The sequence below is a fragment of the Engystomops pustulosus genome, chromosome 6 (assembly GCF_040894005.1).
Source record: "Engystomops pustulosus chromosome 6, aEngPut4.maternal, whole genome shotgun sequence".
Classification (NCBI taxonomy): domain Eukaryota; kingdom Metazoa; phylum Chordata; class Amphibia; order Anura; family Leptodactylidae; genus Engystomops; species Engystomops pustulosus.
In genome coordinates, this window is record NC_092416.1 from 141,432,670 (window position 1) to 141,503,391 (window position 70,722).

At 42.8% G+C, this 70,722-nt stretch overlaps 2 protein-coding genes across 2 annotated transcripts in view; one reads left to right on the forward strand and one right to left on the reverse strand.

Annotated features, from left to right (window-relative positions):
- Positions 1–881, forward strand: part of TNS4 (tensin 4) — a 16,574-nt gene extending 15,693 nt beyond the window's left edge. The window contains exon 13 of the mRNA XM_072111423.1: positions 1–881. This exon is cut by the window's left edge and continues 849 nt beyond it. The gene's annotated coding sequence lies outside the window, so the exon portion shown is untranslated.
- A 23,095-nt stretch (positions 882–23,976) lies between these two features.
- IGFBP4 (insulin like growth factor binding protein 4) lies at positions 23,977–60,371 on the reverse strand. The gene is made up of 4 exons (XM_072111424.1): positions 59,867–60,371; positions 27,062–27,219; positions 26,762–26,890; positions 23,977–25,678 (listed from the first exon to the last, which is right to left on the reverse strand). Exons 1-4 carry the CDS (start codon positions 60,210–60,212, stop codon positions 25,544–25,546), a joined length of 768 nt encoding a protein of 255 aa, XP_071967525.1. The 5' UTR covers positions 60,213–60,371; the 3' UTR covers positions 23,977–25,543.
- Positions 60,372–70,722: the final 10,351 nt, after the last annotated feature.

A 70,722-nucleotide genomic window follows, 5' to 3' on the forward strand; every position in this document is an offset into this window, starting at 1 on the left:
ACCAGGGTGTAATGAGCAGCCAACACTTGTAAGATAGTAGGTCTGACCACCGCCACAGCACCCCGACGCGCGTTTCGCTGTCGCTTCCTCTAGGGGGTGTGACTGTACCATTGACTGAACCTAAACACTGCCTTGCAATATGATATTTTCAGAGGTAAATATCATTTGGTGCTATTGTGAATAATACATAACACCTAATATAAGTGAAGGGATGTAACGTCTCTCAGTAGCCTTCCCTTCTTTCCTTTTCTTTAGCTAACTATATAGATCTATATCAATATATATGTTTCTTAGACTGGTAACCATAGGAGCATAGTGATCTGGTCTGCAGGATCATGGAAGTACTGCCGAGTACAGGCTTCTCCTAGAAAGTCTTATTTAAAGGGCTACTGACAGTATTTAATGGGTATTTCCTTCTAGGGTAAAGCTACAATGTAAGGAGTAAAGGGGTTGCCTCCATTTACACTGCCTTGCACATTGCCACAGTTCAGTTTTGTGCTGTATTATCTTATTTGGATATTCATAGAAATCAATATGAATAATAAAGGTCAGAAATAGGATTATATGGGATTGTTGTGATGAAGAGAGTTGTATATCATTAATATTTGCCTCAATGCACTTTGTCCATGTTGGACCGTATTTACTGGATTTATATTATTTATATTTTTGTATTTTGTGAAATATTTTTTAAAGGGTTCATTGCAGAATAATTGTGTCTCTTTGAAGAAATAATTTTACATATTGTAGGATCAATACACTGATACATAGAAAGCTTGGGGAGTTAAGGTACCTGCCGTTATGGGAGATCTCTTTTCCTCTCTATGGCTGATGCATAGACCTGTACTGACTAATCTCCGGTTATTAAACAACTATTGCCATTGCCTTGTTGCTTGTGATATTTTTTAATTGGACTTATATCTGTTTAGGCTTTGATTTTACAACATTAATATTCTTCCATAAAGCTTGTCACAAGGACAATCCAGATGAAAAGGCGCATCTAATACAGCTTGATTTGATGCAGATTCCATGGTTTTAATGTAAAAAAACACATGCAAAAATCTGCAAGGATTCACAGGAAAAGTGAGATGATCATTATTTTATTTTCTGCACAGAGAAATCATGCACAGGCTACATGACTATTTCCAAATCACCTTCACTTTAATGCTTCCGTATTACACTATGGAATTTCCGCACCAAAATCCGCACATACAATCCACACGGAATCCGTAAAGTGTGCAGAAAGCCTTAAAGTCCTTTAATGTGAATAAAGCATAGAGCACAAATAAATATACACTACTCACAAAAAGTTGGAAAAAATTCTAAAATATTCACACTACAGTGATATTATATCATGAAAGTAGTGCAGTTAAGAGGAAGCATCCAGTTGAAACAAATGCCAACAACAGTGGTGGGTATTCCCACACAGAAATGTCAATGTCTCAATAACCTTTCATGTGGCCTTGTTCAGGGCCGAGACAATGGTAGGGTAGGCCTCTCACCCTGTGGGCGGCATTCCAGCACTCTCTAGCAATCAGCAGTATGTGTGTCTTTAAGTCACAATACTGCTGATTACTGGACACAGGCAGTGCTGTGCAATATACACTCACCGGCCACTTTATTAGGTACACCATGCTAGTAACGGGTTGGACCCCCTTTTGCCTTCAGAACTGCCTCAATTCTTCATGGCATAGATTCAACAAGGTGCTGGAAGCATTCCTCAGAGATTTTGGTCCATATTGACATGATGGCATCACACAGTTGCCGCAGATTTGTCGGCTGCACATCCATGATGCGAATCTCCCGTTCCACCACATCCCAAAGATGCTCTATTGGATTGAGATCTGGTGACTGTGGAGGCCATTTGAGTACAGTGAACTCATTGTCATGTTCAAGAAACCAGTCTGAGATAATTCCAGCTTTATGACATGGTGCATTAACCTGCTGAAAGTAGCCATCAGATGTTGGGTACATTGTGGTCATAAAGGGATGGACATGGTCAGCAACAATATTTAGGTAGGCTGTGGCGTTGCAACGATGCTCAATTGGTACCAAGGGGCCCCAAAGAGTGCCAAGAAAATATTCCCCACACCATGACACCACCACCACCAGCCTGAACTGTTGATACAAGGCAGGATGGATCCATGCTTTCATGTTGTTGACGCCAAATTCTGACCCTACCATCCGAATGTCGCAGCAGAAATCGAGACTCATCAGACCAGGCAACATTTTTCCAATCTTCTACTGTCCAATTTCGATGAGCTTGTGCAAATTGTAGCTTCAGTTTCCTGTTCTTAGCTGAAAGGAGTGGCACCCGGTGTGGTCTTCTGCTGCTGTAGCCCATCTGCCTCAAAGTTCGACGTACTGTGCGTTCAGAGATGCTCTTCTGCCTACCTTGGTTGTAACGGGTGGCGATTTGAGTCACTGTTGCCTTTCTATCAGCTCGAACCAGTCTGCCCATTCTCCTCTGACCTCTGGCATCAACAAGGCATTTCCGCCCACAGAACTGCCGCTCACTGGATGTTTTTTCTTTTTCGGACCATTCTCTGTAAACCCTAGAGATGGTTGTGCGTGAAAATCCCAGTAGATCAGCAGTTTCTGAAATACTCAGACCAGCCCTTCTGGCACCAACAACCATGCCATGTTCAAAGGCACTCAAATCCCCTTTCTTCCCCATACTGATGCTCGGTTTGAACTGCAGGAGATTGTCTTGACCATGTCTACATGCCTAAATGCACTGAGTTGCCACCATGTGATTGGCTGATTAGAAATTAAGTGTTAACGAGCAGTTGGACAGGTGTACCTAATAAAGTGGCCGGTGAGTGTATATTGCAGTGTGTATATATATACATATACACTCACCGGCCACTTTATTAGGTACACCATGCTAGTAACGGGTTGGACCCCCTTTTGCCTTCAGAACTGCCTGAATTCTTCGTGGCATAGATTCAACAAGGTGCTGGAAGCATTCCTCAGAGATTTTGGTCCATATTGACATGATGGCATCACACAGTTGACGCAGATTTGTCAGCTGCACATCCATGATGCGAATCTCCCGTTCCACCACATCCCAAAGATGCTCTATTGGATTGAGATCTGGTGACTGTGGAGGCCATTTGAGTACAGTGAACTCATTGTCATGTTCGAGAAACCAGTCTGAGATGATTCCAGCTTTATGACATGGCACATTATCCTGCTGAAAGTAGCCATCAGATGTTGGGTACATTGTGGTCATAAAGGGATGGACATGGTTAGCAACAATACTCAGGTAGGCGGTGGCGTTGCAACGATGCTCAATTGGTACCAAGGGGCCCAAAGAGTGCCAAGAAAATATTCCCCACACCATGACACCACCACCACCAGCCTGAACCGTTGATACAAGGCAGGATGGATCCATGCTTTCATGTTGTTGACGCCAAATTCTGACCCTACCATCCGAATGTTGCAGCAGAAATCGAGACTCATCAGACCAGGCAACGTTTTTCCAATCTTCTACTGTCCAATTTTGATGAGCTTGTGCAAATTGTAGCCTCAGTTTCCTGTTCTTAGCTGAAAGGAGTGGCACCCGGTGTGGTCTTCTGCTGCTGTAGCCCATCTGCCTCAAAGTTCGACGTACTGTGCGTTCAGAGATGCTCTTCTGCCTACCTTGGTTGTAACGGGTGGCGATTTGAGTCACTGTTGCCTTTCTATCAGCTCGGACCAGTCTGCCCATTCTCCTCTGACCTCTGGCATCAACAAGGCATTTCCGCCCACAGAACTGCCGCTCACTGGATGTTTTTTCTTTTTCGGACCATTCTCTGTAAACCCTAGAGATGGTTATGCGTGAAAATCCCAGTAGATCAGCAGTTTCTGAAATACTCAGACCAGCCCTTCTGGCACCAACAACCATGCCACGTTCAAAGGCACTCAAATCACCTTTCTTCCCCATACTGATGCTCGGTTTGAACTGCAGGAGATTGTCTTGAACATGTCTACATGCCTAAATGCACTGAGTTGCCGCCATGTGATTGGCTGATTAGAAATTTAGTGTTAACGAGCAGTCGGACAGGTGTACCTAATAAAGTGGCCGGTGAGTGTATATATATATACACTGAAGGCATGTGCTGTGCTCCTTATATTATAGAGGAAAGTACTGGGATACATATATACTGGGAACATGTACTGGGCTACATTTATACTGTGGGCATGTTCTAGGCTACCTATCTACCTTGGCGAAGCGCTAGTCTGAAGGCATGTGCTTGGTTACATAAATACTGGAGGCATGTGCTGGGCTACCTATATACCAGAGGCATGTGCTGAGCTACTTATATACTGGGGACATGTGCTGGGCTACTTATATACTGAGGGCATGTGCTATCTAAATTAATGAGGAGGTTTTGCAGTTAAGTATGAATAAATGAGGGGTAAACTATATGGTAGTATACATTATAATATATTGAGGTGTCACAGTATATTTTAAATTTCAAGAGAGAAAGCAGATGTAATTTCAAAATTACAGATAAATTTTATTAGAGTTCAACAATACATAAATAAAAACATTTAAAAACCCACAAAACGGGTCAAAACTCAGGTCCCCCAGTATTCAAGTATTCATAATTTTATAATAAATATTTAGTCATGCTATGGCGTATTTAGAACAAATAAAGTGCATTAAGTCATAAAGGGTACCACATAATAATTAAAGTGCAAAGTAGAATGGTTTAAAGCAGTTTAAGTGCAGAAGATACAAAGGTACTAAAGTGCAATAGCAAAAACAAGTATTACAAAGAGGTATTACCAATCATCTAGATCCTGGGGGAGGAGGTAGGAATGCCCAAATAGGAATGTCACAGTATATGATATGTACATTCAGGGGGCACATTATGTTGATAAGATTATTTTTAGGGACAGAATGTGGAAATGTCATCACCGATAAGTCATTATCAGGAGAAGTTGCCATGACGTTATCTACCTGATGGATGGGTTATGGTATCCCAGGAGAGTCATACAGCAAGAGTCACTGCTACATGACTTGGCGGTGAATTGGCTTTGCTACTTTGAAGGCGGGTGAAGTGGAGGGCTCTGCACTTCCAACTGTGGATGAGGCACTGTCTGCCATTGACCAGTGCCTCAACTTAAAGGACACCTGTCATCAGGTCTGTGTCACTTGTCCGGTCACCTCTACCTTTTGGAGCAGCTCACAAGGATCCCATTACAGCCTTTATCTAGTCAATTCATACATTAATCATTGCAAAATCATCTTTTCTTTATTATGTAAATGAGGCTGGTCACATGGTCAGAGACAGTGATGTCACTACTGTTACCCCTCCCCTCTCCTCCCCCTGCTCATTTCTGTGTGTAATGTATAGTAAAGCATTGCTGGTGTATCTGCTGACATGCTGCATCTGCTGACATGCTGCATCCTCCTAATACACAGAGACACAGACATCAGCTACACAAGTACCTGACATGTTCTGCTATAAAATGGCTGCTTGGAACTGTTGTATCTCTCATATACACACACAGGCTGCAGGGGGCGTGGCCACCAACAAGCACATGGAGCAGCCATCACAGCATTATACAGGCTGTCAGTTAAGCACTGGGGGTGCGGCTGTGCCTCCCACTCATGAATAAGCTGGACAGCTTGAATATGCTAATGACTCATTGGACATCTCACAGGTCATTTGCATACAACTTTAGGACCTCATTGCTTAAGTTTACAGGCATGTAGAGGGACAATGAAGGGATATAGGGAATGCTCTCTAATGGCAATTTATGAAAATATATTTAGTTTAGGGGATTATTTTGCCTGACGGGTTCTCTTTAATTCAGCTTATAGGGGCCTACCAGTACACTACGCCTACTTGCACCAGAAAACTTGGAGTAGGCAGAGACGGAAAACGTCTTCTCCCTGCAGCACCAGCTTCATCACCACCACCAGCAGCCATGGCAATGCCCCGTCCCTTAATTCCTGCTTTCCTCATTTTAAAAGACCTGCAGTACCAATCTGTATAGTGACAATGCCTTTATGATCTAGGTATTACTGCACAATATTCACTGACAACAGCACCTAGTGCACAATATTCGCTGACAGGAGCACCTTTACAATCTAGGTATAAGTGGGCACTATTCACTGCAGAAGCACCTTTATGACCAAGGTATTAGTGCACACTATTCACTGACAGGAGCCCCTTTATGACCAAGGTATTAGTGCAGAGTATTCACTGACAGGAGCAGCATTACAATCCTGGTAGTTCCGCACAGTTCGGGTCCACTCATCAATACTCAGAAGCAATTATTATTAAGAGTGCTCTGAACTATATATATTGTCTAAAGTGGTCTCATACCTATCCATTGCTTAATATATATTGACTTATTTGGCCTCATATCGATCCATTGCACCTGATCAATTTTCATATCTTCAACAACGACAACTATTGTATAGCATCCAACAATAACAAAATACAAGCTATATATGAGCACTGAGATTTTAAATAGGACAGACTCTTTCATTGCTGCTTGATGTCACTGTCCTCGGATCACTTGGTCCATTTATAGTTGCTACCTCCAAAATTGCTGAATCCTTCAGACATGGGGGAATGTGGCATCATTTGAACCCAAACCATGTCTGACATGGACCATTCATCTTCTCTGCTAAACAAGAAAATGTCTAGTTACACATGACTGCTGGTGCAGACCTTTAGGTTTTATATTAATTAACAGGCAAAGCCAAGGTCAGCTGTTTTGTGGATCAACGTGCCAGGATCAGCATTTCACAAATATTGTTCATGACTCTGACTCTGCAAGAGACTAATGAGAAACTTGACTAAAAGCAAAATAAGGATCAAATTATCATTTAGGATCTTCAAACCAGATATCAAATTTTAATGAATGCAAAATACAACTCCACATATTGTTGTCCATAATGGGGTCACTGCATTCAGAACCCACTAACTGGATATTGAAGAAACTAGCAATATCTCATCTCTGTTTACAAGTGTGCACCTAAAAGATCATGGACCTTAGGGTAAGAATACAACTTGGGGTTTCACTACCCCTTATCACATTACTAGATCATCTCTAAATTAAAGATTACCAAAATTTTTCAAAAAGTTAACCCAACCCCATCAAAAATTGTTGAAAACCTCTCATAATAACTGATAACCACATCCATGCACTCACCCACTTTGGAAGGCAGACGTGGCTCACTGACAAACTAAGTGACACTACATATGCCAATAGTTGACTCAAAAAGTATAAGGTTATTCAGGTAGAACAAATAGGAGTGGTACCTAGCAATTAGCAGGTGACTTTTCATCTCCATCGGGCACAGAATTTTATGCCAACTACTCCTGGCTGTGAATTATACCTGCAGAATTTGCCACCCAGTTGTGTCTCTTTGATTTTACTGCACATCTCCACACTATGACCCTGGAAATACCAGTATAGTGTTCCTGAATAAAAAATATATGTCCTAACTACGCTCCTAAATAATATAAACCCCTCTGTTTCGGTACGGCTTAAGGATAGCACCCTTTTTCTTAGTTTTTTTATTGTGCTGCTGTTGTTCTACCCCTCATATTAGCCATTTTTTATTTGTTGCTCTAAATGTTGTCTCAGGGTATGGCAGTGAATAATTGTTTGAGCTAATTTTTTAGGAGGACTTTTGTATCATTTTGTATAATATAAATCATTTTTTTTGCTTTTTGTTTGAATTCTTCTTGCGCCATTCCTCTCTAGGGCATCAGACCCCTTGCTGGCGACTTATAAGAACCTAGCTGTCATTTGTAATTGTTACTGATTGTTAGGCTTACGCTATATATTAAAAACGCAGACATTAGAACACATTTGCTGAGTCCTAGTTACCTGTTTTACTATATATTAGTTAACGAGCAACTAAAATGTGTTGTAGTTACTGGATAACATATTCTTTACAAAAAAGACAGAACAGTCCTTTCTCATATGTAGTCTATTGCTTCCTTACATTGTCTAGTTGGCCTTCATTTGAGCAGGGCCTGGATCTAATATTCCATCACCCCTATTATTAATCTGGCTTTGTCTACATCCAGAAACTACAAGTGGCCTGGTTTGCTTTGACTTCTAGCACATAAGGTATACTGTTCTGGGGTTTTCATCAGACTCTCAGTCAGCCAGGGGAACAACTGAAACAGAGCAGCTGTGGGGCAAGCGTCCAAAAACAGCAAAAGTGCTTCTCAAACAAGCCTCAAAATGCACAGATCGAATGTGTGATATATCTTGTACAGAAAAGCCATGTGATATACATTACCCTTGCTTCAGGATCATCTCCATGGAGAGCTCCTGTCGCTTGTACTTCCATTAGTTCCATTGTAAATTAATGAGACAGGTTGGACAGAGCTGTAACTAAGCTTTACTTAACCCTGGGACAAGCTTCATTTCATTGCGCTAGCTCTGTATTTAAATACCCAGTCCAAGGTGAAGTTGCTTCTTCAAGTTGCCCCCATCACTTGAGGCCTAGTTGTCCTCCTGACTACAACCCATAGCATCAGTTTCACAGTTTTACCATTCATTTCCTTTGGTGCACTCTCTTTTCAGATGATTAGACACTTCAAATTGTCCAATCCTTTAACACATCCATCAAAAGCATCCAAAGGGCCGAATTTCCAAACATAACAATTTAAATAAAATGTGATCAAAAGGTCATACTGTCCCCAAAATTATATTAATTACAACATCAGCTTGTCCCACAAAATGTGACACCTTAGACAGCAATGTACAGCAAAATATGAAAAAGTTATTGACTTCAGAATATGACGGAATGGTAACATTTTTTGTCTTGAAAGTTTTTAAAGGGATTGTCCACTTTCAACAAATAATTTATATATTTTGTGTAATGAAAAAGTTTCTGTATCAATTCCTCTATGTTTTCTAGATCTCTGCTCTCTGTCAATCAACAAGAAGATTCATTGACCGCTCCCTAGTCATGTGATGTCACACAGGTGCACGGCTTGTTGTATCATAAAGCTCTAATTACTCTCTATGATATAACCAGACTTGCACCTGTGTGACATCAAATGACCATGGACCGGTTTTTGTCCATAGGAAGTAAACAATGAAGCTTCCTGTTGAATGGAAGTAAGCAGAGATCTATAAGACAGTGACTGATACAGAAAATATATTGGAAAATTGTAGAACTTTTCATTACACAAACAATATCACTTATTTGCTGAATAAGTGATATTATATATTATATATATCTTGGTATCTAGATAATAATAATTATCCAATGAATAAATAGTAGGTGTCATTTGGACCAAAATTGAAGCTGTAAATACAAAGCCAATTAGAAAATTGCGCAAACTGCAGTTTTTTTGTCAGTTGTACTGCATTTAATACATAGCATGGAATATTAATTACTGAAACTAGGAAGTGTGTTTTTACCAACAAATAATAAGCCTTCATACAGATCTGTAAACTAAAAGTAAGAAAAGTTATAGCTTTTGGAATGTAGGGAGTGAAAAACTGTTGCAAAAACATAAAAGTTCCTGTCAGGATCGGTGATAGTGGATCCTCTCTACCACCGTGAACAATGACGTAAACCGACACCTAGGACCAGAGTCTAAGTGGTACCCGGTTTTCACCAGAGCAAAGCAGGTTGGACTTGTCGTGGCGTGGTACCACCGGGTCGTTCCACAGGCACGACTTTGTCTGCAGTGGTGGCCAAGGTGTAGTACAAAATTGTCAGGCAAACTCGTGGTTCGGGACAGGCAGGAGGTTGAGACAAGCAGCACAGGATCAGAGTCAGGGACGTAGCAATAGGTCAAGGCAGGCAGTGGAGAAACATAGTCAGGAAAGGAACTAGGGTCACAACGGGAAATCACAGCACAGAGCATGGAACATAGCTTTCCCTAGGATACATGGCACAAAGATCCGTCAGGGAAAATAAAAAGGAATAAAATGGAATTTAACAGGACAGGCAGCTTACCCACGGCAATTGTCGGCACGCTGGACCTTTAAATTTGACAGAGCCAACGCGTGCGTGCCCTAGGAGACGGGTACGTCAGCGCTGAAGCACGGGCATCACAGAGACCGCCGCTGCAGCCGGGAAAGGTGAGTTTCCTGCTGGGGCACACGGAGGTACAAGGGTGCGACTGCGACCCGTGATGTGGGTTACAGGGGCACCCGTTACAGTCCCAATGGATAAACTTACTGTTCACTTATAATTATATGAAAAATTGATGCTAGGATCTAAAGCACATAACATTTCAATTTTGTAAATGAAATGAAATCTAATTATGTGGCTGTTTTGTTAGCAGGAGGAGTGTGATTGGAGAGGTGCTACCACCTGACCAGGGGGAGTATAAAACCCCTGTGCAGTGAGAGCACAAGGTCTGTCAGTGCAGGCTGGTGCACCCTTCCTGCAGACCACTCTCCATGACCACTCCTACTGCTACCCATTCTGGCCGTTTGCTTGTTGTTCAATAAGGAACTTTAAGTTGATTTGTACATTGTTGCCTCTGTCTGATCCCTGGATATGGCTGCTTACCACCACAGGCTCCCCAATACATTACCCAGGGACTTATCTTACAGACACTTGGGGGTTGCAACCATTACATCAGCCTCTCTCTCCTTATTTCTTGCACACACCACCTGCTGGAGACCTGCCAAGCACCAATCCCCATACCAAGCACCGTGACATCAGCGTGTGCTAGGCCGCACTAGCCAGCCACTTCGGTATTCTGGGCCCCGGCTGCCTCCAAGCCCCAAGAAAAGGCTATGCCCCCGTGGGGGATGTTGCATTAATAACATACCCTTGGTAGTTATTTATAAAGGTAGGTAAGCTTTATATTACTACTATTTGTTTCACAACACATGTAAAAAAAACTTTTATATCATTATTAGAATAGATTTTAGGTTGCCTCTGGTTTATCTCAATACTACAACTGTTACTGTTGTATCACATGAGATACAGAATTCTATTGGCTAACACTTGCAGTATGTGTCAATATTAGTTATATTTCACCTTTTTAAGAAAACACAGTAAGTGGACTTGGATACCAGTTGTTCTAATATTTATATATCTGTCTAGGTGCCCTGTCTGTGATGATTCCAGAGAACAACAATTCCAGGCCCTGCTGAGGTCACATATTTGGCACTTACATCTTGGAACAAAATGGCGCCCTAGCTATGTCTTAGTCTTAGTTGACCAGAATTAAATGCATTTACTTTAGAAAACATTTTAATGATGTATGTGTTACTGTGATATGTAATAGGGATGACATTCTCATTTACTATTACTAGATCTCTCCTGACCTGTGATTGAGCCGCCAATCATCCTGATCCATTTATAGTAGTAGGTGGCATCATGTAGCTCTCTATGTGCAGCTTCCCTTCTTAAAGGACACCTGTCACCACAAATTAGTGCCCCCATCCAAATATATCTATTAAATCTACTCCTCAGCCCCTTTCTAAAGCAGTCAATTTTATAACCTTGGCTTTAACCAATGGCTTCAAATGGTGCTAATCATCCCTTAAGCATATGACCCATAATTTACTTATAGGTCCGATCGATGGACCAGAGGTCTGGTTTATTCATTAGGGGGCTGTCCAGACACTCCTCTTTCTTCACTTCCCCAGTTTCCAATTCTTGTACTTGCACAATGCTGCCGGCTTCAATAACAAGAGACCTCAGTGGGGCAGCGCAAGCGCATTAAATGCCTGTGAGCAGGAAGCCAGCAGCACTTGCAGACTGGATGCCATTGGGTGCTGGATGTGGATGTTTGGATTCAGGGGCGTAACGAGAGTCCTCTGGGCCCCCCAGTAGCCATAATTAATGTCCTCCCATCCACCAGTAGCCATAATTAATGTCCCCCCTCACCAGTAGCCATAATTAATGTCCCCCCTCACCAGTAGCCATATATAATGTCCCCCATCCACCATTAGCCATAATTAATGTTCCCCCTCACCAGTAGCCATAATTAATGTCCCCTCTCACCAGTAGCCATAATTAATGTCCTCCCATCCACCAGTAGCCATAATTAATGTCCCCCCATCCACCAGTAGCCATAATTAATGTCCCCCCTCACCAGTAGCCATAATTAATGTCCCCCCTCACCAGTAGCCATATACAATGTCCCCCATCCACCATTAGCCATAATTAATGTCCCCCATCAGCAGTAGCCATATATAATGTCCCCCATCCACCATTAGCCATAATTAATGTCCCCCCTCACCAGTAGCCATAATTAATGTCCGCCCTCACCAGTAGCCATATACAATGTTCCCATCCACCATTAGCCATAATTAATGTCCCCCATCAGCAGTAGCCATATATAATGTCCCCCATCCACCATTAGCCATAATTAATGTCCCCCCATCCACCAGTAGCCATAATTAATGTCCCCCCTCACCAGTAGCCATAATTAATGTCCCCCCTCACCAGTAGCCATATACAATGTCCCCCATCCACCATTAGCCATAATTAATGTCCCCCATCAGCAGTAGCCATATATAATGTCCCCCATCCACCATTAGCCATAATTAATGTCCCCCATCAGCAGTAGCCATATAAAATGTCCCCCATCCACCATTAGCCATAATTAATGTCCCCCCTCACCAGTAGCCATAATTAATGTCCGCCCTCACCAGTAGCCATATACAATGTTCCCATCCACCATTAGCCATAATTAATGTCCCCCATCAGCAGTAGCCATATATAATGTCCCCCATCCACCATTAGCCATAATTAATGTTCCCCCTCACCAGTAGCCATAATTAATGTCCCCCTCACCAGTAGCCATAATTAATGTCCCCCATCCACCAGTAGCTATAATTAATGCCCCCCCTCACCAGTATCCATAATTAATGTCCCCCCTCACCAGTAGCCATATATAATGTCCCCCCTCACCAGTAGCCATATACAATGTTCCCATCCACCATTAGCCATAATTAATGTCCCCCATCACCAGTAGCCATATATAATGTCCCCCATCCACCATTAGCCATAATTAATGTTCCCCCTCACCAGTAGCCATAATTAATGTCCCCCTCACCAGTAGCCATAATTAATGTCCCCCATCCACCAGTAGCCATAATTAATGTCCCCCCTCACCAGTAGCCATAATTAATGTCCCCCCTCACCAGTAGCCATATACAATGTCCCCCATCCACCATTAGCCATAATTAATGTTCCCCCTCACCAGTAGCCATAAATAATGTCCCCCTCACCAGTAGCCATAATTAATGTCCCCCATCCACCAGTAGCCATAATTAATGTCCCCCCTCACCAGTAGCCATAATTAATGTCCCCCCTCACCAGTAGCCATATATAATGTCCCCCATCCACCATTAGCCATAATTAATGTCCCCCCTCACCAGTAGCCATAATTAATGTCCCCCCATCCACCAGTAGCCAACATCAATGCCCCCCCCCAACAGGGCCCCCATATATTTAAGCTAAATAAAAAATAAAATGTTTACCTTATTCTTCTCCCGTTGCGCTTTCTCTCATCCTGAGAACCGGGGCAGGCGACGGCTGATGACGCATCTGCCAGGTGAAGTGCCCGGTCATAGACCTCAGCAGACCCGGCGCAGGCAGACGCGTCATTAAGCCTGTGTCGGCCTAAGTGATGGATGCAGTGCGTGGGGACGGCGGCGGGTGGTGCGTGGGGACAGATTTTGTAATAGCAGTAAAAGGTATTGCTCAATGATAAAAATGTATATATGTATTTATAGACTCGGTCACATCTAAACATAATTTAGGGGTTCACGGCAATTTACATTACATGAATCAACCCCACTATCATCTTGTGCCTTGTTTTTGTTCCAACTTTTCTGTCAATGGAGCGGTGTGATAGCTTTTTAGTGTTTATGTAGTGCCAAATAGATAGACATAAGGCATAATCAGGAAGACAAGCCAAGGGGTCTGAACATAACAGATGTAAGCAGATAGAATGCACTCAAGCTTGGTCAAGTGTGAACTATAAATGAATTAAGGATTGATTCCCAGGACCTTTTATGTGATGTCAGAATTCCGGTTCAAAAGCTGATAGGTTAAAGATTCTGTCCATCATAGCAGGATAACTGTTAACCTTAACCTGCTGGTCTAGGTGCATAATTAATCAAAGCTGCTAGGAAGAAACAGACCAGTGTTCACACTAGTAAAGACAAAACAATGTTTATCAGCATATTCTTGTGTCACAAGATAATTCACTTACAGTCACCAGGAAGAAGAAGGTGAACTTCGGCAGACCTGAGCGGGGAATCGACACATGCACGATATCGGGCGAAGTTCTTATCGTTGGACAATGCACTTTCGCAGAACTTCATTGGACAGGTAAGTAAGTGTGCCCCACCATGTCATACTTAGCTCTCGCTTTCCAGCCTACTACCTACTATACACCATACACGACTCGTGTTTGACAAAGGCCCCTGTGGGGACGAAACGTCACCTTTGATTGAGTAGGATGGATATCAATAAAATTTTCATTTGGCATTAAAACAAAGGAGTGCTTGGATTACATATTACTTGGTATATTTTGGGGTGGGAATTCTAGTTCAGCACCCACTAATTGTCGAGTTGGGACCACACAACTGTTAAAGAATAGAACAACTTTATTTGTTTTGAGTTAACGACCCTTTTTGTGTATAATCTTTGTGTAGTCTGGTCCTGCAGTTGTATTTTCTGCAACTCATTTGGGCATCCAACACATATACAGTATTGGGCCCCACGGGGGTATGGAATCTAAACAAAATGACCTGATGTTCATCTCTTTTGGAGCAATTATTGAAGCAGACATTAAATAAGACTCAATGTATATATAGTCCAGGCGCCACTCTCTGCCTGTGTTTGTTATGTGTTTGGAGATTATTGCAGATCCTTAAAATGTTTGATATTTGACCCGGTCTTTCTAGTTGTGTCCCTGGTGAGATTCTTAGAGCATGATGGAGCCTTTTGTGATTCCATCAGTCTGTGCAAATGATTTTACTTTAGGCCAGCATGGCCGGTGTCCTAGTCCCACTCCTTCCTTATATCTATCTATGGTTGGCGGCTGACTTCATGTTAGTACACGAGGTCTCATAATCCAGCCAGAAGTCTGAGAGATGAAATTATAACACTATATCTTTTCTGGGATCTCAGTGTATATACTTGCCTAAAAAGACAACAATGTTCCATTTTAATCCTGTATTCTTTGGCTGCTGGTGGAAATGTTGGCCGGAATTAAAGTATATGAATTCCTAAACAAACCTCCTTAATGTATATTCATTTTCTGCTATATTTTGTTTAGGAAAAACATTTCCTCTGGGTTTGTCTGTTAGGAATTGTTTATGTTCTCATTATTCTCAAAGCTCAGCTGCTCATTGACTGGTCAATGTATTTGTTCCATACAGAGAAGCAGCTGAATACAATCTCCTGCTGTTTTATATTGCTAATGTGAGGTCCCATAGAAACTTTACAAAGATTACTGTCCTATTACAAATTACATTTTTGGATGTTTTTATAAATTAGGAACCTACAGGGTAAATTTGTAGACGGTCTTCAATGTTCAAAGGTTCTGTTAAAAATAAGCTGATCACAAAGTACCTGGTTTCTTAATGTCCACTTAAAATCTTTTGACCTTCATTCAGAAGTAGGTCAATATTCTTGCATTGTGGTGCATATCGTGGGCACTGTAAACTAAGTACTTTGGATACTAGATACTAGTAGCCTACTTTAGACCCATACCTTGAAGTATACCTACCACTCTTTAGTGAACAGCTTAAAAATGACAGAATTATTACAATACAAGATTCTAATATTTTGCAAAATTCTGCATGTTTTGGTAATCTCAAGAAGACCCATAATCAGTTGTAGGCCGATTGCCGTTTAGCAAGTTGTTCGGTCCAAGAAAATGCTCCGGGCACTTGGATTTCCGGACCTAACCTCCTATTACTGAGATGAGATGCTGAATTTAGTCCAGTGATACAAGGTTCGGTCTAGGAATTCCTGCCGGCGCTCAGAGCTTTTTTCTTAGACTGTACTTGCTCACAAGTATCTGGCCATAATCTGTAATCTGTTATCAAGTATTCATATCGCCATAGAAGAACAGTGGCTTAGACAGTTTGAAGTCATACAAAAGTCGCAAATTCGGCGCAACTCGCTCCTACGTTTTTGCTATGCAAGGAGGAAACTTGCAGCGTTCGGGCCGGGAGATCCGTGCAGCATGCGTTGCGAGTGTGATGCGAGTTCATCGCATCACACTCGCAAGTGTAGAACGGGCCTAATATGTTTTGTTTTGTGTAAGGCTACCTGCACACAACCATTTTCAAAATCTGCCATGGAGAACAAGGGTTAATGTCACGGCCACTGTGCATCAGTCTAGTTTCCATTTATCACAGATCCTCTTGATGTAAAAAAAAACAGTTCTACCTAGGACTTGATCTACTTTTTAATGGAACAAGTGAATGGTCTGTTAACTTGACAGACTTTTTTTTAATTTTCCCTCTTTATTAGCCATTCCTGATTTTGGATTCAGAAGCTAACTTAAAAATCTGAATGTGTGTCCTTAACCGCATAAGGTTCACCAGAGCAACCAATCTGAATAATGGCCAAGAAATAAGGTTCGTGGACAGAGGAGCCCACTTTATTCAACTGGATATATCATATTGAAGCTATAGTACAAAATTCCAAAATAATCGGCACTCTTTTGAGAAAATTGTAATTTCAGACGTTTTATTAATAGTAGTAAAGCAATCCAACAAAATTATGTGTGACGGGCCCCAACGGGACCTTCGTCTAAACACAGCTATAAGCCATTCTCCTCCTCTGCCTCCCTGCATAGCGGCTTGGCCACTGTCTTATCTCTGCCTCACAATCAGTGGTCCAAGGAAGGACCACTTGGGGCCTGAAATGTCACAAATTATTTTCATTTTGGATTGCCTTACTACTGTCAATAAAATGTCTGAAATTACAATATTCTGGAAAGAGTGCTGATTTTCTTGGAATGTATGTGTATGGGACAGTACCCTAGTGCACCTAAGACCATATGATGAATAAGGAGTGACATGCATGAATATATTACCAAGTACTGACCTTACCTCCTTCTAAGCTTTCTCTTGTGCTAGAGATCTCTTGGGGATTTCTAACTAAAGATCACTTGTTAGTTCTGATATCCTTCAACTTTCCTGGGTCCCATCATGTAGATTGCATAATAAGACATCATCATGTAGATAACATCACAGTATTGCAGTGAATTAGCACATAGACTTAGCCAATATACTGTGGTTGTCATTGATGGCTGAGATTTACAGGTTGTAAATATTGCAGTTGGATAACAAATTGTGAGACCCCCCTTTCCCCATCACAGCAATGTGCGACTCTTCATACTGTGTCTTAAGGCACAGAAAAAGGTTCCTGGTCAAATGTTTCAAGTCAAACTTCCTTACGCTGGAGAAGACATTGTTTCCACTACAGCATACAACTTCAGGTCAAGGGAACTAATATGTCAATGTTTATTTCTTAAAATATTTTAGATGCCAACAGGATCGGCTTGCAACTACATTAGCATGTAAGACATCATACGGACATGGAAAAGAAATAGTCTGACTGGACTCTAACAGTACCCCTCATCCTACACATGCAGAAAAGGGAAGTGGATAGAAATCCAAGGCGGCTGTGACATAATACCTAGACGGTAAAAATGGGGGCAATACTGTTAATCCTCACTGGTAATGGAAACTGGCAATAGACTCTCAAAATATTTGTACCAATGAATCAATGAATGAATCATGTCATCTGTGTCTTATGGATGTCCTGTCACTTCTCCTGGTTGGTAAATATTTGTATACCCCATAAAATTTGATTCTCTTGTATCTCTGTGTAATGCCATTCTTCTACTATACCTCACATATTAGGTTCCTCTGGATCCTCTGCAATTCTCTGGATTTGCACAAAATATATGAGGTTGTGAAGTAATGTCATTCTTCTGTTACCTCACATATTGGAGACTGTAAAGATACATCTCACCTTCATATACTTTGAAGAAAAGAAAAACTGATACAGTTTACCCTTGCACCTTCTCGTTCATGTTCACCATGGTAGGCTGTGACACCACTATGCAATGGAAGAGATCCGCTTGATGGCACAAAGGAATTATCCATAATAATTATAGAGAGTTACATTAATACAATAATTATCTATTAGTAATAAAGCTATTGTATGTAAATCACTGCATTGCAGTACTTTTGAATGCATGGGTTTTAGAAACACCCATTATGAGGGAAACATACCTTTAGACAGGTGTTGTTATGCAGATGCAGATCTTGTATTGGCCAGGAATGGAGGGGGAGGTTTTGGCAGAAAAAACGTTTTTTAAATTATGCTAATGAGCTAGTCTTGTTTTTAAAATGCTTGATAAATGTGACACATGGCATGTTCGACCCTTTTTTTCTCAGAACAAATTGTGCCAGATTTCAGGTGCATTGTTAGATCCATGACTAGTGTCCACCAACACTTCGCTCTTGCCGTCGCCTCCTGTGAATGCTCCTCATTGTTTCAGTCTGCTACAGCACAAATTTTCGGTGCACCCATAATAACAGTGCTCCCAGTCTATCACACCCCTGGAGTTAGAAGGCACCCTCTCTCATTTAGTGTAAAAGAGCATAAAGGTTCTTCTGATCTGCTTTCCTGTAATGCTGACCTTACGTGAGGATCTTGGTTTGACCTAACCCAAAATCTATGCTACCAGTCCTGGCATTTGTCCTGTTCCTTGACACTGTGCCTTGATTGCTATACCTATGCCTCCTCAGACATTTGTTTGTCCCTGACCATTTACGGCCTGACCCCACCAGTGTCTGCTCCGGGAATACACAACCCTGCGACCCTGTCCTGGTGAAGTCTAGTTCCCTGTACAGTAGTTAAACATGAAGACCAACAGGGACAACGACTTCGGAATAGCCCAAAGTCACCTGGTTTAGGTACCACAGTGGATCCACAACCTGCTGCATGTTATGTGCATTTTGTTTAATAAATTCCTCAACTAAGCTGTCACCATACCAGTGCAGGCGTACAGAGCCTCAACAATCAAACTTGTGCCAACCCTTTTAATTAAGGCAACTTCCAATCTGTCTATGGCCTCTCACCTGGCCAAACCAGTTCCCTGCACTGAAATGTCTCTGACTACAGATGGGAAGAGACTAACTGCTTTGGCTCTTACCCCAAGTCATGTCACAAGGCTTAAAGTCGACATTGATATGTTGGGAGCTGCATTATTTAAAGTAGTTTTACTTTTTCCCACCTTGGGAATTGTATGTGTATATTAATTTCCCAAATCGTTATGTAATTGAGAAACTTTATCTTATATGTGCTGTGCAGCCAGCCAAAAACATTGGCTTAAATACAGATAAGGCAACATCTGAAAGCATGTTCTTCACAAATTGACTAGGATTACTTCTTCCTCCAATAACATGTACATGAGTAAGACAATAGATACGAAGCACCAACAGGGACCAATGTCAGTAAACCCACATAGTACACCTAGTTCCACTGAAATTGCAAGGAATGATTCCCATTTGCCCTGGTTTCCTCTAATGTTGCCAGCTGCTTTCCTGCCAGTATTTTCCTTTGACTGTTTATTTTCCTAGAATTCAGATTCCTGATGAATTTCGATTAACCAAATAAGTAGAAACAGGCTACCTAAACTATCCACGTCTGGGCATGGGACTTAAATTAAAGCTGCTCTCTAGCTTTTTATAGAAACCAGATTTTAGGAACTAACCATTGGATTATCTCCATTGTGAAGATAGACAGTGAGCTGGGGCTGATGGCGTTTAAAATTTAACTCCACTTTTATACATCCCATTTGCTAATAATTTTTACCAACCCCAAAGCTATTGTCTTGATTCAAATACTTTTTGACAAGGCCTAGAGTTATAATTTACTAAACACAAAAAGGTGTCTGTAGGAAAGATACAAGTCTTGTACTTAAAGGGCATCTACCACCAGGATGAAGGATTGTATGCAAATCATCCTGAGGGGCTCCAGGCTCCATAGGTGTTAATGGAGCCTGGAGCCCCTCAGGCTCATTTGCATGCAGTCCTTCATCCTGGTGGTAGATGCCTTTAATATCTACCACCAAAATCAAGCACGATAAACCGGGGACACTTACTCATAGATCCAGTCACTGTGAGTGTGGTCATTTTCTTATATTCGTAAACCATTGCCTCCTTCCTTCTAAAATCAACTTCTATAATTGTGCTAAGAAACCAGAAGAGTTCTGTGTGTGGTTGGTTGTGACCAGAACCCCTCCAAGGACTTGTGATCAGATGACCAATAAATATGGCCTGCGTTATGATCATCTGCCAGCAGCATATCTCTCCATATGAATAATTTAACTAATGGACAATAAGTTGTGCTTCTGTTCATCCCTTGATTAGGGTGAGGGTATGTTCACACATGGCAGTAACGCATGCGTTTTCAACCGCATCAGAACAGCTGAGAAGAGGAGATTAGTCTCATTGTTAACACTGTGTTAACATTGTGTTTTGTAAATGCAATGTTAACAGCTATGCAATCAGGCAAATCTCCTCTTCTCAGCTGTTCTGATGCGTTTGAAAACACATGTGTTATTGCCACATGTGAATGCACCCTAAAAATGTTATTTAATGAGTTCCGATCAGCTTGTTATATCATTGATGTTTCTTCCATGGAAAAACACGTTGGTTAAAAACAGTAAATTTCTCATGAGTCTTATTAGTGTGTGTTGTTTAATAGGTTTTCTGAATGACTTTGTATGTTCTTTTATGTGAAAACTGCTTGCACGTGTATTTAAAGGGAACCTGTCACCAGGGACCTAATTTTCACTAAACACAGGTTGCAGAAGCCCAGTACAGCTGCATTGCACATATGCCTTTCTGCTTTCTCTAAGCATTTGCATTACAATATAATTGTGTGTTATAAATTACCTTGGACCCTGACAGAATCCTCTGTGTAGTCCCAGGGGTTGGGCTTTGGTTTGGATGCATTGCAAAAAAACAACATGTGACTTGTCTGTGCTGCAGGCTGCTCAGCTCTTGGCCCCCACCTTTGTGCTCTTGTACAGCTCCTCCCTCCTGCTCCTTCACGGAGCTCAGAGCCTGGTGAGCTGACATCAGTGGGAGCAGGTAATCTGAGGAGGGGAGAGTCTAACTTAAATGCTAAACTCTCCATTTCTGTGACTTTACACAACCAATTTACAATTGAATTTCAATCAGAACCATGATCTGGAAGATGTTAAGATACTTAACAACATAATGGTAGCGGTTTATTTGGTTAGTTTGTGCAGACAGGTTCCCTTTAAGCTTTGGAGGTGAACACCTTTCTAGAAAGAAAGACATGATGGCTTCAACCGTGATACCCTCTCACCCAACACTCCTACAACAAGAAATATCTTGAATGTGCCTCCTATTCACTTAAATGGAATGTATCGCTCATTTTGACTTCGTGCCAGCATTTATTTTATTGGGAATTGAATTTTTAAATAATATGCAAAAATTCCTAAATAAACTATTTTTGACAACCTTATCCAGCAAGGTATTTATAACCAGGAATACTATAGTATATTTGGAAATTAACTACACAATTATGAGTCAATGATGGAAACATCAGTGATTTTATTGTTTTCACATTGAATTTAGCACAAAATAGATATGTAAAAAATGCTACATTGTTTTAAAGGCCAACATTAAGCCTTGTCATGACGTTTACCCTCTTCCTGCAAATGTCTCCAACATTGATTGGTTGAGGAGACAGTTTTGTTATAAGAGAATCAAGCCTTATTCTGTATACAATGAAGATTTTACCCTTGATAATTCATGAGAAGGGTTTTTTTTAGAGAAAGCCCAAAAAATTCTTAATATGCCAAAATCCACTATGACATAGAAATAAAAAGAAAATACCCAAAGTTGATTCCATAATTCCACTGCATACTGTTTAACCATAGAGTTCAGTGTGGTATAGAGGAAACTCTTAACTCCCTCTAGTGGTGACTTCAGGTGGCCAGAAGTCTTTCCATAAAGGGGATCAGAATAAATTAAGCTACAAAGATATTTAAGGAATTAATCGACACAAGACATTTTGAAGCTAAACAAATTACATTTAAAAAAAGGATTTGCTTTAAAGGATTATTTCCACGAGTAAAGATTCTTAAATATACTCAGGATAACAAAATATCACATTCTCTAATTCACTGTTATTAACAAGATACAGCAATTCCCAGATATTCCAACATGTCTCTATGGGGCACATGTATCATAGTTTGGTCTCTCCGAGGTGCATTTTAGAAACTTTTGGTGGCTAGTTTTTGCACCTTATGTATGATCCTGTCTTTTTACTTGTGATACATGTTCAGTTTTTCCTATCCTGGCAGGTGCAAATTTTGGCTTCTTTTTGAGACTTTTTGTTGCAAATGTCTCAAATCCACATGGACAAAAGCCACGTGAGGGGGTTATATACAGGAGTGGACACAAGCCACATGAGGGGGTTATATACAGGAGAGGACACAAGCCGTGTGAGGGAATTATATACAGAAGTCGACACTACTGTTAATTTGGGATTTAACATGTTGCATTTTTAATGCATTTTGAAATCTATTACAACAGCTGAGGAGAGTGGATTTTCCTAATTACATTACTATTAATATTTGAATGTAAAAAATGCATAGTAAACGCAATGTTAACACATGCGTTAACGTGGTGTTTATATTGCGTTTCATAAACGCAAATGATAACAGCGGCATACATCAAGAGGCTTCCACCCCACCCGCGCTGGCCCAATCCCGGACGGTAGCGCCCTCCGCTCGGCTGGCCGCCCCCTCCGCTCGGCCGGCCTCCCCCCCCCCCCCCCCCTTCACACCCCTTCACGCCCCACCAGCGCGTGAAGGTGGCGGGTCGGGGCAAATAATCACAAGTGCTAGCAATAAGCTAGCATTTGCAATTATTTCAGGTGCTGATAAATGTGCCCCAAGATCTTTGTAGCAGGGACCTGTGTGTTTTATAGCTCAGATGTAGCAGAGATGTAGCAGACTCATTGTGTGTTATGTGCATCTCATGGATCTTATTATCTCTCATCTCTGATCTGTCTCATCTCTCTTTTTCCCTGTGTCAGATGCTAGTAGACTGTCAGAAGGTAAATGAAAGTCTATATAAACCTTGTACCCTGATAATCTAACCACATTGTCAGCACATAGCATCTCATAGCACAAAGGAATCATGAAGTGTCTGCTTAGAGAGTTCTTAACTAGTAAAATTGTAAAGTAAGAGGGGTTAAAATGATCTTTACTGTGTAAACATCACTAGGGGATTAAAATTTGAGAACTTTCTTTCATGGAAAACCCCTTCAAGTAAGCTTCAAAGAACATCTACCATAAGAATTTCTTACTTGGCTGATCCATTTTATATTATCACAAACAGGTTTTTGTAACTTCAGTAACCACAGTTGAGGAGGCTCAACTTTAGAGTGGGGCGTACATATTAAATTAGTCTTCAGAGCCAAGAGGCGCTGCAATGAAGTAGGCCACAGTGCCTCCAGCTCATTAGGAAATTTTTGTAACTTCTTCATGGGCGCATCGTGCGGTTACCGAAGTTACCAAAACCTGTTCCTGATAATATAAAATGCATCGGCCAAGTAAGTTTGGACAGTCTACCATGAGAAATACGTTTCTTATCTAAGCAATAGAGAAAAGAATTATTGGACTGCATTTTGTTAAGTCAACCAAAATCAGAAACTTTTAGAGTCAATTCACCCACTGGATGAAATCATTCTGGAATAAAAAATTGATCACAACAGAGCAACTCTTCTTTAGTAAGCACCATTAAATTACTGCTGGCTACTGTCCTGATCTATACATCAAGTTAAAAAATAAAAAATTGTGATAAGAGCTTATTATCTTATTATTGCACTAGGTACTAGTTTAATAGCCCTTTCTATTTGTTGCATTTAAGAACATCTCCTCACTCCCTAATAAGGTTAAAATGTGTTTTATATAATATCTCAGGAAAGTGGATGAGCGCATCCATAATAAAAGGGATACAACTTCCAAATTGTATGTAAACATAAAGAACAGTGAGCAGAGGTGTTGTAATGGTGTGGTTCTATAACCAATGGCCATCTTGGAATTGCAATTAATGTATTTAATGCTAAGAAATTCTGTGCAGTTTTAGAACATATGTCTGTTGTTATCAAAAGACATAATGGGGGTCATTTACTAAGGGCCCGATTCGCGGTTTCCCGACGTGTTACCTGAATATTTCCGATCTGCGCCGATTTCCCCTGAATTGCCCCGGGATTTTGGCGCACGCGATCAGATTGTGCCGCATCAGCGCTGGCATGCACGCGACGGAAATCAGGGGGCGTGGACGAACGAAAACCCGACGGATTCTGAAAAACCAACGCATTTTTTTTAAAAAATGTGTTGCGGAGCTTGCACTTACCTTCACTCAGCCCGGCTCGGTGTATTCCAGTGCTTTCCGGGGAACTTCAGCGCAGCAGCGCCACCTGGTGGACATCGTAGGAACTGCCTTAATAAATCCCGGCCAGACCCGAATCCAGCGCAGAGAACGCGCCGCTGGATCGCGCATCGACCGGGTAAGTAAATCTGCCCCATTCTGTCAGGCTGTGGTAACCACTAGAGGGAGCTACAGTAGGAAAAAGGTAGCAATGGTCTCCTACTGCAATGTTATGTGTTTTACCTTAGATTTGTAAATCAGTAAAAACAGAACTCCAACCCCATAAAGATAAAGAAAGATTTTGGGCCCAAAAACTAATAAAAACATTTGTGAATATTTTAACAACTGACCATGTTTAATCATACTGAGATAGGATCTGGAATGGATCTCTGCATACAAAAAGCAGAGTTGTGAATCCCAGTAAATTAGAGCCTTTTGGGTCATCATTTATTAAGGTAATAATATAGACATTGTTACCGCTGATTGCTCATCCTCCGCAGCTCTGCAAATTTTGCTACAGTTAAATCTGATCCCTATTACGGTGGCACTCTTCATGAAGCTGAATTTAAGTCAAGTATGACATATGCAGATTTGAGTAAAGAAGTGTTCTTAGTCTGTTTTGGGACATCTTTAGGCATTAGGCGTGTCTTACAATTTCTCATAATTTGGGTTTCAAACTACCGGATCAAATACATAACACAATTCATCATACTACACATTCTGTATTTCCACAAGTCTTCTATACAACTGCAAAATTGCTCATTGTAAGCCCCTAAATAAAAGTAATCTATGTTGCTTGAGCTAAATTGTTTAAATGCTATAAACTCTATTTCTCCTACTTGACTCCAAAGGTTCCTCCGTAACTATGATTATTAAATAGAAGAGCCCATAAAATGTCTTTTCCTTACACGCCCAAACCACCTAAAAATGTAACCCTTATAGCATGTTAACTTCAACTCTTCTGGATTGTTTCCTTAAAAAGTTGTATGTTCCTCAGGCATAGAATGTAGTGATGTAGTCTCTTTAGATTCAACGTGAAGAAGATTCCATGTGCTGCCACATATTACCAGATCTTTTTATCAGAATAATGTGAGAGAGGTGGATTTCAAGTAGGAAACTTCCATGGGCCCTATTTTCTAATGTGCTCCAAGGTCAATTGACAGTCCGGGTCATGATTAGGGTCATAGGGCGCAGGCAGCGCGACTCCAGTTCTCCGATCAACACACCAACATTTACCACGTTGTCCATCAAGCGCTGGATGACACTATGAGACAAGCGAGATTCAGGTCAGTTCATGAGTAAAATGTGTATGGTTACCTATGAATTCTGCTTTGGTTCTAGATATAGCTATATTTTTATCATCTTCTGAACAATATGACTTCTAAAATGGTTCTAAAAGATCAAAAAATGTCATAAAATGTGGATTTTCCTCTGTTTATGGGTATTAATGAAAGTTAAGCACTAACTAATTAAAAACTATTAATAAAGATTTTAAAGGAAATCTACCACCAAGATGAACAATTGCAAACCAAGCACACTTACATGCTGGTACGTGCCCTCTCTGAAATGATCCACTGTTTTTTTTAGGATCCACTCTTTTTTAACCTTTTTATGCATAACAAGGGCTTAAAAAAGCCCTTTCTTTCTATTAGTTGCAAATAAAGGTTAAAAAGCATGCAAATGAGCCTGAGGGGCTCTCGGTTCAATTAACGGTTATGGAGCCCTGCAGCCCCTTGGGCTTTTTAGCCTAATTTTTTGTAAAAACAAGGACATAAGTAGAAGAAATAAGCATATTCTACACATACCAGCATGAAAGTGCGCTTAGTTTACAATCCTTCATGCCTTTAATGATCAATTTAGATTGATTTAAATGGAATCTTTACCCATTGTTGGACATCTAGAAAATTATTTCAGTAAGAACACCCTCAGCCAACAACTGCCATGCGTAAGCAATGTATTGGCACTGTGTCTCCTCCATGGTCTCTGGACAGTAGTGCTCTTAGCTATTGGCTAATGGCTATAATTGTATAGTTGTTGAGTTGAAAAACTCTGAAAGAGACAAATTGCTAAACTACAGTTGTGGCCCTTTTATTTTCTGGATCAGTAGGGTTTTAACATGATATTTATTCTCTATGATTATTTCTTTACTTGTCTGATTTGTACAAATCACCATCGATCATCAGGTCAAGGGAGGACTCAAGTTGCCATTGCCTCTACTAAGACTCACAATTTACTGCTTTTTGTTGGTCTGCACCAGGACTTTGCCTTAATTGGTTTTAAGTGACATGTCCAAAAGGTAGTTAATCACAAACTATCATTATCATTGCATGATGCATGAGCAATATACCTGCTTAGGGTTGAAGTTTCCATCCCGGTCACAATTTGGAATTGGATAATTTAGAAAATCCTCCTGAGTCTTGATCCTTAGAGATGCCAGTCTGTCTAATGCTATGGTCAACTCCAGGTGGCATGATCCCTAGGAAGAACAACAATTTAGTTTGAACACCACCAGCATAACAAGGGGACATTAACTCAATGAACAGGCTTTCATTACCACATCACATACAACTGGTGAAAAGGTGTAAAGCGCTTTTTACAAAAGTCAAGTCCAGTTAGCCGCATTGGTAACATTATTCAGAATTCTTACCATTTGGACCGGTAGATTGTTGACTGGTTTTTGGTTCATTGAATGCTTCTTCATTCTGTGTGCCGCATTGCGGTTTGCTTTCGCCATCTCCTTTTGGATGCAGGTCTTGTCATTTGTTGCACAAGGATTTAAGTTGATATTTGGGTGGTCAACTTCAGCTAAAGAAACATACATAGATTAACTAGATCTCATTTTGGCCAAAAAACTGTCTATCTCTAAGGATATGCAATATTAGCTAGATTACGATAAAGAGAAATAAATAAAAAAAAAAATTTAAAGGAAATCTACCATCAAAATAAATCATGATTAGCCAGGGACACTCTGGATTTCTTCTTAACTTTTACAATTATGCTAATGAGCATGAGGGGCTCTGGGGGTATTTCCAGAGCCCCGCAGTCATGTCTTTTCAAATTCTGTTACAATGAGCAAATCAGGTCTCCCCTCCCCCTGCACTTCCTGCTGCTGCTAAATTACACAGGAAGCGTGAGGAGGGAGAGAGCAGGGGAGGGGAAGACATGTTCTGCTTATTGTAACAACCAGTGAAAATACATCATGAGGGGCTCTGGAAACACCCCAGAGCCCCTCAGGCTCCTTAGCATAATTGTCAAAGTTGGTTTTAGAAGAAAGACCATGGTTAACAAATAAGACCATGGTTAACAGATATAAAAATATTATCACAATAACCGTGAAACTTTATTTCCCTGGTTTATATTTTGATGGTAGATATGGTTTAAGACTAAACTTACCGTACATGATCATTTTTACATAACGCATTTTTCGGACTTTAAACCGCACTAAAAATCCATTGATTTTCTCAGAAATCAAAGGTGCGCCTTATAGTCCAGTGCGCCTTATATATGAACCTTATTTACAGACAACAGCTGCCTTGAACTGTGCATAGGTCTGCCACCTGCTGGTCATTTATCCTTATAATCAGGTGCGCCTTATACTCTGATGTGCCTTATATATGAACCTAGACGTTTTAGCCGGCATTTATTGATGGTGCGCCTTATACTCTGGTGCGCCTTATAGTCCGAAAAATACTGTAGTACCTGTGTTTAAACCTTTCATGTGCTTTCTGTTGCTCTATATAAAAGTAGTATATTGTAGAGGATGAGGAACTGAACCATGTGATATATTGGTTAATGTCAAGTTTATGATTCCATGATTTCTAAATAAAAAAGAGTTAATCAAGACTTCATCATCTTTTCTAGGAGCTCTGCCAGGATTTACTCTAATTTATTGCTAAAATCCAGTTCCAAATCATGTAAACCTAAAGAGTCTCTCCCATTGTCATATTCTGCACTTTAAGGACGAGCATAGGAACACAATGATTGTAGTAATCACAGGGTTAAGCCAATAGTGTTTCCAGCACATTCCAGTTCTATACTATTAGGATTGATTTTGCCAAGCAGATCTGCTCCAAATGACCTGTCGCTGGCAACAGAAGATCCACATCTCCGTAATTAACTCAGAGAGCGTCTCTCTAGGAATCCCACTTTATGATGTAAATGGAGCTCTAGAATATAAATTGTGAAAACTGACTTACTTCTATCAAGGTATTCTACGTTTTTTCGACTTTCTGTCTGATTTGAGCAAATTTAAACCGTTATTGAGATTATTTCATTCATCAGCAGCTAGGGGGCAGAACAACCTACTGGACAACGACTGCAATCCTGCATCTGACTAGAGGGATGTCTATGATTTTCCTGCAGTATATTCCATGCAAAAAAGATTTTTATTAATAGTATAGTAAATATTGATATGTGATCATTTACATAAACATAGGGGGGATCTATCAAATGCTGGCACATCGTGTGCCTGAGCTTGATGTTAATAAGGCCTATTGATGCAGAGCAGGTCCTGTCTGATGTAGAACTGCCCTATAACCTAGAACAGGCTATAGCTAGTATGTCAACGTGCCCGCGCCCGCCAACTTGGAGTAGAGGTGATGTAAGAGGGAACTGGCAGTAGAAGCCTTGATAAATACCCACCATAGTTCCTTCAACTTTCAAGCAAGATAAAAATGGGATTACAGGCAGGTTGCGGAGAAGATAGGGAAAATTTGGGATAAAGCATTAACAATAAAGGTTCATTGCAGAAGCCTTACAGTTGATTATTGCAGCCCGAGAATAAAGTTCAGTAAATTACCAGCATCCAGAAAGCTTCTCCCAAAGCTGTCACAGTGGACAGAAAGGTACATTTGTAACTGGGGGTTGTCTTTTACTTGGGTGTTCTTAAAGGGGTACCCCCACCTCATTTAATATAGTTTATTCAATCCCTAACCCCCCAAAATTTCTTCAATTCTTTGATATTATGAAAAAAAATTACCTATATGCTAATAAGATAATGTAAATGAGGCTTATCTGCCCCTTAGCCACCGCCCTGTGTTGACACTAGATGCGACCACCGGCACTCATCAGCAGCATTGGGCGTGCAGGTGTATGGAAAGAGGTTTGCTGGCCTCTGAACCCACTGTGAATATGCCCATATCTAGCGCAGTTCACATATTCCTCGTCACCTCGCTTGCTAGATCAGGACGGCTGCCAAGCGTGCACAGCCGCTTCATAGATTGTCCAAGCTTTGCTGTGGCACAGCTGTGTACTGCAGCTAGCCGGCACTACTAGATGAAGAGAAGAGAGGTAAAAAACACTTCTCTTTATCTATGCCGGCTTTCTGTCGTAGAGTTAGTCGGGAATACATGAATTGTGCTAGTTATACACGTTCACATTTTCCTGGTGGATTCAAAAGCCAGGAAGTCTCTCTCCATGCGCCTGCAAGGCCATATGTAGTGTCACACAGGATTGGTGCTAAGGGGCAGGTAGGCCACACTTACAGTATATTATATGTTTTTAAAATAACAATGCATCGAAGAAATGGGTTAGGGATTGAATTAACTATAATGAGTGAGGTGGGAATACTCCTTAGTGTAATGGGCAGCTGTAGGGATCTGAGTGTCAACATTGGCCAAATAATGTTTAGTGTTTGACACTAGGTCACAGTATCCTCAAAACAACAAGTATTATGAAGTGTTTCTAAGGTAGAAGAACCGGAGAGAAGGGGCATAACTACAGTGCTAGAAGCCATAGCAGCTGCTATTGGGCCCCCAGTGTCAGAGGGCCCCATCATGCAACCTGACACACTAAAGAATGGAGAATGTGCAGCATTATATACATATTTTGATGCACATTGAACAGCATAATATGAATATAACATATGTAATCCATATATGGTGTATATCTGTGTGTACCTGTGATGTGTATTTAGTGTATGGTGTGTATATACTGAATGGGGGATATTTATCATACGCTGGCGCTCGTGCTGCTCCGTTTGGCTGGCCGCGCCCCCCCCCCCCTTCACGCCCCTTCACGCCCCACTGGCGTGAAGGTGGAGGATCGGGGCAAATAATCGCAAAAGCTAGCAATAAGCTAGCATTTGCGATTATTTCAGGGCCTCTGTGCCACTGGCGGTGCACAGAGGTCCAGATAAATATCCCCCTATATGTGTATATATGCTGTACATCTGTATATGGCACTGCGCATGAGTATATAAATCTTTGTAACAAAACAGTGTACAAAAGTGTGTGTATGAGTGAAGAACTGTATGTATATGTATATAATTCTTAATTCAGAAGCCTGCTTTGGAGCCCTGAATTAGACTAAGTTCACACTACTGTTCAGATGTGCGTTCCTTACCACCGTTCCTCACCTCCGTTAAAAAAAAGGTAAAGAACAGAGGTTTAACATAATAGTTAAAAATCTCATTGACATCAATGTAAAGTTTATGTCATCATTTATGTTCAATCAGGAAAGTATCCGTTATCTATGTAAACGGAGGAAAAGAACAGCAGCCACCGTCATTTTTTTCATTCCAAAAAATGAATGGATATCGGATTCCCGCCTAAACGAAACATAACGGATGACATTAAATTTACATTGATGGCAATGGGATTCTTTAATTGATACGTTAAACCACCATTCTTTACATTTTTGACGGAGGTAAGGAGCGGTAATGTGAATTTTTGATTGTTTAGCTTTGCGCTTAGCTATTTATGTAGATTTTGTAGTTTGTGGGCTCCGTCGCACAGTCTTTATTTAGCTGGTAGCCCTTTAACTTAGTTCTTTATAGGAATATAATAGGAAGGTGTCAGAACACGGCTCTCTGTGTGAGTAATTATGTAGCTGCGTAGTATCCTATCCCTGATCAGTGTGAATATATTATGTCAAGAGCTATATCTGATTCTTATCTTGATCTTTTGGGTATTTTGTATGGTAAAATGAGACGTTATTTTCTGCTCCTCTAATGCAGGATGGCAAAGACTGCAGCGAGTTAAGGGATGTGCAGCCTGATACACACTGACACAGACAGAAAGGAGCCAGGAAAAGTGTTAACGCTTTGGGGAGTTGCTGCTTTTGGCAAATTTACTAGTAAAACAACATCAAAGCTGCTGTGCAAACCCCAGTGTTAGGTCCAAGGTGTTAATGGGGTCACCCCTGGCTCCCATACTCTCCCCCACCACACTGTCTGCTTTCTGCCTTTTTGCAGCCCCAGTTCTCTTATGAGCTCATGGAAAGTTTGACAGCCACTCTAGAAGGTGCTGGCTGGTCCATGTGTATTTCTCTCGAGCATAGCTGCCGTGACATCCATCCAAGATGGTAATCTCAGAAAGCAGGCTGGAGCCGGGCCAGATTGGCAAGTGATTTTCCTTCTTTATGGGCAACAGGGGAGGATGTAAGGAATTTTAACGTTTTGGCTGCTGGTTGACTGTACAGAAGGTTACAGATTTTTCTTAAGAGTTTTTCTTTAAGTTTGTATAGTCTTAAAATATTTTTTTCACATCAGGAAAATGTAATTGGAACAGAATCTTAAAGAGGTCTTGTCAGGGCGATTTGGGACACTAAACCACCCATAGGTCCTAATGGACCGGTGGTTTAGTGTCCCAAATCACCAGTCACCAAGACCCTCTTTGGACACTATCTAAAGAAAGAAACCTTAATACTTACCTAGAGATGAGTCCGATGAGGTGCATCGGACTCATCTCTTCTGCTCTCCACACCTGCGCAGTACTTCATTGAAGTGGGGTGTGCACCCAAGCTTGATTGCGGATACGCAGTAACCATGGAAATATGCAGTAAAGCAGGGGTGCAGAACTAGGCAACGGCGCAGGCACGGGGAGCACCTGAACAAGGTAAGTATAAAAGTTTTTATTTTAATAGTGGGCACATAGGTACTTGGTTCTACTTGGTTAATATTTCCATTTGCTGCTCTTTACATCCACCAATCTATGTACAATCCCAAACTCAGCTTTTTTTTTTTCCTTTACAATTTACACAATATTTGAAACAAATCACTTCAAAACCAGAGAAGTCTTTCATTGGTTGTTAAAGCATAAGGTATTTTTGACCTATTCATAGATTAAAAGTATCATTAGAACATCAATAACAGCATCCACACCATTAATATTATATTGGCAACCTTGGCATCCTATGGCAACAGAGCTGCACTACTGCATCATGGCCACTTCAGAGGGAAAGCAGCTGCAGGTACCGCTGTTTAGTGGGTTGTTGAAGGAGTCTATAATAATAAGCCAGGTTCCATCACTGCTGCTCCTGTTTTTCTAATCCTGATAACAGCACCAGCAATGTAACTACGGGTCTACTACAAGGAGAGTATACTTTTTTCTTTTCTACTTAAAATACCGCAGTCTGGTAACTAATTTTAAAACTTCAATAAACTCTCAAGGGCCCTTATACACAGAGTAACTGGGTGCAGAAGAATCTGTAGAACAGATCGGTGTAAAAGTCCTACAATCAAATGCTAATTTGTTGGCAGATAACATTTTTAGGCTAGTCAAAATATCATTGTTGTTGACAGCAAATTTCTGTTTGTAAATTTGGAATGCAATTGCAACAATTGTGCTAATAATCACTATTCAAAGAGAACCTTTCAGCACCTCCACCAACTCTTTTTGGTTCCTGTGAATTTTTCTACTAGTCTCCACCATTCTTAATCAAAGTAACTAATACCTGATACTAATATGTGAAAAACATTTTATTACGCCTAAAGGCTCCTTTTACGGGGGCAGACTAAGAACTAAAATGAGCTTGAATTAACAAGAAAATTTGGCAATCAATGCCTGCTTAAGGAAAATCTACCATTTGATTTCATGCATTATGAACCACACATACATTGAGAATGCTGTAGCTACACTGATGCAGAAACATATCTTGTTTAATCCCTGAGCTGAGTAGTTTTGCTGAAAAAACTATTTTAACATTCAGGACCTTGGGAAAGCTGGGTGCTCCTGGATAATATACATAAACACATTACAGTGGAGCTTCCTGAACTGTCCAGACAGGACTACTCAACTTGAGCTGGATGACTCATTCACAGTAGCTGGGGGATGGTGCAGCCATGAATTACTTCAGGCACAACACAGTGATTGAATCATTCTCTTGAGCAGTGCATACTTAATGAGGAGGAGAAGAGCTGGGCCAGCCACAGGAGCAACAGAGCCTTGTTATCATAATTTTATAATAGTTTTCTCAGCAAAGCCGCTTCGTTTTAGGGATTAAACAAGATTTGTTTCTGCATCAGTGTAGCTACAACATTCTAAAGGTATGTTTGCTTCATAATGCATGAAATCAAATGGTAGATTTCCTTTAAAGAGGACTTTTCACTAACTTCCCCAACTCTCTGCATCCGTTAAAAGGTGCCACTTCACTGATTATGACCATGTAAATGGTCGTGCTCTTAGGAGGAAAGTCTGGCAGCGCTTATCTGAAAGAAAGAGCCGGATAAATGGATATTGATTGTTTAAAAATTGTAGAAATTATTGTTTAGAAATGGTGAGAACTGGAATAAGTGGATCAGAATCTATTAAAGGATGCAAAGAGTTGGAGTTTCTGAAGGTACTCAAAAAATCCTCTTTGAACAAGCACTGAACAGCTTATTGGCCCACATTTATTAAAGTGTTTGCACCAGGTTTGTGTCGCGGCTGCACTGTGCACCGACAAGACAGAAAAATGTGCACCAAAAGGGGCGAGTTAGTGCTTAGTGGTACCGTGACCCACAATTCTGTCCGACATGCGCCACAATTCTTCATAATGAACAAGGTGTAATAAAAATGGTGCACACTTCCAGAGCAGTGCAGGGGGCACCAGAATCATGAAGAACAGTCGCCAAAATTTATTAATCTGGCGCCCCCTGCACACTCCACTGTCAAACTGCATATATAGGGGCTCATTTACTAAGGACCCGAATCGCTAACTTTCGTCGGGTTTCCCGACGATTTCCAATTTGCGCTTAATTGCCCTGGGATTTTGGTGCACGCGATTGGATTTTGGTGCATTGGTGCCGACTTTCACGCGATAGAAAACGGGGGGCGTGGCCATCGGAAAACCCGACGGATTCGGGAAAACTGCAGTATTTTAAAAAAAAATTGTGTCACTTTACATGCACCAGGAAGAAGATGGTGAACTCCGGGAGACCTCGGCGGACCTCAGCGCAGCAGCGACACCTGGTGGATATCGGCTCCTGGACCATTTTTTCCCAATCCCCTTCATCTTATGAACTTGTTTGAGGAATCGGTATTATCTAAACTCAAATGTATATCATCAACCTGATCTAATTTTCTGCCTTTTTAATGTCTTTTATTATTCTACCTTTATCATGCTTATTTTTGGATACCACTACAGCATTTTTTCCATTATATACAGGACTTTATATACGTTTATATGCAGCCTTTCCTTTACCAGAGGTAAAACATTGGGCCTATGGCCCTGTTTCTAAATAACTTGCTCGAAGCAGAGTGACTTCTTGTTCCCTGACCACTTTGTCCTTCCAGACTACGAGCCCCTTATGACATGTTCCTTTAATTGTCTTTCATTCAACCTCAGTCTTTATAAGTCTCTCTCCATTTCCTAAGATTTCCATGCACTTTATCTTCCCACTTGTGGCACTTTACTTGCAGGTGATGGAAGCGTAACCCACGTGCTTTTTCTTCTGATATCCAGGAAATCCTTGCAGATTACTCCCTGCCGGAGCTTTATTGCTTTAAACTCGAGGAATGTGTGGCGAGTGTCCAGCTCTCTTTGCTGCTCAGCCTCCAGCTGCTGAAAGGTTTTTAGACGTTCTCCTTCTTCCTCCTCCTACCAAGTGGAAGTATTAGACGGACATTTCTTTACTTCTCTACAGCATTACTGATGGCTTGCACCCTCACCTTCCTTAAATCCATCTAAATAGTAATATCTGGAAACTTTCTGTTATACCACTCTCTATAGTTAAAATATATTTGTGAAAGTGAGAAATAGAAAAAAACAATCACAGAGAATATAATCTCTGACAATACCTTGTTCTCCATCTCAGGTTAATAAATGTATCCTTTCCTTATAGCTCTACCTATTACACCATATATCTCCTCCTATTACTCCATATAACATCTCCCTATATCTCCTCCTATTACTCCATATAACATATCCCTATATCTCCTCCTATTACTCCATATAACATCTCCCTATAACTCCTCCTATTACTCCATATAACATCTCCCGATATCTCCTCCTATTACTCCATATAACATCTCCCTATATCTCCTCCTATTACTCCATATAACATCTCCCTATATCTCCCCCTATTACTCCATATAACATCTCCCTATATCTCCTCCTATTACTCCATATAACATCTCCCCATATCTCCTCCTATTACTCCATATAACATCTCCCTATATCTCCTCCTATTACTCCATATAAAATCTCCCTATATCTCCTCCTATTACTCCATATAACATCTCCCGATATCTCCTCCTATTACTCCATATAACATCTCCCGATATCTCCTCCTATTACTCCATATAACATCTCCCTATATCTCCTCCTATTACTCCATATAATATCTCCCTATATCACCTCATATTACTCCATATAACCTCTCCCTATATCTCCTCCTATTACTCCCTATAACATCTCCCTATATCTCCTCCTATTACTCCATATAACATCTCTCTATATCTCCTCCTATTACTCCATATAACTTCTCCATACATCTACTAATACTCCATATACCCTCTCCCTATATCTCCTCCTATTACTCCATATAACCTCTCCCTATATCTCCTCCTATTACTCCATATAACATCTCCCTATATCTCCTCCTATTACTCCATATAACATCCCCCTATATCTCCTCCTATTACTCCATATAACATCTCCCTATATCTCCTCCTATTACTCCATATAACCTCTCCCTATATCTCCTCCTATTACTCCATATAACATCTCCCTATATCTCCTCCTATTACTCTATATAACATCCCCCTATATCTCCTCCTATTACTCCATATAACATCTCCCTATATCTCCTCCTATTACTCCATATAACATCTCCCTATATCTCCTCCTATTACTCCATATAACATCTCCCTATATCTCCTCCTATTATGCCATATAACATCTCCCTATATCTCCTCCTATTACTCCATATAACCTCTCCCTATATCTCCGATTATTCCATATAACATCTCCCTATATCTCCTCCTATTACTCCATATAACCTCTCCCTATATCTCCTCCTATTACTCCATATAACTTCTCCCTATATCTCCACTATTTTTAGTGTGTATTGGTAAAACCCATATATTGTCTGGAGGCTTCTGGATGCCATATGCCGTGTACAATGTACAGATGTTAGAGCCCTAAAATCCATCTAATTATGGAGAAATTCTTCAGGACTTTTTAAGAAAACAGGTGAGGATTTAGGAGGTGCTATATGGTGTGGAGAGGTAGGTGAGGGGATTTCTCTCAGCTCATTAAACCCTGTGGCTATGGTAGCGTGCCAAAGTAAATCTGCTCTGGTTTGTAAACCTTTAACGTTTTCATTGCTGGCCTCTCGAGGATTTTTGTTACTAAAATGTTAAGGAAACTTTATCCATTATAATTTCTTAATTGTAGCCTTGTGCCGATGTATTTCATAGACAATCCTGGGCCTAATGTTAAGGAGCAGAACTTGTCTCTACAAGTATGGTTACCTTAGAGACAACGTAATAAGATGTCTTCCACATGGTATGGAATCAGGGTCTATTCCGGAGTCTATCTTGTGGAATTAAGTCTGAGTTTGGCTCCATGGACATGTACGCAAACACGGCAGCAGGGAAACACAGACGCCGTAGAGGCTCACACGGATATGTGCATGGAGCCCAATCATAAAGCAGATCAAGCAGATACTGTGCAGTGTTGCGGCCACATTATACAGTGTTTAAGGCCACAAGCAGTATAACATTTGGGTGCCACAAGGGGGTTTGGCACACATTTCACCATGTGGGAGTATTACCCCATAAAGAGGTAATATATTGTATTGGTGCACTAAAGGGAATACTATACTGTACATTGTGGGGGAACTAATCGAATGCATATAGCGGATGTAGCAATTACAATATGCAACTTTTGTCCCTCTTTCCCTCTAGAACAGGGGTGGCGAACCTAGGGCACGGGTGCCAGAGGTGGCACTTAAAGCCATTTCTGTGGGCACTCAGGTTATCACCCCAGGACAGAATTCACCAGACAGAAACAAATCCATCAAATCTTTCTGAAGTCCCAGGCAACTTTAGAGATGCTGCTCTCAGCGCTATTTTTAAGCGACACTTCATTGGCTGTTTGGAACTGCGGGAAAAGTGAGAAGGTGTAGACAGGGCTGCAGTATCTTTTTGAGGTCCGCCTGCTGGACCCACCATTCTTTCTCTACAGAGAGACCCTGGTGAGAAGCTACAATGAGAGTCTGAATTTGCACTCTTTCTTTCAAATCTATTGGTGTCCTCAGGAGGCTGATACGATTGAAAGATGTGGAAGAACAGGTAGCAATAAGTTACTGCTTAAATGCCATTTTGGCACTTCACGGTAAATAAGTGGATTTTGGCACTCGGTCTCTAAAACGTTCACCTTCACTGCTCTAGAAGTTGGAATGCTTGCGAATAAGTATAGAACTTAAAAAGGTTAAGCACTAAGTAATTTGTATCTTTTTTTTGTACCAAAGGTTCAGAACAGGTAAAAGAGATCTGTTTCTTAGATGCTCAGAAACAGGAGGAGGAGAGGGGCCACAATATGAGAGGGATGAAGGACTGGTCCCACAATATGAGGGGGGTGGAGGACAGAGGCGTAACTTGAGGGGGTGCAAAGGTTGTGGTCGCACGAGGCCCAAGAGACTTAGGGGGCCCTTATGGTGTCACTCTCCCATATGAGAAGACTAGTACTATAAACCATACATTATAGTCGGGGGCCTGGCACAGACTTTGAACTGGGACCCATCAGCTTCTAGTTACACCACTGGGTCATGATATGAGGGTGATGCAGCACTGGAGGCCAAAATATAAGAGGTAGGGAAGACAGGGGCCACAATTTGAGGGGGATGGAGGACAGAGGCCACAATTTGAGGGAGATGGAGGACAGGGGCCAAAATTTGAAGGGGGTGGAGAACAGGGGCCACAATAGGAGGGAGGATAGAGAATGGGGGCCACAATATGAGAGGGATGGAGGACAGAAGACACAATAAGAGGGGATGTAAGAGAGAGGCCACAATATGAGGGGGGTGGAGTACAGGAGACACAATATGAGGAAGAGATCAGGGGAGGCATAATATAAAGGGGGAGGGGGAGATGAGAGGGGGCACAATATAAAGTACAAATGAGTGGGACTATAATAGAGGGGATGTAGGACAGAGGCCACATTATGAAGGAAAAGGACCACATTGTTGAAGAGATGGGCCACAATCTGAGGAGAAGAAAGGAGGGGAAAGGAGTACAGAAAACTAGGGCATTAAATGGTGATAAAAATAAAAGTAAGGGCATTATATGATACTGAGTTGCATTAAGGGGTATTAAATAGTTCCTAGGAGGGTTAACCGCAGCGAAAGGACATTACACTTTTTCAGAATCCGTCAGGTTGTGTCCAATGGCCACGCCCCCCGATTTCAGTTGCATGCGAGGCGACGGAATTGCACCAAAATCCGATCACGTGCAATAAAATCCTGGCGGAATTTGGCGCAAAACGGAAAAATTCGGGAAACCCGACGAAAGTGTGGCCCCGGAGCCCTTAGTAAATGAGCCCCATTCTCTTATTCACTGTTATTAGTTAAAATACAGCATTTCACAGATATAATTCCAACCTGTTTCTATCAGTCCTGGTGTATACAATTTCAGTTGCCCTGGGGGATCTGACTGTAAATCTTCTGATTTTTATGGCTGGGCAAAGCAGATTCTTCTCATGAATAGATTTTCTTGTCTGCTTGATGGGGTTTAATCTCTCCATTACAAGACACACTCACACATAGGCACTTCCTGTCGGCAAGCAACATCATGCACTCTACAAGTAAGGGGGAGGCACTCTTTTGTGCTATAGCTCAATGAAGTGTGTCATTGTGTATTTTATGCATCTCATTGATCTCATAATCTCTCATCTCTGATCTGTCTCATCTCTTTTTCTATCAGATACTAGTAGAATGTTCAGAAGCTAAATAAAATTGTAGATAAACCTGTATTCTGATAATCTATGCACATTATCAGCATTTTGTATCTCACAGCACTAGAGGGATCATAAAGTGTCTGCTTAGAGAGTCCCAGCCCACCCACCTATCACTGAGGTGCTGTTACAAAAATTGTGAGGTTATATACAATTTCTATATAAAATAAAAAATGATGACACAATCAAAGTGTATAAACTTTCATAATTCATAATCATAGATTATAGATTAATGTTGGAGTTTAAAGGAAACTTACCATCAAAGTCAAGCATGATAAACCAGGGACATTACTCTACACTGTGACTGTGGTAATTTTCTTATATTTGTTATCCATGGCCTCTGTCCATCTAAAATAAACTTTTAAAATTATGCCAATAAACCAGAAGAGATCTGGGGGTGTTTCCAGAGCCCCTAAATGCTGTGGCTTCAAAGGATTTTACACTGTGCAAGAGCACATCACCCCCTCTCCCACAGGACTTCTCCCACCCTCTGCCTGATGTAATCTCACCATAGCAGAGAAAGTTTCAGCACACAGTGGGAGGGTGAAGTGCTCCTGCACAGTTTAACTGTCTGTAGAGCTGCAGTTTGGAGAGACTCTAGTAACACCCCCAGGAGCCCCTCAGACTTATTAACATAATTATAAAAGTTGATTTTAGAAGAAAGGAGACCATGGCTAACAAATATAAGAAAAATACCACAGTCATGGTGCCTGGATCTATGAATGTGTTTATCATGATAGATTTTGATGGTAGATTTCCTTTAAGATCAGAAGTGTTCAAACATAAAGTATAAATTGTATGATATCGGCCCCATATTGCTTTTCTTAGTATTTGTCTGCAATGACAGGACACCGTGTTTGTGTAAGGTTAACATTTAACTGTCCTAACCGTGGGTCACATTTCAGGTCACTAAAAGAGCAAAGTCACATTTACCCTTCTCTGTGATATAAATGACTTGTCCTAACTTCCCCTCTTACATCTTTGTGTTCTTTTGTCTCAATTCAACATTTAAAAATCAATTTAAAGAGGAAACCCTTTTATCAGGCAGAATATGTAAATATTATATTTTTAATATAAGTAATGTCCCATTTCACTTCCACCATTTTTATTGGACCAAAACAAACACTTTGCTTGGAGGGGCACCTATTGCCTGAAGTTTAACCTTTTCAAAGCTTAGTTCTTGAAGCAGAAGACACTGTAAAACTGGAGAGGCAGGCAACAGCATGAGCTGACTTATACAACTGCTGTGTCTCCTTATCTAATATGGTGAACACCATAAAACACAAATACAAAAAAGCAAGAACTGAAAGCAAGATAAGAAGTGAATTAAAAGCCATTGGGGCACATTTACTAAGAACAGTGCAGTCTGTACTATATTCAGTTTGCCTGTGTAGTGTGCAGGGTGTGCCAGATTCAGGATTTCTGACACCCATTCTTCATGAATCTGGCACCCTCCACAGCGCACCGAAAGAGTGCACCACTTTTTTTTTTTCTGCACCTTTAATATAGGGCATGCCACACATTTCTGTCGGACATTGCATGTGAAATCTGGCGCAAAGTCCGACTGAGCACCGGAACGCCCCCTTCAGTGCACAAATATATATGCAGGTATAGTGCAGCTGCGACACAAAATGGTCGTGTGCGCGGACCCTTCTTCATGCAAAGTCTGACAAAAAACTGGCGCACAGCCCTTAGTCAATGTTCCCCATTATGTACCAAACAATGCTACCAATAAAAAACTTAACTTGCTGCAGAAAAATTGTTGGTAAAGTTGCCGTATTATGGAGCTTGGAATAAAAACAATTCTTTAATTTGAAACATGAAAACAGGACTGTGGCGTGACTTCTCCTATGTCACTGGGGCAGCTGACATTACTTCTGACCCAGCCCTGTGAGTATGGGTTACCCAGCCCTGTGAGTATGGGTGACCCAGTCCTGTGAGTATGGGTGACCCAGTCCTGTGAGTATGGGTGACCCAGTCCTGTGAGTATGGGTGACCCAGCCCTGTGAGTATGGGTGACCCAGTCCTGTGAGTATGGGTGACCCAGTCCTGTGAGTATGGGTGACCCAGTCCTGTGAGTATGGGTGACCCAGTCCTGTGAGTATGGGTGACCCAGTCCTGTGAGTATGGGAGAACAAAAGACAAAAATTACATTGGAAACTGGAGCCAGAGCAGGGTAGGATTTTCCTTTTTCTTTCGCCTAGCAATCATAGGGTCTTCTAGAATTCCTGGAAAAACCCTCTAACAGCCCCAAACAGACTGGTCACAGGTAATTAGGAATCTCTTCGCACTACTGAATTTTATAGTTCAGGTGCTCTGGATAAAGTCCCAATCCTGTCATAGTAATCTGGTTGTTTTGGTCATGTCTTCCTACTTCTTTGTACCTAGAAAACTTCTGGATTCTCATATATATACATCCTATATGATTAGTTCCATTAGATGCATGGTGTGTTTTATATATCACATCTGTTTGTTCAATTTTACTGTATCCTCAATTTCTCCTATTCTTTGTATCATTTGCCGCAGCCTCTGATGAAAGGTCAAAATCCAACCAAAACGTCACGTTTTTGTTTGTTATTTGCAGTAACAAAAATAACTTTTACTCTCAGGTCACAGGTAATTGACCTGCAGCACAGAATTCACCTTTTTCAATGCATGAGATGAAATTCATGGCTGGTGAGCTGTAAAATCCTCAACATGACACGGAGATTTGCAACAGAGTTTGTCATGGATTCAGGCCAAAATCCATAGCGGAAAATTCACAGCATAAAATTGTTGATTTGAGTAGATGAGGTTAATTATATTCACTGATAACCTTATTGCAACATCCCCCACCGGGGCCTAGCCCTTGCGGTGAGGCCTGGAGTCAGCCGGGGCCCGCGGTACCGGAGTGGCTGGCAGTTGCGGCCTAAGCACGCTGTTGTCACGGTGCTTGGTACGGGGAACCGGAGGGCTGTCCTACAGCCTGGCAGGTCTCCAGCAGGGTGGTGTTGGCAAGAAAAGATGAGGGAGCGGCTGTTATAGCGGATCTCCCTGGGGCAACCCCTTAGTGTCCCGAGTGTGAGTCTCTGGGTGATGGGCAGGGTGCCGGTGATGAAGGCAGCCGTATTAGCAGGGACCAGACGGAGGCAGAAGTTGAAGCAAACAACTTACAGTTTATTGCAACCGGCAGGAACTGCAGAAAACGTGCCTTTAACAGGTAGGTAGGATGCCGAGATGTGAGTTGGAGGGAGCCTCAGGAGATAGTTCACCAGCCTGGATGGTAGAGGGCAGGCTGGGTGGCAGCTGTGTCCTTATAGGAAGCTTCAGCTTGTCCTGTAGAGCTTCAGGTATCACCCTTGAAGGTAGGAACGATACCCCTTTCCTCACTACACTACTCTAGTCTAATAGCTCCACTCTTCAGAGGCAGGGGCTAGGCTCTTCCTGCTCTGGTATGGGCTCGACTGAGATGCGCACACACTCACTCCCTAAGTCTACAAGATCTCTCTTAACTAGAATCCTTGCTGAAAGAACTCCAGAACATTCTGGGCCAGAGGTTTTATTACCTCCCTTTGGTCAGGTGGTGGCTGCTCCTCCAATCACATCTCAGCTACAGAGCACAGGATGTAACACAGACATTGGTTGACATAATTACATCATACATTAACATCTGCCTTGCCAGGCAGGATTAACCACTGCAATTTCCCCTTGAACCTATGAGGACCATGTAGTGTAAGGTGGTGTTACCTACAGGTGGGACGTATTCGCAAGCACTACCTCGCCATTGCATCGGCGAGGGTGTTGCATACCCCGGGGGCAATTGAAAGAGCCGCCCTCGGCTCGACTACAGATGTTTTGGGGCACAGAGGGGGCTAAGGGCACTTCTAGGAAGTGCAGGCTATGTGAGGTGTAGGGACAAACCGCCCATGGTCCTGGAGACAGGCACCTGGGTTGGTGTCGGACTAAGACAAAAATATGTAGCTGTATGACAGTTGGTCGCTGACGCCATTAAACCGAACTGTACAGTAGGAAAGGTGTGGTGTCATGTCCTGTAATCCACTCCTTGCACCAAGGCCTGTATATTTGTTTGATCAACGCTTCTTCCCTGGCGGCAATTATATAAGGTGTCTATCTGCATTGCATTAGCATATGCGACACGAGTACCTCCTGACTGACAACCTTACCCATGTATGAGTGGCATCCAGGTGCTATCTGTGTAACACCCCCGGTCCCCTAAAGACCCGCAGTTTACGGACTACCCCCATGTGCAAACCTCAGTTTGAGGGATCAGGTAGCGGTCAGTGTTTTACATAAAAGACGGTCCGACACAGCCACACTACAACCTGAAAAGCCTATGAAAGGGTTAATGCATACTACTGGCATATATTGACAGTGTGCAACAGGTTAATTCACATTGGCTTAGGAGCCCAATGGGTACGCATCTTAAACGTTACAAACGTTACAGAGGTAGAGAGGCTACTCAGGGTAGCACGATAGTAAATGTCTCTTTTCCTGCAAAGGAAAGGCATAAAAGTGCAAGCAGAATGTCCGTACCTAAAAAGGAAGGCATTAAGTGCAAAATGATAATAAATTACATTGCAACTTTTCCTGGAGGTTGGCAAAAGTCTCTCAGAAGGTCTCTAATGACAAAGTCCATCTTCTGGGTACAGCCCTTGATGTGGGGAAAAGTGCAATGAAGAAGCAAAGGGTCTCCTCTTTTGGAGAGGGACAGAGTCCTTTGATGACATCTCTGCTGTGGCAGAGGAAGGGTGCTATCATAGCACATAATCTCTTGACTGAGATAAATAAGGGTAAGAGTCTCAGGAAAGTCTCTGGCTCTTTGGGGTAAATGGAGAAATATACAATATGTACATAGGGCATAGTTCCTGTAGAGGGCGACAGCCCTTCAGGCCTTACTCCGCATCTTCGCCGGGTTCCACAGGGACAGGATCCAGAGTCAATAAGGAATCCTGTGCTTCCTCAGCGGGAGTAGGTGCCGGCTGGGGACACCCGGTGGCAGCAGTGGGTACTGCAGGTGCAGCAACATCCTCCGGACCTTCAGGGGGAGGAGCGCTGTCGCCCGGGGTGTCGGCTGTTCCAGCCGGGGGCTCAACTGAGCCAGGGACCACAGAGGGGTCCATGAAGAAATAAATGGGAACCTGCGGCAGCGCCGCGGCTCCTTCCGGCTCCGGTTCCTCTGGGGCCGGGTCATCACCCCACTGGTAGGTGACAATTGGAGAAGAGGGCCTAGGGGAAGCCTCCGGACAAGGCTCACCAGCCGGGATGTCCTCACCCACGGAAGAGCCGCAGGACCTGGCAATGCTCCCAGCAGGGGAACCGTTGGGGGTGGCGCCCTGTATCATGCCCGGCCCATGGATGGCAATGGGACCCGTACTCACGATTACCGTGGATGGGGCATTCACATGGGTCACCGCCCGGGGACTTGCAGCCGAGGAGGAAGAGGTGTTCGGAGACTCCGGCCACTCGTCGTCCTCATACCAGTCATCCTGCGTGTAGTAGCGGTCCTCATCGGAGTCGGGGATCCGGATCACACCAGCCGCCCAGGGTCCACGCGGTCCTTCCTGCAGGGAGAACTCTATGCACTCGCCTGGCTTAAGGTTGTGCTGGCTCTCCGGCAGATCAGGCCTCTTGACGGACCGGCGGGGTATAAATACTTCCCGTCCGGTATAGTCCTGGGTAGCAAAGCCATAGCCCTTCCGCTTGTCGAAGAACCTGACCATGCCGGTGGTGCGGTTCTTCTCGACCCAAGCTCCCGCTGCGGATCTGCCGGCCATATACCGCTGGGCCTCCTTCTCTCGGCGTCGCTGCTCCGAGACAGCGTCTCGGAGTCGCCGGCGGGTGGCCTCACCTCGGCCTTGAGGCTGCGGAGGTTTCGGTGCTGGGGCTCGTGGCTCCGGTTCGGGTTCGGATCTCCTTGGGCGACAGGTAGGTGCCGGAACAGGAGCAGGAACCACCGGAGGGTCAGGAGCTACCATAGCGGGGCTAGCAGGCCGTGTAGCCGGAGGGGTAGGCCTCGGAGCAGGTGGAGCGGCCATACCAGGCCCAGGCGTTGGCTCCGCAGGAGTCGGGGCCTCTCCACGTGGCGCCTCCACGTGGGCCCGCGCTACCGGGATGGCAGCCGGGATAGGGACGAGGATCCGCCCGGGTGGAATCTGGTACTGCGTCACCGTGTGGTAGCAGGTCCGGGTGACGAAAGCCCGAGTAATTCCTCGGTGCAGCCGATGTCCCGCGGAAGGTCTTCGGACAGGCTGCGCGGAGACTACCACCATCGTCTCTAGGACTTCATAAAACTCAGGACGCTCCACAGGAGGGAAGGGCGGAGGACCCCACATGATGTAGTCCTCTCTGCTCAACATCCACTTGAGATCGGGCGCTTCTCTGAGGCAGGGCAGGAAGTCCGCCTCGGGCCAGGGGGGGTGGAGTCTGAGTCCTTCCCGCCAAGAGCTGTGGCGGGCTCTAATTTTTCCTGCGCCACAGGAGGCGGGGTTCGCGCCATTCGCGCGTGGGTGGAGTTTTGTGCGTCATCTGGATTTCCCGCCAGTGAAGGTTTTGGCGGGCTGGAATTATTTGCTGCGCCACAGTTTCTGAGGTAAAAATCTTCAGGCGCGGCAGCACCGGATGTAGCAGAGCTGATACAGTTCTTGCCAGGATTAACCTCTGGAGTGCTGGAGCGACGCTCGGCAGCACGTGGCAGCAGTATAACGCAGTTCAGAAACACACAAGTCCTTAGGCCTAAACCCGGAGGGCAGCAGGGTTAGGCAGCACAGTCTTTTTGATAAAGGAAAGTCTTTAATGCCGTAATAAGGCACAGAAGTCTATATCCTGTTCGTGACGCCACTTGCAACATCCCCCACCGGGGCCTAGCCCTTGCGGTGAGGCCTGGAGTCAGCCGGGGCCCGCGGTACCGGAGTGGCTGGCAGTTGCGGCCTAAGCACGCTGTTGTCACGGTGCTTGGTACGGGGAACCGGAGGGCTGTCCTACAGCCTGGCAGGTCTCCAGCAGGGTGGTGTTGGCAAGAAAAGATGAGGGAGCGGCTGTTATAGCGGATCTCCCTGGGGCAACCCCTTAGTGTCCCGAGTGTGAGTCTCTGGGTGATGGGCAGGGTGCCGGTGATGAAGGCAGCCGTATTAGCAGGGACCAGACGGAGGCAGAAGTTGAAGCAAACAACTTACAGTTTATTGCAACCGGCAGGAACTGCAGAAAACGTGCCTTTAACAGGTAGGTAGGATGCCGAGATGTGAGTTGGAGGGAGCCTCAGGAGATAGTTCACCAGCCTGGATGGTAGAGGGCAGGCTGGGTGGCAGCTGTGTCCTTATAGGAAGCTTCAGCTTGTCCTGTAGAGCTTCAGGTATCACCCTTGAAGGTAGGAACGATACCCCTTTCCTCACTACACTACTCTAGTCTAATAGCTCCACTCTTCAGAGGCAGGGGCTAGGCTCTTCCTGCTCTGGTATGGGCTCGACTGAGATGCGCACACACTCACTCCCTAAGTCTACAAGATCTCTCTTAACTAGAATCCTTGCTGAAAGAACTCCAGAACATTCTGGGCCAGAGGTTTTATTACCTCCCTTTGGTCAGGTGGTGGCTGCTCCTCCAATCACATCTCAGCTACAGAGCACAGGATGTAACACAGACATTGGTTGACATAATTACATCATACATTAACATCTGCCTTGCCAGGCAGGATTAACCACTGCAATTTCCCCTTGATCCTATGAGGACCATGTAGTGTAAGGTGGTGTTACCTACAGGTGGGACGTATTCGCAAGCACTACCTCGCCATTGCATCGGCGAGGGTGTTGCATTATACTGAGTCAATAACTTAGAGCAGTGGTGGCGAACCTATGGCACGGGTGCCAGAGATGGCACTCGGAGTCCTGTCTGTGGGCACCCAGGCCATGACCAAAGAGAACACAAGGGATCTTCATGGATTCCCAGGAGGCCAGGACTTTCTGCGCTCAGTGCTATCTTAAAGAGACAGTGCCGAGACTACAGGAGGAATGGGAAGGGGTGGATAGATCTGGAATATTATTGTAGGTTCAGCTCCAAGCCCGAAAATTCTTCCTATTCAGGGGGACCTGAATTTTTCACCCTTTCTTTCTACTGTGTTGGTGTTCTTAGGATACTGATACGATTGAAAGCCATAACAACAAGAAGTTACTGCTTAAATTGTACTTAAATGTTGACACTTTAGGATACATAAGTGGATTTTGGTTGTAGTCTGGGCACTCCGTGTCTAAAAGGTTCGCAATCACTGACTTAGAAGGGCTAGAACCACCATTAATCTGATAAGAAATCTTGTAGCAAAAATTCAATGATCTTACAGTATCACCAGAAGAGAAAGAAATTGTGCTTCATCATTTTCATTCATATCAATAAGCAGTCTCTGTAACCTATGTATGTGTCCGGCCTTCTTGGATTATGTTATTTTACACTAGGTTTTCTAAAGCATCATATCAGTCATACACAAATTACAAACCTGTTTAGCCTTCCCTAAAAGGGATTCAGGCATAAGAAATGTTGCTCCAAGTAGGAACGCCTACCTGTTGAATGGGTTTATATGTGGGTGGGGTGTTCAGGGCTAAAATGTCATTGTTTTATTATAGCGCAACTAAAGTTTTGAGAAAATTGCATAAATACAGAGGATAAGTGCAGAGGATAATAGTAAACTTTGTGATACACTTTGTTAAAGAAATCTGTTCATCTGTCCTTCTTTTTCCCTCTTCCTTTCACCCTTATTTAAGTCGCTTGTGACAGCTGAGAGATAAAATAACCTGATAAAATAGTCTAAAGAATTAAAGAAATCTATATATTTGTTATCCATTGCCTCCTTCCTTCTAAAATCAACTTTAAAAATAATGCTAATGAGTGTGAAGGGATCTGTGAGGTGTTACCAGAGCCCCTTCATGCTGCAGATTCACAGGATGTTACACTTCCCCCTCCCACTGTGTGCTGTAACGTCCTCTGCTGCTGTGAGATTACATCAAGCAGAGGGAGGGGAAAGTGCTGAGGGCACAGAGGGAGAGGGGATACAGGGTAACAGTATGTAGATCTGCAGCATGGAGGGTCACTGGTAACAACCCCCTGAGCTCTTCAGGCTCATTATCATACTGTTAAAAGTAGATTTTAGAACTTTAGAACTACAAATAGCTGATGGACCTCAGAAAGCTTTCAGATAAACTGCTCAGTGAAGAAGTAAGAAGCAGAAAAAAAAGTACAAAGACGCTGCTTTACTTAATAAAGTATATTACAACAAAGTTAACTATTTTCACCTTCTATATTGATTTCTGAAATGGAAAAAAGTAGCTTGTTTATTTAAACTGTGACTGTAATATAATACATAACATAACATGTGTGAAAATTATCTGACTGCATATATTTCTAGGTATATATTTCTAATCCCCAATATCTTTGTGGTATCTGATTTTAATAAAAAATGGAAAAAAACTGAAATGGGTGACTGATATGTTACTATCTGTACAGCTCTAAACTGAGGGTTTCGAATGGATAACCCTTTCTAAAGACTGTGGCATATTGCATCTCATCTGGTCAGTATATACAGATACAATCACAATTTCAGCTAATGTGCAATGGAATCCACTGTGAGACCTATCTGGACGTTTACCTGTTGATTTTGGAAGTTAAGTGTGTCCGTAGCCTTCTAGCACATATTTCATATAATCCCTGTAATTTTTCCCAGTTCTCTGAATTATAAAGCCTTTTATCTCTCCTTGAAATGAACGTCAACATTTCATGGAAAGTAGCAGTTCCAAAAAAAAAAAAAGTGACTCAGCTAAAATTTCTAACTTTGCAATGCATGTGACCTCTGAACGGCAAACTCTGCTCTGTTTTATAACTTATCTATCTATGTCATATCTATCTGTCTATTTAATATCTACTATCTGTTATATAGCTATCTATCTATCTATCTATCTATCTATCTATCTATCTATCTATCTATCTATCTCATATCTATCTTCTATCTATCTATCGGTCTACACACACTGACCCACATTTATTGAAAGCTCCTGCATAATTTTTTTTGTCTAGCTTTACACATTCTTTTCAGCGCACACTGCTTGCACATGTATTTATGTGTCCGCGGCTGCGCTATGCCCGACGCAACACAAAATTTTTCACCGAAAGGGGCGTTCCGGTGCTCAGTTGGATTGTGCGCCACATTTATCATGCGGTGTCTGACAGAAGTACGTCGCACTCCCTACATTAAAGATGTCCTAAAAAAAGCAGTGCACTCTGTCGGGGCAGTGAAGGGAGCGCCAGATTCATGAAGAACGTGGTGCGCCAGAAATCCTGCATCTGGCACCCTCTACAGCCGAGGTCCCCAACCTTTTTTGCACCAGGGACTGGCTTTAAGCTAGACCAGTTTTCCATGGCCTGGTGGGGGCGGGGCTTTGGTCATATGGGGTGGGGTTATGAAGGGGTGGAGCTTAATGCATACTTATTATATAATTATGACATTTATAATGAGAATGTGATTCAACTTACCATAGGTTCAAAATGAGTGGGAGCACCAGGCTTGTTTCCCTGAATCAGTGGGAGCACTGGGCTTGTTTTCCTGCAACCACCCGCCCCACCCCGTCCTGCATAATGTTCTCTGCCGGGAGCTGTGAGCTGTCACGGCTATGGCAGAAAACATTATAAATCCACACAGAGCGAGGTCTGACCAGGCGCAGGGCCGCGGAGCTAGCTGTCAGCGGCGCCGCGGACCAGGACCAGGCCGATGGAGTTTATCAGCCGGTCCGCGGCGCCGCTGACAGCTAGCTCCGCGGACCGGCGGTTGGGGACCTCTGCTCTACAGTACACACCATACAGGGAGACTGCACATAGTCTAGTTTGTATTGTTTTTGGCCTCCTCCTGCAGTCCCAGGCCACCCGGGATGTGCTTTGATCAAGGATATTCTAAAGTGACCCATTCTGGGCAGCCTGGGACTTCAGGATGTGCAAGAAAGAGTGGACAGTGCTGGATTATCATTAGAGATCCTGCTCTGGGCACCACTTCCATGGAAGGAAGCTACAATGATACACCAAATTTCTCCCCCTTCTTTCTATTGTATTGGTGCCCTCAGGAAACCAATATGATTGAAAGCTGTGACAAAGCAGGAAATAATAAGTTAGAACCGCACCTGCGTCTTGCCTCAGGCGGCAGATGTGCAAGCCCTGCTGGGAGCGGCATCCTGGGTGAATAAAATGAGGGCGATTCAGGTGCACGTTGCCGCCCAAATCAGCCATCATGATATTAATTGCGTCTGTTTCTTTAAGAACACAGACCTGATAAATATACAGAGCTGCGCAGGCCTGGCCCAGGCCATGGATGGTGAAGGTGGTCCATGTTCTGTAAGTCAGCCCTGAACTCCCACAGCTGCCGCTCCTCCTGATGAGGGTATGGGCCCTGTTGGATGCCCGCAATGCTCACACAGCAGCAGCTCGCACTGGGTTCTTCCGCACCATCTGTACATTGTGGCTGCTGATCTGCCAGAGTCTATTGGAACAGCAGCAGCCCTAACCGCACAGCGTGCAGCACATGCCGGCCAAAGAGTTGCGCCATCTTGGGGACACAATAGATGATCGGCTGATCAGTCAGGAGGCCCTGATGTATGTGTATGTGTGTGTATATGCTATATGAGTGTATGTGTGCATGATGTATATAAACTGTATATATGTGAGTATATGATGTATGCTATGTATATTCTGTATGTATGATGTCTATATACGGTATGTATGTGCATATACTACAGTATGTATATGCAGTATGTGTGTATATATTGTGTTTATACTTTATGAGTGTGTATATACTGTAGGGTGTTTATATATACTGTATGTTCAAGTATATTATGTTTATATGCTACATGTGTTTATAATGTATACAGTATATACTATACAGAATGTGTGTATATGATGTGTATATATTATACGTTTTTATAAATGTATGATGTGTACATATTTTGTGTGTATATACTTTATGAGTTTGCATATAATGTATGTAAGAGTGTATAAATATATATGACTACATAAATGTATGTGTATGAGTTTGTACATTTGTGTGAGAGTGTATTAATGTGTGTATGAGTGTACAACTTTATGTAAATGTATATAAGTATATAAATGAGTGTGATTTTACAAATCTGTACAAATCTGCTATGGGGCCAAGCCTCGCAACCGGAGGTAAGTAGCTGATTTATTATTTTTATTTCTGGGGTAGGCTGTGTATGTACCTCTATGAGGGGCAGGCTATGTATACACTCTATGGGGTGCAGGCTGTATATACACTCTATGGAGGGGCAGGCTGTGTATATACCTCTATGAGGGCCATGCTGTGTATACACTCTATGGGGGGCAGTCTGTGTATACACTCTATGGGGTGCAGGTTGTTTAGGCACTCTATGGGGGGCAGGCTGTGTATGCACTCTATGGGGGGCAGGTTGTTTAGGCACTCTATGGGGGGCAGACTGTGTATGCACTCTATGGAGGGGCTGGCTGTGTATACACCTCTATGGAGGGACAGGCTGTGTATACACCTCTATAGGGGATCTGTATATAGGGGATTGATTTTAAATAAACTGGGTGGCCTTATATGGGGTACTGTTTTAATTTAATTTGGGAGTATGTGTATGGGGGCTGTTATAAATAAATTAGGGGAACTGTATGTAAATTAGCTGGGTCCTGTAGTCCAGGGGGTGTGGGATATATAATTTTCCCGGGGAATATATAAAGGATGTTTTATGTGGGGAATAGTGGATTATTTAGAAACACGATCCATTAAACTGTAAGTGACTGTGTTTTTTAGGGGCGCAGTGTGAAGTTGTGCTACATAGAGCTGAAGATGTTTAACTATGAATTCAGCAGAGATAAACCATGGCCGGGAGTAAAGAAGTCCTCTTCCTGATGGAGCAGATCATCACCTGTACGGTACGAGATACTAGATGTCACTAATGTCTGTGTCACTGACTGACTACTAGTGTGTAAGGTAGCATCACCGGTTGCCCCCAGGGGTGGAGGTACGGTTTAGCATTTTCAAGTTTCGCCTCAGGCAGCAAAAAGGCTACAATCGGCTCTGCAATAAGTTACTGTTTAAATTGCCATGTTGGCACTTTGCAATAAATAAGTGGGTTTTAGTTGTAGTTTGGGCGCTTGGTCTCTATAAGGTTCTGCATTACTTCCATATAGGATAAGATACATAATATTATAAATATAAGTGTTCAGAAAGAAGTGTATCTTATTTTTTTGTGAAATTTCACCATATACATATCTAACCATCTATATGACTCTCTGTATTGTATGAATCAAAGAAATCCTTCTAAATGATTTGGCACTTCAAGGGCACGAATAAAGTGCAGACCAGGGTCGGCTCCAGGTTCCAGTAGGCCCCTGGGCGACAGAGTCTCAGTTTGCCACTTTGCAGTGAACTCACGTGGCAGCTTTAAAAATTCAGAAACTAAAACAGTCTCCTGGTCCCTAATAATATTCCCTAGTGTATCATACCTAACAGCCCCCTCATGATTATTTTATGGTTCAATAAACTTTATTGCAAGCGAGCAGAGAGCCTGCAGGCACATGTTCGGGTCACAGCCCCATATTTAGTTATGTAATGACATCATATGCATGCAGGTCTTAAGCTCAGCAAGGCAAACATGGACATACCTAAAATTTAACCAAACAGCTAAAAATGAAAGAGAAGGGGGGTAGGAAAGAGGGGGGGGGGGGGAAGATGGGGGGGGGCAGGGGATCCATCACTACATCTCGAGGGTGGAGAGGTGCCCCCTGTTGTTGGGTCAGCGAAACCGCCTGTTAAGCCTCCTGGATCCAAGGGAGTAAAGCGGGTGAGTTCCTGAAGTCTCCCATTTGTACCAAGTTTTATGAAAAACATCGTATTGGTTGTTGTCTAATGCTCTCAGCTCCTCCATACGTCTCAGTCGGTCCACTTCTTCCACCCACAGTAATCTAGTAGGTGGAGAGGTGGATTTCCACAACCTGGGGATCACCAATCTCATCGCCACTATAAAGTGACGTAGAAGACCTTTTTTGATGTCTCTGAACCTTCCTGGGAGCATTGACAACAAGGCAATATCAGGGGAAATGCTCCCTGTGGAGCCACATAACTGCTTATAAAGATCCCAAATGGCATTCCAGACTGCTGCCACCACTCCACAGTCCCACCAGACATGAAGCCTGGTGCCCCTGTCATTGTGACACCGCCAGCAGATAGGAGAGACCGAAGGGAACATGTTGTGCAAGCGAGTGGGGGTCCTGTACCACCTGGTAAGGATTTTCCCTCATGATTATTTTATATAAAGCCCCCCTCACCCCCTATGGATTCATTTGATACAGCCCCCTCACCCCCATGGATTCCTTATGTACAGCCTTAGGTGGGGGCCCCCCCGGCAGCTGTGGGCCCCAGCACTTGCCCAGGTATGCCCAGTGCTGGCGCCGGCCTGTGCAGTACTATGATGCCTGGTCCTTTTGGAAGGTTAATAGGTTCTGTAGTGAGGTGCATGGCTGTAGGAGTATGTTGTGTTGTCCAATCCTATTAAGGGTATTTCATATACTCTGGGTGATTATTATGTTGATGCTGCTGCAGGTAACAAGAGCATTACATGGTAGTGATTGACACGTTACAATAGTATTTGTATCTATCTTTCTATCTATTTTTCCCTCAAACCATTTTTAACAAGGCATGAATGTTTCAGAAGCACATGGTTTTGGTTAAAATGAATAAACAGCCTTAACAATTTCTCATGGCCATGGCTCTGGACCCAGGAGCAATTTCCAGCAGTCACATAAAACATTAGCACACGCTGAATACCGCTGAGCACATTAGGAGATTTTTCTTTGCTGACTTGTACCTTGTGAGCCCCGGTAATATTTTTCCAGCTCTGCTTCTTCTCAGCACAATGCTCCCTGACAAAATATTGTCTGTTATTCCCGCGTATGCTGAGCGACTTATTATTTCATCAACTTATTTGGTAACAACTTCAGTCAGCACCCTGTAAAAATGTTTTTAAAAACCCCACACAGGCCTATTCAGCGTGAGCTAACATGCAGCAGATGTAGCAGAGCTGAGCGTGTCTCTTGGGTCTCAGAAGTGTTATCTGCAAGACCTGACGACACATGGTAATATCATGATGAGTTATCCTGATAATGATAAACCCTGTTCTGCTGCATCTCAACACTGTACATGCATATGGCTTTCAGTATAGCAATATGATAAAGCAAAACAGATGGCATAGCTATATAGGTGAGGTCAATCTGCTTTGCTAGAGGTCACAGAACTGACTAAAATGTTTTATGTCTTCTCAAATACCCAAGTCATTCATATATCCCATAGTTCTGGGTCTAGTTCAAGACCTGCAGGACTCCTATGAATACGTCTGGACTAGTTTCCCATTGCAAAATAAAATGTAAAATCTATGGTAATTGATTGAAGGAGTCATTTATACAAGGTCATTAAAATGTGTTAGTTTTGCCCATAGTGTCACAATTCTGTAAACATTGGTGAAAGTGGTGTAAGTTGTGCCACTTGAAGAGGAATTTGGTCCAAAAAATGTTACAAGCTTTTGGCGCCCAGTACACACTTGCTTCATGGACTGAACCTACTCCTGGGGACTGGACTCTGAGCACTATACTCCAAGTTCCTGATTCCCCAATATCCAGCAGAGCTGACTATGTAATGATAACAGTCATGGCCGCCATCATGGAGGGAGGTGGGACTGTGTTCATGGGGCCCACCCATTTTGCAAACAAAGGAGGAACCATACCAGTCACGGTACCCATTGGCATCTACCATGCCTCCCTGTCTGGTGGCGCTGTCCCAGCACTCAATAGCCATAAAGACACAGAGCAAGCAGCGATGTGCCATTTGTGCAACTCAGGCACAGCTGTTGTTACTTAGGTGATGGCCCCTGGGTCTTATAGAGGAAGACACAGCATCAGCCAGAGCTCTGGAAGAGAAGACAAGTGCAGGATCACGGAGGAGGCTGCAGGGAGCGCAGGAAAGTAAGTATACTTTTTTTTTCAATGGGCTGAGGGGGGCATGTGCAGTGCTGAGCCTATCTGTATACAGGGTATGGGAACGTCAAGTCAGATCATCTCTATATCTAAAGAAAAACTCATGTGTTTGGGAGGTGGGGGGGTCAAAAAAATATCCAGTCAGGGGACTCAAAATTCTTAGTGGCAGCTCTGATTACAATGTCAGTACTGACATTTACTGGGGAGGATCTCAGTGCATCATATATCACTATTGTGTATATCATTTATTGTTATTGAGTCCCATCCCCAGGAATAGGTTCAGTCTGTGAAGCAGGAGCCCGCACTGTCTGTGGTTCACGGACTGAACTTGGCAAGTGTGAAGTCGTCGTTATATTAATAAATATCCATATTGTTCTTGAAAATGGCAGAAAGGTTTTTCTACAGAGTACCATGTACAGTTTATCCATACAGAACCCATATTAGTGTCTACAGGACAGAGGCCACAGACTAATAGACAATGCTAGTGTAGTGATAGAGCTCAGCTAAGGTGGGCAAAATGGGCATGTACCCTGAGATCCAAGTGCCGTTGCATTGATCTTGGTATTTAGTTACAGGGCTAAGGGTATGAGTAATGCCTGTGTTACAGCAGTGGTAATCCTGCCACCATTCCAGGATCCAATCATCAGAAACAGCAGCAATCGGCTGCAGTGTTGTGGCAAAGGTAGATTTTCGCATCCGCTTTCGAAGGAAAATTTGCAGCAAATAAATGTCTGCAAAGAAAAGGCGTTTCCACATTGTGCGTAAGGGAAATTATAAAGTCCCTCACTTATTACATAATTGTGACCATGTTTGGGTATTTTTTTTAGATGTGGGGTAAACTAGTTGAAATATGATTTGCTTTATATAGACCACAGTTAGATCAGCTACGTGTAGTACGAGTATATTCTATCTAATTATTCTGCTGTGTACTAGAAACCTTGTTAGGATCTGTTTACTGACTTTAACTATTTTCCACTAAAAGTCTACAACAAATATTGAATTCCAAAGTACAAATAGCAATGAAAAGCAACTGAGCATCCCATAAACCGCTGATCAATAATTCAGTGCATTTGTCAGGCACATAGACACAACATTGCCAAGAATTAGCCGCTACATCTAAAAGCGCTGCTGAAAATGAGACATAATGCCGGAATGTGACGAGGCATACAACTGCAGTGACACCTTCCCAAAAGACAATGGGGGTCATTTACTAAGGGCCCGAATCATGCCGCAGAGAACGCGCCGCTGGATCGCGAATGGACCAGGTAAGTAAATCTGCTCCAATGGAGAGCAGAGCAAAACTGGGCAGTCTGCTCAGAGGTTTCACTGTAGTAGGAATAGAGTCCCTAGTTAGAAGAAAATGTACACCATGAAGCATTTATCAGATATTTCTGAATAGAATAGTAAAGCAAAGCTAACTTTCCCATATTACTGATCAAAACCAGTTCAGGAAATTTAAGTTGTTCTTTTCTGCAGAGGGAGCCTATGGATACATTTTATTCATGCGCTGTAGGTTTTCGGCCCATGCCAAACAGACACTACAAACATAAATACATGTTCACCACGTGGTGGTGTCAGCCTAGTCTAACACCACACAGCTAGGTTTATTTGATGCTGTGAAAATCTACCATCCACCCACTGTGCAGGAAACTATAACACTATGGGAGCTGGTTTGCTGTTCCCTGCACAGCTGGAGTCATGGCGTTCAGCTACACTGAAGAAATTTCAAAAAGATTTCTGTCCTTTCTATTCAAGATCATCGTCAACAATTATAACATTTTTAGAGAGAATTTATTAAATCCTTATCACTGAATGGGCTCATAGGATTACCCACAAGTTATTTCTTCCATCATGAAATACTGAGGACAAAAGTTGTCAAACTCCTTTTCCTTGGGGCCACATCAGCCTTGTGGTGGCCTTAAAGGGGACAAATATACATACACATGTTTCTACTCAAGATGTTTAGTATCTACAATTATACAGCATTACAGTCTTTAAGGGCTGTTAAATGACCTGAGACACCGTCATGGCAAGTGCCCCCATAGCAGCCGTGATGGTGCAACCCCCATGCAACCAGAGTGCCCCCCATAGCAGCCAGCAGAACCTCCCCCGATGCATGTCCCACTGTGGTTAAAAAAACGAAACACTCCACCGAAAAAAAAAAGGTGGGTACCTCTAGCACACATTCTAACATTTTCTATCACCAAATATGGATGCTTAGAGGGGTTGTCAAAGATAAGTAAAACTTTCAAGGTGGTCGGAAGGGGCTGCACAAAAAATAAATAAATACTTACCTCCCTCTGCGCTCCTGATGTCCCTCCGTGCCCCTGTTTGTTTAAAGGCGCATCTTGACACTGACAACTTCCAGGTGACCGGGCAACTTAATCTTGAACAACCCCTTTAATACAAACGGTCCCCTACTTAAGAACACCAGACTTACAGATCACCCCTAGTTACAAATGGCCCTCTGGATGTAGGTAATTTACCGTACTTTAGCCGTAGGCTACAATGAACAGCCATAAAAGTTATTAAATGTGTCTGCAATGAAGCTTTATTGTTAATCCTGGTTCTTATGACAATCCAACATTTTTAAAATCCAATTGTCACAGAGGCCAAAAAATTTTTTGCTAGGGTTACAATGATAAAATATACAGTTCCGACTTACATACAAATTCAACTTAAGAACAAACCTACAACTTAAATTCAACTTAAGAACCTATCTTGTATGTAACCTGGGGACTGCCTGTACATGGATAAAACCTGTGTTCTAGGGTTTATGGATGGCAGCTAAGCAGCAGAGATGGGCACATGGGGGGCATTTATCAGTGTGTCTATTGCCAGTTTCTGGCATAGAAGCACTGAAATAATTGCAATTTCTTGTGCATACTGTGGAGGGGTGCACGCCTGCAGAGAAGTGGGCCAGCACAGGCCGTTCCTGCATACCTTCTAAAAACCTGCAAACATAAGGTTTTTACGCAAAACTAGGCATAGTTTTGCCCGCCTTGGTTGCCCGACGGATACATCAAGAGGCCTATGCCAATTGGTTTATCCAATGTGACAGGGAGTGTGGCCTTTATCATATGCCATCCATGCCAGGCCTTTATCATGTACAACAGCCATAACTTGGAAAAGCTTAAACAATGGCAGAATGTTATGTTTGAGAAGAAACATCTTGTTCTAGATTCCTAGTAATCACACATTGTGGTCTAAAAGAGTAGTGTTATTCAAAGGCAAGGTCTACCCACAGCAGGTGCCGACCCAGTCTTTCCCTCATCTGTTGCCCTAGTCCTATTTGAGGATATTCTTTCTACTTGTGGCTTGTTAGAGTGGCTTGTTAGTTCGAACCCCGACAACAGAATATAAAATATGTATAAACAGTAATAAACACAAACCCAGTGTCAGCAAAAACCTTCTTGGGGTCTACATTGATACATGTGAAATTCTGACAGTGTCAAAATAATGACAATGGGAATTTGTCTACTTTTGGGACAGAAATTTGGACAATCCAACCAATATCAACAAAGCAAAAACACAAAATACTATACAAAATAAATACACAGTATGAACAATAAAGAACTATTGGTGGCTATTACAAAATATTCTGATGGTATCTATATAACATATATCTATGGAGAGAAGGACAGCATCAATTACATTGTATGGAACAGATGCTGTAGATTGCGTGAGCTACAATGGAAACAAAGCCCTGCCCTGCAGATCTAAAGTAATTGTGCCGCTCCATTCCTGTTAGGGACACCAAAAATATACCTTTCTCTTTAATTTAATCTGCTAAGAATTTCCATTTGCCTGTAAAAGTCGACACAATTTCACGGATAATTGTCTGAAGGAAACTGAACACTAATAGTGGATGGAGAACTCCATTCCTTTCCATAGTTCTTTATCCAACCTCCATACATGACTTGTCATTTAATCCTATAACTGTATATGCAGATGTGGAGTAGGGATTAGGATCTTACAAAGCAAACTCAACTTTTCCACAATTAACCCTGTAAACCACAGGTATGAGAGATACCTCCAGTAAAATCCCACCCATGTGGGTATCTATACATTGCTAGAAGATATTGCTATACAAGTAATTCTGGTGCTAAAAGAGTTAAGGCTTTAATTCAGTGTTATAGTTACAGTATATCCTGGAGGCATTTCCTGCCTTTGAAGTGGAAGAGACACAAATGCAAGTTTCTTAAGACTCAAGATTAGAACAAAATTGCATGAAGTTACTGTTGCCCTATGGTCATTGTTATTAAATTCTCACCTGCTGTTGGAAAAGTTCCCTGTATGGCTTCTATCTCCCCGATTTCAGTGCAGACTCCCTGTCCATGCATAAGGGTATGCAGGGGTCTTTCAGTACCTTTTGTGGGGTAACAGCGAAGCCCTGAGCCACATCGGGCAGTGTAGACCCCACATGGCATCCCTTTTTGGAGGGCGCAGGTGGCACAGCAACCGCACCCAGGTTCTCTCACCAGCTCCAGGCACCCAACAGGGTCAAGACAGCGAACAAGCTTCTCTTGTGAGCAAGGTGGGCACTGTATGGCTTCATCTGCCACTCCGTAGGATGTGAAGGAGATCAGTATTAAGGCAAGGAGGCAGTGCCCAGGCATTGTGATTGTGGGTGACTAGCAAGTAAGGTTAAAGGTCAATGAGAGGGTATAGTTGGGGCAGAGCTGGCAGCCTGGTTAAGAATTAGCACACAGGAACATGAAATGATGTAGTCTTAGCTGTGCTGCTCTCCATAGCAAGAATGAAGGGGACTGAGGTTTTACTGCACAGAGCAGATAGATGTGGACTTTATACTGGCTGTAAGCCACTCCTATCTCGAGTCCCACTGCTAGGAGAAAGGGGGAGAGTGCGAGGACTGGGAATGAGAGAGGGACAGCATGAAACGTAGAAAAACTTAGAAAGAGGAGGAAAAAAGGAAACATGAAAACCAAACTACTAAAGCAAGTATTATGTTCTTCATACAGAGCCTGATGCTTATTTATTGTGTTACAAGTCAAAATCATGAAAAAGAACAATTATTACCCTCTATACCTGTCACGTAACAATGAGAAATTTGGCAGCAAGTAAAGCCTTAAATGTGGAGAAATTGTTTATCTTTACACGCTGCAATTTTTCTGCACTTCTTTACACTACCGACATACAAAGGCTGACAAGATGTGCGAGCATTGAATATGGATAGACACTGAGCATAGAACAGAATGTTGCATTTAGTACTTACAGCCAAGGCAGGATTATAGCTAGGGTGCCCGGGGCGTGCGCCTGGGGCCTCCACCACTTTGCCTTTAAATTGGCCCTCACCAAGGGCACCATCCACCCTAGACTTCTATTTATGGCAGAGCCATGGATTCGTTCCCTGCTCTGCCGTAGACCACAGGGCGCACAGGAAATTGGTGTCATGGTGCTGGATGAGCAGTGACGTCACACCCAGCATCACCTGCACCAGGACACTGACATCGCAAAAGAAAATGATGTTGGCACGCATCAGAGAGACAAAATTGAGTGTAATTTTATTATTTCACAGGGCGCAATATATTTTTCAACATATTCCAAAGAGGGTTGTACATATATCGATGCAGTGTATTTCTGGAGGGGGCCGTGCTGTATATATCTAGAATTCCTGGGGGGGGGAGTGCTATATATATATCTATGTATTATTGGAGGGGCTGTATATATACTGTATGTATGTGTTACTGGGGTAGATGCTGTATTTATCTATTTGTTATGGAGGGGGGCTGTATATATAACTGTAACTGGGGGTGGTTCTGTGTATATACGTGTTACTGGGGGTGGCGCTGTATAGATACGTATTACTGGGGGTGGCACTGTATATATACATGTTACTTGGGGTAGCGCTGTGTATATATACGCCTTACTGGGGGTGGTGCTATGTATATACATCTTACTGGGTGTCTGTTATGTGCATCTAACAGAAGAGCATAACAGGAATAATAGAACTAATGGAAAGTGTGCCTTAATGTACAAATGAAAGAAACATGTGGATGTCCGTGCAGAGCTAAACCCTCTTGCTGCTGCAAAATTGTGGCATGACCCATATCATAAACCAGTTGCTTTTTGCTGTAAAATGTCTGATGCACTGATTACTCTAAACTGTAGACTGACTGGTGGTAGCAATTACAGGCAGACCCCGGGTTACATACAAGATAGGGTCCGGAGGTTTGTTCTTAAGTTGAATTTGTATGTAAGTCGAACTGTATATTTTATAATTGTAGATCCAGACAAAAAAAAATTGGCCCCAGTGACAATTGGAGTTTAAACATTTTAGTTAAACATTTTTTGCTGTAATGGGACCAAGGATTATCAATAAAGCTTCATTACAGACACCTTGCAGCTGATCATTGCAGTCTGGGATTATAGTAAAGCATTCAGAAAGCTTCACCAGAGGTTAGAGGGGTCTGTCTGTAACTATAGGTTGTCTGTAAGTAGGGTGTCATTAAGTAGGGGACCGTCAGTATACCAGACTGTGGACTGACTGATGGCAATTATTACTCTAGACTGTGGACTGACTGCTGGTAGCAATTATACTAGACTGTGGACTGACTGCTGGTAGCAATTATACTAGACTGTGGACTGGCTGCTGGTAGCAATTATACTAGACTGGGGACTGACTTGTGGCAAAGATTATACTAGACTGTGGACTGACTAGTGCCCTTGATTGCTATGATTACAATAAACCGTGGACTGGTGGGTGGCAATGATTACTCTAGACTGGACTGACTGGTGGCCGTGATTAAACTAGGCTGAGGACTGACTTGTTACAGAAATTCCTCTAGACTGAGGATTGCTGGTGGCAAAGATAATACTAGACCGAGAATTTACTGATTGCAATTATTATACTACTGAGGATTGACTAATAACAATGATGATAGTAAACTGTGGACTGACTTCTAGCAGTGATTCCCATTCTGGCCAAGGTGTCACCAGTATTGGGTTTACTCCAAGAGGGAGCAGCCTCATAATACTGTTTCAGGGTAGGTTGAAAGCCAAAGAAGTTTAGTGATACAGCTGAAAGTTATGCTTTTTAAATATTATAAAATTTGGGCCCAAGAAAAATTATGGGGCACATTTACTAAGGGCTGTGTGCCAGTTTTCTGTCAGATTTTGCACATTCTTTTAGGTGCAAACTGCTTGCAGAGGTATTTAACTCCTCTTTGCTCGCCCACTGACTTTAGACGTCAGTGGGTTGCAGGACCAGAGGGGTTTCCCACGCGGGAACATATCTGGATCTATGGGTGTCAGAGACACCCGGAGCCCCTAGGGAGAAGGAAGTAGCAGTTTATTACGGCTTCTCCCTTCTCCACTCCTCACATACATAGAGGAGCAGAGCCGCTGCTGCCACGTTAACGCCGGGTGTAAAAGGGTTAACCATAGATGCTGGACCTGATTAGACCCTGATCAGCATCACCAGTCACAGGTGGTTGCTTCTCCATGTAACCGGCGGTCTTTTAAAAGAAAAAAATATGTAAAATTTAAAAAAAACTGTGAAAATGTCTCCAGGGGTCTTTAAGGACCATGGTTATGTCCATGGTAGTTTACAGCTAAGGTAACTGAAGATCATCCATAGAAGCTCAGTCACCTCACAATATACAGGCAGTCCCCGGGTTACGTACAAGATAAGTTCTGTAGGTTTGTTCTTAAGTTGAATTTGTATAAAGTCAGAACTGTATGCTTTATAATTGTAACCCTAGCCAACATTTTTTTGGTCAATTGGAGTGGGTTGTCATAAGAACCAGGATTAACAATAAAGATTAATTGTAGAGAGCTTTAATAACTGGTATAGCTGTTATTGTAGAATAAGGCTAAAGTGTAGTAAATTACTAACATCCAGAGGGTTGATTGTAACTAGGGGTTGTCTGTAAGTCAGGTGTTCTTTAGTAGGGGACCACCTGTACACTGGAGAAATTACAGAACAATGTATGAACCCTTGATTTATTCACAAATAATGTAATCTCCATTAATCAAAATTTGATATCTTGTAAGTGGTACACCATGCCACTAGATAATTATTTTCCAAAATTACCACACTGTGTGGGGGAGGGCTGGATGAAGGGAAACAGCTGATGGAGCATAGTATAAGGGCAAGCTTCTGCTGGGGCCACAATATGAGGGGGAGCTGCTGGAGGATATAATATCAGAGGGGGCCATAATGTGTCAGGAAGTTGGAGGGGCACAATGTGAGGGAGAGATGAGGGTACTAAGGGGTGAATTATACTGTGTTGGGGTGGAGTATGGGGTGGGGTAACCATCCAAGTCGCAATCCCCGATCCGAAATGTCAGCCGGAATGCACATCTGCGTCCGGTATCCTGCATGTGTCGCTTCCCGCTCAGGTCCGCTGGAGTTCACCTCCTTCTTCCCGGTGCATGTAAGTGCTTGGTTTGCAACACAAATTTGAATGTTAAATCCCGCGCTCAGTCTAAATCCATCAGATCGTCCTATGGCATGCCCCCCGATTTGTGTCGTGTGAAAGCTGGCACGATTGCGACACAATCTGATCGCGGTGCGATCCTTAAAAAGTCGGGTAACCAACGAAAATGCGGCCACGGGACCCTTAGTAATTAAGTACAAATGTGCATAGATTTTGGAGTGAAAGTTGCCATGTCCCCTTCTCAAATGATGGAAGGTACTTTTGAGGGGCCACTAATAATTTTACCCAGGGCCCCATTGAGGTGCCGAAGAGAACTCTCCTGGGGAGCATTGTAAGGCTACATTCACCAGTCAAAATATTTCTGCCCTGTATGAATTTATATGAATTTGAATTTACGTGACGATTTTCGTCTGTAAGTGCACTATGTCACCGTATCCGTAATGTATCCTTGTAAAATACGGTGGGCTGGCAAATTTTGGATTCCTGACTATTGGCTGGCGGATAAAATGTACCTCCCACTGGTTCTGGATACTGCACATATATACGGAAGCATACGGGGCACCACCATATGCAGCACATATGCAACCTTATTTTATACGTTCCCTTCTATGGGGCATAAACGTAAATACATGAAAGTATAGGACATGCTCTATATTTTAATACAGCTCACTCACAGTACGGTGGGCAATACGGCCATGCAAATAGATGGCCGTGTTACGCATTGAAATGAATGGAGCCATATACTACCTGTATATATGGACGTTTTCAGACCCTTTTAAATTTTTTACTCTTTGTTTCATTGTAGCCAATTGGTAATACCAGAAAAGTTCTTTAGTTTTTTTCATTAATGTACACTCTGCCCCATCTTGAAAGAAATATGCAGATTTTCACATGGTCATAAGTACTCAGACCCTTTGCTCAGTATTGAGAAGAAGCAGCTTTGAGCTGGTACAGCCATGAGTCTTCTTGGGAATGATGCAACAAGTTTCTCACATCAGGATTTGTGGATCCTCTGTCTCTTCCTTGCAAACTATATGCAGGCTTTTATATGTCATATTGAGTTCATATTCACAGGCTTCCATCAGGACACTCTGTCATAAAGCCTCGACTGGTGGAGGCTGCCGTGATAGTTGACTTTGTGGAACTTTCTTCTATCTACCTACTGCATCTCTGGAGTTCAACCTCAATGATGTTTGGCTTCTTCTTTAGCTCTCTCACCAAGGCTTATCATCCATGATTGCTTAGTTTGACTGGGAATCCAGGTCAAACTTGTGGTGGTCCTTAACTTCTTCCATTTAAGGATTATGGTGGCCACTGTGCTCTTAGGAACCTTGAGTGCTGCAGAAATTCTTTTGTAACTTTGGCCAGATCTGTGCCTTGCCAGAATTTTGTCTCTGAGCTCCTTGGGAAGTTCCTTAGATTCTCATGAGCTCTGACATTCACTGTGAGCTGTAAAGTCTTATATAGTCATGTATATAGGCATGTGCCTTTCCTGATAAAGTCTAATCAGTTTAATTAAACACAGTCGGATTCCAATGAAGGAGTAGAACCATCTAAAGAAAATGGACCACATGTGAGTAAATATAAGTGTCACAGCAAGGGATATAAATACTTATGACCATGCAATATTTACATTTTTCTTGTTTAATAAATTAGCAAAAATACCTACATTTCAGTTTTTTGGGGGTGCAGAGTGTACATTAATGAGCAAAAAAATACTTTTTTAATCTTACCAATTGACTGCAATGAAACAAAGGGTGAAAAATTTAAAGGGTTCTGAATACTTTCTGTACCCACTGTATATACTTTTACCCTTGGGGTGCACTGTGGCTTGTGTAACAACAGGAAGCGGTCTAAACTTTGGAGAGCATGGAAGGGGGGCCCTTAAATCACTAGGAGAGAAGGGAATGACTTTAAATCTTAGAGGGGTAAGCAATAACTCTAAAAAGGGACAGAGGGTGTATTAAAGTGAACAGAGAGAAGGAAGGGGGCATTAAACTTAAAGGGGTCTTCCCATTCTACCAAATAAATGCTTGCTGTCGCCGCACCGCAGCCGTGCCCCTCTGCGTTGCCCGGGCCCCCAGCGCGTCACTCACCTCACCGCGATCTAGAGTCCACTCCGTCAGCGTGTCACGTCCACCCCCGCCTCCTAGGGTGCGCGCAAGTACCTTCAGTAAATTTAAAGGGACAGCGCGCCCTTAATTGGCGCTGCCCATTTTCAGCTATATTATTTAAGCCTGCCTCTTCCTGCACTCCCTGACGAATCTATGTGCCTCACAGCCTTAGAAAAAGCTCCCAAGCGATATTCCTGCATTCCTGTGTCTCCTGTGTTCCCATCTCTCCTGCGTTCCCATCTCTCCTGTGTTCCTGTGTATTCCTGCTCCTGAGTTCCGTGTCCTGCGTTCCTGTGTCCCATGTCCCTGTGTTCCCGTTCCCATCTGCCTGGACCCCCCTCGTTGCTGACCCTGGATTGGACTTGAAGTTGCATCTCTGCCGCCTGCCCTGACCCTGTGCCTGGACCTGAACACAAGACTGTCTTCTGCTAAGGTACCTCAACTGCCACCGCGGGCTAGTTGCACCTGTGGAACAACCTGGTGGTACCCTGCCGCAGCAAGACCATCCCACTTTGCGGTGGGCTCTGGTGAAGACCAGGTGCCACTTAGACCAGGTGTCGGCTATTACCACCTCCAGAGCATCCACTGATCCCGAATCCTGACAATTTTATAGAAAGCTTCATTGTTTATTTCCAGTGGACGGACAGACCATCAGCACACAGGTACTCGGTTCGTTATAACCCAAAGCTCTGATTGCTCTCTATGGGTACCACAACTGCGGAAAACATCTTTTGTGGTACCAGTTCAAAAAACACTTCACCCATCGGAGCTCAATAGCTACAGACCAGTAGCATCAACATCCCATTTGATGAAGGCCTTCGAGAGGTTGGTTCTTGCACATCTCTTCCCTCTAGTGAGCTCATAAATTGGTGTAGATGATGCCATCATCCACCTTCTACATCAAACTCTGTGAGAATAATGTTCTTTGATTTTTACAGTGAATTCAATACTATACAGCCAGGGCAACTAAGAGACAAACTGGATCTGGATGAAGTGGACCACCATCTCTCTTGTTGCATCCTAGACTACCTCACAAACCGACCTCAGTATGTGAGAGCCCAGGACTGTGGGTACAGTTCTGGCTCCCTTACTCTACATATTGCACACAGCAGACAGGTACAATAGTAGGCCTTATTACAGGTGAGAACAACAGGGAGTACAAAGAACTAGAGATTATATTGTGGCCCATGCCCTACATTCCCCTCATACTGTAGCCTCAGTCCTGCATCCCTTTCATATTGTGGCCACTGGCTTCCCCCCCCCCCCTCTTTTTGTGACTCCTGTCCTGATTCCCTCTCACATTGTGGCCGCTTGTCCTCCATCACCCTTATATTGTTGCCCCCTTTGCTGCATCACCATCATATTGTGGTCCCGGTCCTCCACCCACTCATATTGTGGCCTCTCTCCCTTATGGCCCCTCATATTGTTGCCCACTATTCTCAATCCCCTCATACTGTGGCACCCTGTCCTCCATCCCCCTAATATTGTGTCCCCTTCTTATCTCCCCCACATATTTGTGTCCTTCTCACCCCCCCCCCCATCATGTTGTACCGTCTGTCCTCCATCCCACTTAAATTGTTTCCCCTTCTTATCTCCCCCACATATGTATGGCCGCTGTCCTCCCCCTCATATTGTGGCACCAATCCTGTTCTGAACATTAAACAAAAACATGTTACTTACCTTCCCCTCTTTCCCCCACAGCAGTCCTGCTTCTTCTTCTTTGGCTCTGGGATGACTCTGAGGATGTCTGATAAAGAGGAGAAGCGGACACGTATAGAGGAAGCAAAAAGCTGATCCCTTCGCTTCTCTGCAGCTGTAGTGTGTTGGGACAGGGAGCAGGAGACGGATAAAACAGGACACCACGGGACAATCTCCCTGTTGGGAACTTGGCAGGATAGTTTTGATGCATCCTCATACACACATTTGATTCATTTTTCATGCTTGTCACTTAAAAAACCAAGAGCATGTTGCATAAAAATGGACATTAATTTAAAAACACCTATCTGGAAAAGATCATTAAATACAATTGGTCAGCTGAACCAAGCTCTCCATGCACACCTACAGCCAGCAAGTTAACACCTGCGAAGATACTGCACCAGAGATGTATATAGAACAGGGATCCCATACAGAACAGCCCTATTAATTAACTGACCCCCTTATTTTATCTAAAAATTATTTCCCTTATATCCCCATAAATCAACTTTATGTTATATTCCGTGGCATCAGAGGTCCCCTTTGCCAGCCCCTCGCATCTACTCCTCCCCATGTGCCATGCCTCTTCTAAGTATTCAGCACTTCATGTCATGTGACCAGGGTGATTTTCTCTAAGACATGTTACATCTGCAACATCTACCCCATGTGTGTATCTGTCACATGAAATTACAGCATGCCTCCATTGAGGCATGGGGAGGTGTACAAGTCCAAGGGGACATGGGGAGGAGTAAAAGTCCATGGAGGGATATGTGATTTCATGTGATCTGATACATACATGGGGTAGACACTGCAGATGTAACAGGACCTTAGATGATATCACCCTGGCCATGTGATTTTAAGTGGCCAATGATGTAACAGAGCTCTCTCTCAATGTTCCATACAGCAGCATACTATAGCACTGAGAGCTGTCAATAAGGAACAAGGAGGCAGGGCAGTAACCACTGAATATGCAGGGCCTCATTGGACTTATTGTGAAGGATTCACATAAGGTAAGTTGCATATAAGTTTACAAACTGATTTTTTAACATTGCAACCATGGAAAGAGTTGGTGACTAGTGAGCCTTTAGTCTCAGGAGTCAATGCAGTTCATTGAAATTAATATTAATATAAACCAATCTCTGACCAACCAAGGTTGACAGACAAGGAACTGCAGGCTTGTCCTTCAAGGACTTGGCAGATCCTTTGTTTTGTATTAAGACAAACTGGCAGAAAATGAAACATTTATATTATTTTTAAAGACAGCTCCCTGGAAGACATGAGGTTCTGGATTAGAAGGGATTGGCAGACAAGATGCTGTTACCAGTCTTTGTTATTTTAAAGGACAGAGTCTTGGCCAGTTGTAGGTTTTCTAGGATGTGGTTTTGGCAGTAACCAGGTTCTGGATTAGACTTTATTGCCAGGCACATAGCAGTAGCCGTAACTTGTCATTTCACTCTGAGGCTACAGATTTTAAAGATTAAGTGTTGGTGGAAATTGAAGGTTAAAGTTCATATTCACCATGTTATTTCCATGTGCAACAACCTGTTCCGACTGGACTTCCGAGCCCTAGTTATTATCGGCCCTCCTGCCACTGTGACCTCTGGACCTGCCTTCTGGATGGAGTCTTATTTTACTTGACAATTGGTTATGAGTAAGGACTAGTACCCCTAAAGTGCTGGACCTCAAAGTATTTTTCTGTTTTTGTGGATAGTGCTCTGTCACCAACTGGAATAGTGCAATGGATTGAATGGGGTCATCTGTGATATGTGGTATTTGGCCTCTTAACTTCTCACCAAGAACAGCTTGCATAGTGGCCGTGCTTGGCATTACAGCTCAGCTCCATTTACTCAAAGGGTTGTCCACTTTCAGCAAGAAATATATATTATTTGTGTAATAAACAGTTATTCTATTTTCCAATATACTTTCTGCATCGATTCCTCATAATATTCTATATCTCTGCTTTCTGTCACTCTATTGGAAGCTTTATTGTTCCTGTGGATAGAAACCTGTCCCTAGTCATGTGATGTCACACAGGTGCACGGCTCGTTATATCCCTGGTTATGTAATGTCACACAGGTGCACGGCTCGTTATATCCCTGGTCATGTGATGTCACACAGGTTCACGGCTCGTTATATCCCTGGTCATGTGATGTCACACAGGTGCATGGCTCGTTATATATCTCTGGTCATGTGATGTCACACAGGTGCACGGCTCGTTATATCCCTGGTCATGTGATGTCACACAGGTGCACGGCTCGTTATATCCCTGGTCATGTGATGTCACACAGGTGCATGGCTCGTTATAACACACAGCTCTGATTACTCTCTGTGATACAGCGTGCTGTGCACCTGAGTGACATCACATGACCAGGAACCGGTTTTTATCCACAGGAAGACGAAGGCTCCATACGAGCCGAAATGCGCATCTGGGCGGCAGTCATCCCCGGACATTGGAAGTATCACCCACTTAAATACCTGGTAAGTACTGGCTCTAAACGTGCCTCCTGTTCTTGTTTACTTCATTGGAATGCTTACCGTGCTAGTATCATTGGCATAGATACATTAATAATATATGTAGCCCTATATCTTACCAGCCTTTTCTTATATTATTTGATATCCACACTTTCCTTGATATGTCTGATATGGCGAGACTGCATCTTGCTGCTGCATACCACCAGCTTAATCCTGTCATTTAGCCATCCACAATTTTTGAACTGTGATTTTTTGTGTATATGGTTGTTCAAATAAATATTGTCATATATTTTTACCCCATCATTCATGATATCTTATTGCCTCATTCTCTCCACCTCATTGTGAGGGGTACAATAGGTTATGCAAGGAAGTAAACAATGAAGTTTTCTGTTGAATGACAGCAAGCAGAGATGTAAAATGAAATGAGGAGTCGACACAGAAAGCATATT

Bases quoted from the DNA above. Each gene is read 5' to 3' on its own strand.
- IGFBP4 (XM_072111424.1), bottom strand. From the start codon at position 60,212: ATGCCTGGGCACTGCCTCCTTGCCTTAATACTGATCTCCTTCACATCC. The intron at 27,220-59,866 runs GTGAGAATTTAA...ATGTTTCTTTAG, and splicing joins GGGAACTTTTCCAACAGCAG to CTGAAGTTGACCACCCAAAT. The intron at 25,679-26,761 runs GTATATTGCTCA...CTTGTCTCATAG, and splicing joins GAAACTTCAACCCTAAGCAG to TGTCATCCAGCGCTTGATGG.